This window comes from Heptranchias perlo, chromosome 14, assembly GCF_035084215.1.
Source record: "Heptranchias perlo isolate sHepPer1 chromosome 14, sHepPer1.hap1, whole genome shotgun sequence".
Taxonomy (NCBI): Eukaryota; Metazoa; Chordata; class Chondrichthyes; order Hexanchiformes; family Hexanchidae; genus Heptranchias; species Heptranchias perlo.
The window spans coordinates 59,933,601-60,005,689 of NC_090338.1; the positions used below are offsets into that span (position 1 = coordinate 59,933,601).

The window sequence follows — 72,089 nt, forward strand, 5'->3', positions numbered from 1 at the left end:
CTCCACTGGGTAGAAAATCTCCCTCCTCCTCCTCACCCCATCCAGCAGGACCTGGAGTGAGGCATCACTAAATCTGGGAGCAGCCTTTCCCCTGATCTGCTCCATGCTGTACTTTTGGTTGTTTGCTGCAGGGAAACCTGGAACCATGGTAAGTGCCTTCAATTTACCCGCGATCACGTGGGGAACGGACCAATTTCACTGGGCGGGTTACCATGCGCCCAGTCCCCCCGCCCCCACGCTGCCATCCCGCCTCCCTGGTAATATCGGAGCCTATATCTTTGCACAGACCTTTTGCTATTATGATGTTTTTATTACTGGCGGGAGCCACCCCACACTCTCAAGGATATTTCGCCTTGAGTCCCCTACCCACCCAGTGTGATGATCAGTCAACTGGGCTGAGCCTACCCGACGCACATCCGGTCTTACTATACCTCTATATTGTCAAGTCTTGCCGCAGGTGCCAATTTGTAATAATCTCTGGAGCGGGGATGTTTGTCTCTCCCACTATTCAATGACTCGACTTGACACCATATTGGTTGTAGAGGTTGTTCAGACTTTATTGTATAAGGTAGTTCAGACTATATTATATTACAGTCTGTTAGCAGTAAATAACAATCGCTTTAACAGTACAATAATAGATTCATATTACCCTCCTCTCGCAATTGGACAATCGGCACGTCTGGCTCATTGATGTTGATCTTCCCAATAGTTACACAGAGTTAGACCAAAGGCCAGCATTAACCCTCATAATCCATGATTCACAGATATTCTCCAGGTCTATTATTAATTCTTTGTAAGTTCCAGGGCATTTTTAATAGCTTCTTAAGTTTCTGCCTGTTTGCTTCAGATGTTAATCATAATTAGTAAGAATAGCATACTTTACAGTAACACAGTCTGTACTGTCCATTGGATCCATGCCTGATAATGCCGCAAATACTTTTCTGCTTAGTAATGGCACAAGTTGTTCTGCCCATATGTCTTTGGCCCACTTATGATGGCTTGCTTATAATTCAAAGCCTATAAAAATCCATCTAGGTCCTCTCCTTCTTTATCAGACTGGATTTAACAAAATGATCTCATACGAATTTATGAGCGAGATCAACTGTTCCTTCACATAGCGGCCTTGCTGATGGTCTGCCTTTCTGGGCCAGGTCAAACGCCTGTTAGTGCTCCTCTTTTTCTTCCACCTTCAATGGTTGCAGTTTATCTTTTCCTCTCCATTTCCTCAATTGTCTCTGTTGTCTTTTTCTCTGCCTCCAGGTTCTAACCTGCTTCTTGTCTTTTTCCTGCAGCCAACCAGACTGCCTCTACAATTTACTCCTCTTCATTCAAATTACCTGATTTGTAGCACTAAATTCACACTCTGTTGTGTTATTTACATTACTAAATTTAAATTATTGGATAATTCAATTTTTTTAGTGTGAAAATGACTGAATTATCAGGAGTAGATTGTATCTTTTTATCTAAGTCTTTCTGAGCTCTTGTAGACATTTTTAAAAAGACTACTGTTTGCTACAGTTCAATGTACTTTAATTTTAAAACATCTGAATAACCTTTTCAGTCTATGTATAAAAATGTAATGATCCCATAGTTGCCACTGGAGCTACATTTTTGGCTTTTATGTTAGATTTCCTTAATCACATAATCGATTAAGGAAATCACATAATTGCTCAAGTCTCCAATCCTGGAGCTTGTTCCTCTCTTTCTGAAGGTTCTCCACACTGTGCTCAAGACAAAGACCATCCCAGACACCTTTAACACAACCACAATTATATCAATACACAAAAAAAAACAAGGACACCACCAATGCTTGTCATACAGACTTACATTCCTCCTCAATGCTAGCTGTAAAATATTGGCCATGGTTTTTTGAGTTGTTAGACTTTTTGTGGCTGTTTGTCAGCTTTTGCAAGCTTTCTAGGTTGACATGTATGTATTCAGCTTTACAGTTTGAAACTTGTCTTGTCTGAGAGTGCTGTTTTATTATCATATTTCTTTATCCTTCATCATATCATAATTATTCTGCTCCTCCATTAATGTGGAGCTCTTCAAAGTTGGAGTTTAATCAAAACTAAAAGTGGATCAACGAATTTTAGATGAGATGTTGAACCAAGTCTGTTGTTCAAGTGGACACAAAAGATTCCATGGCACTATTTGAAGACGAGCAAGGAGTTCTCCCAGTGTCTTACAACACTCACCCCTCAACCAACACCACCAGAACAGATTAACTGGTCATTTATTTCGTTGCTGTATGTGGGACTTCACTATGTACAAATTGGCCAATGCATTTGCCTACAAAACAATAGTGATTATACTTGAAAAGTAATCTATTGATTATGATGCATTTTAGGACACCCTAAGGGAATTAAAGGCATTATATAAATACAAGTGCTTTCTTTCTTTCTTTCTTTCACTGACCAACTACACACACACACACACACACACACACGGAGCATTTTCCAAACTGTAACTTAATTTCAGAGGTTGATTGCCCAAATTATTTGTTGCTATGTGTACAAATACCTCAGTTCTGATACCTCTTGGTCTGCAAGGCAACTTTTCAATATCCAGAAATGCCCAATGTCAGTGAACCAGACTACAAATTTCCTACTGCAGTACCCAATTGCTTCTTAAATAATTCCATTACTCTCTCTGAGTCCACTCTTTGTGTGAGGAACTCCCCTACCTCAGTCCTTCTCTGAGCATAAAGCAGTGTGCCCTTGTCCTGTTCTTGCAATTTGGTTGAAGTAATTATTCAGATTTACCATTTACTGCCTTTACTTTAATAAGATTACATCTCAGATGCTTCCTTTCGAAGCTGAAAAGTCCAAGTTTCTCCAGTTTTTGCTCATAACTTATCTCTAACACTAAGGATCAACTTGTGGCAGGAATGATGGTGATGATGATGATGGTGATGATGGTGATGATGATGATGGTGATGATGACGATGACGATGATGACATTGCCCAATGTGGATTGGAGTTTTGTAGATCAGAACTGCAGAACAGCAGCTCCATCACGACCTGTTCCTTCTTTGTTCAAAATGCTGATCAGCCAAAAAGGGAACACATGACCCACCCTCCTCTCAACAACAAAACTTCACATGAACTTCCCAGTACAGCGGTGTCAGACCATCAACAACCGCCCAGCCGCCTGAGAATGCAGGGGATGATCAGTGCCTTTATTCTGATTGCCATCCAAATGGGTAAGGAGCCAGTCTCACTGTATTGGTTTTTCTTCACGTTGTCTCTGTTGGAGTTCACCTGAACATTTTCTGTCTCCCTTTCTTTTCAGCTCCAGTTTTATCTCATACTACCCTACACATACCCCTTGCAACTGTGCTTAGCCAGGAGGGAGGGTCGGCGAAACTTGAAGGTCTAAGTGGTCAAAACAATCGCAATATGGGCCACAATTTTAATATGCTGGCAGGAGAAGTCCGGGGTGGGGGAGGGTGATTTGCAGGCCCCAAACCTGGAAGGGAAGTAGGCGGGTGCGACCGCAACCCTAATGAGGCCAATCAAAGCCTCTTCTGGGTTTCACCACCGGCAGGCTGGCTGCTGACAGGAGCTGCATATCCGAGGTGGGGGGCGGGGGGGGGGGGGGGGGCGGAGAAAGAGAGAGACAGAGAGAGAGAGACCTCACCGACAGTTAGGATAAAGATGGGGGGTGGAGGGGGGAGCAAAGATTTAGAATGGAGACATCGGGCATCGGGATCAGAGTAGAGACATCAGACATCGGGACCAGAGGGCAGACATCGGACATCGGGATCAGAGTGGGTGGGGGGGGTCCAGGCATCGTTGTTTTTTAAGGTATGTTTATTTAATTTGTTTGCAATGGGAAATGTAATTTAATTTAATATATTTAATTTATTTTTCAGTGATCCGGCCCTTCCCTCCTGGTTTCACTGGGCAAAAATTGGAAGCCGTGGGAAAGCTGCCCAAGTAACCTCAATGAGGTACATTTGCCCCTTTAATTATCAGCCCGCCGGATTTAAGTGGGGGGCGGGACTTCCTGGTGACTGATGTACGCACGCACACAAATTTACCTAAGTCTCATTCAAAAATGTGCGGCTTCCAGCCGGGTCGCCTGCCTGCTCCCAAAAACAGCGATTTTGATTGACCCTCTGCCCCCAACCCACCCGTTTTTCCCTTTTAAAATCGTGCCCCTGCAGTGGGGATATTGCCCGCCTGGAACCTCCCAAATCAAATGGCTCGTGTGCTGGAGCCCGGGATCTACAAATTTTACTCGTATGCCAGGGATGGAAACCCGATTTTCCGAAAACAATGAGAGCAAATTCGCTTTAAAAATCGACAACTTGAAACAGGAGGATTCAAGCAGATATTACTGTCAGAACGGGGATGATGGCGATGACTGGTGCGGTTATAGAACGACACTGAAGGTAAAACCAGGTAAGTGATGGCAAATATTGAAATACGTGGGAGGATTTTCCCTGGCGGCGAAAGCACAATAAATATGTTGATTTTGTACAAAAAGCCACGAGGGAATCTAAATGCTGAAGAGAAATGACATACAGGTCACCAGAGGCGGATCTATTCCCTCTTCACCATTGGTACCTCACAATGTAGTCACTCCTCGGCAAGTGGATTAAATTTAACTCCAATAATGTTCACCAATTAAAGGCCCTTTAACCCAATGACAGTATCTAAATTGGTTAGTGCTCAGGTTTTGATGTCATTAGGAGTTTAATGAAGCAACTGAATGTTGCACAAGCATTTCGTTTAAAATAAGTCAATTCTACAGAGTCTAATATTGGATACTACATAAGAACATAAGAAATAGGAGCAGGAGTAGGCCAATCGGCCCCTCGAGCCTGCTCCGCCATTCAATAAAATCATGGCTGATCTGATCCTAACCTCAAATCTAAATTCATGTCCAATTTCCTGCCTGCTCCCCGTAACCACTAATTCCCTTTACTTCTAGGAAACTGTCTATTTCTGTTTTAAATTTATCTAATGATGTCGCTTCCACAGCTTCCTGGGGCAGCAAATTCCACAGACCCACCACCCTCTGAGTGAAGAAGTTTCTCCTCATCTCAGTTTTGAAAGAGCAGCCCCTTATTCTAAGATTATGCCCCCTAGTTCTAGTTTCACCCATCCTTGGGAACATCCTTACCGCATCCACCCGATCAAGCCCCTTCACAATCTTATATGTTTCAATAAGATCGCCTCTCATTCTTCTGAACTCCAATGAGTAGAGTCCCAATCTACTCAACCTCTCCTCATATGTCCGCCCCCTCATCCCCGGGATTAACCAAGTGAACCTTCTTTGTACTGCCTCGAGAGCAAGTATGTCTTTTCGTAAGTATGGAGACCAAAACTGTATGCAGTATTCCAGCTGCGGTCTCACCAATACCTTATATAACTGCAGCAATACCTCCCTGTTTTTATATTCTATCCCCATAGCAATAAAAGCCAACATTCCGTTGGCCTTCTTGATCACCTGCTGCACCTGCATACTAACTTTTTGATTTTCTTGCACTCGGACCCCCAGATCCCTTTGTACTGCAGTACTTTCCAGTTTCTTGCCATTAAGATAATAACTTGCTCTCTGATTTTTCCTGCCAAAGTGCATAACCTCACATTTTCCAATATTGTATTGCATCTGCCAAATCTCCGCCCACTCACCCAGCCTGTCTATATCCCCCTGTCGGTTTTTTATGTCCTCCTCACTCTCCACTTTCCCTCCCATCTTTGTATCATCTGCAAACTTTGATATGTTACACTCGGTCCCCTCCTCCAAATCGTTAATATAGATTGTAAAGAGTTGGGGACCCAGCACCGACCCCTGCGGAACACCACTGGCTACTGGTTGCCAGTCCGAGAATGTACCATTTATCCCAACTCTCTGCTTCCTGTTAGATAACCAATCCTCCACCCATGCCAGAATATTACCCCCAATCCAGTGATTCTTTATCTTGAGCAATAATCTTTTATGTGGCACCTTGTCGAATGCCTTCTGGAAGTCTAAATACACTACGTCCACTGGTTCCCCTTTATCCACCCTGTACGTTATGTCCTGTACGATACTGTAGCGGTCTAGGGTATTTTTCTGTTACTGTGGTGGATTGAGGTCTTTTGGTGCTTTCCCCCTGTCATTTTGGATGCAGTTTATATGACACAGAGTCAATGATAAACCTGATTCAGATGGAATGGGACAGAGTCAATGGTATGAACCTGGTACAGATGGAGTGGGACAGAGTCAATGGTAAATCTGGTTTAGATGGAACGGGACAGAGTCAATGATATGAACCTGGTTCAGATGGAATGGGACAGAGTCAATGGTATGAACCTGGTTCAGATGGAGTGGGACAGAGTCAATGGTATGAACCTGGTTCAGATGGAGTGGGACAGAGTCAATGATATGAACTTGGTTTAGATGGAGTGGGATAGAGTCAATGGCATGAACCTGGTTTAGATGGAGTGGGATAGAGTCAATGATATGAACCTGGTTCAGATGGAGTGGGACAGAGTCAATGATATGAACCTGGTTCAGATGGAGTGGGACAGAGTCAATGATATGAACCTGGTTCAGATGGAGTGGGACAGAGTCAATGATATGAACCTGGTTCAGATGGAGTGGGACAGAGTCAATGATATGAACCTGGTTCAGATGGAGTGGGATAGAGTCAATGGTATGAACCTGGTTCAGATGGAGTGGGACAGAGTCAATGATATGAACCTGGTTCAGATGGAGTGGGATAGAGTCAATGGTATGAACCTGGTTCAGATGGAGTGGGACAGAGTCAGTGATATGAACCTGGTTCAGATGGAATGGGATAGAGTCAGTGATATGAACCTGGTTCAGATGGAGTGGGACAGAGTCAATGATATGAACCTGGTTCAGATGGAGTGGGACAGAGTCAATGATATGAACCTGGTTTAGATGGAGTGGGACAGAGTCAATGATATGAACCTGGTTCAGATGGAGTGGGACAGAGTCAATGATATGAACCTGGTTCAGATGGAGTGGGACAGAGTCAATGATATGAACCTGGTTCAGATGGAGTGGGACAGAGTCAATGATATGAACCTGGTTCAGATGGAGTGGGACAGAGTCAATGATATGAACCTGGTTCAGATGGAGTGGGATAGAGTCAATGGTATGAACCTGGTTCAGATGGAGTGGGACAGAGTCAGTGGTATGAACCTGGTTCAGATGGAGTGGGACAGAGTCAATGGTATGAACCTGGTTCAGATGGAGTGGGACAGAGTCAATGGCATGAACCTGGTTTAGATGGAGTGGGACAGAGTCAATGATATGAACCTGGTTCAGATGGAGTGGGACAGAGTCAATGGCATGAACCTGGTTCAGATGGAGTGGGACAGAGTCAATGGCATGAACCTGGTTCAGATGGAGTGGGACAGAGTCAATGGCATGAACCTGGTTCAGATGGAGTGGGACAGAGTCAATGATATGAACCTGGTTCAGATGGAGTGGGACAGAGTCAATGGTATGAACCTGGTTCAGATGGAGTGGGACAGAGTCAATGATATGAACCTGGTTCAGATGGAGTGGGACAGAGTCAATGATATGAACCTGGTTCAGATGGAGTGGGACAGAGTCAATGATATGAACCTGGTTCAGATGGAGTGGGACAGAGTCAATGATATGAACCTGGTTCAGATGGAGTGGGACAGAGTCAATGATATGAACCTGGTTCAGATGGAGTGGGACAGAGTCAATGATATGAACCTGGTTCAGATGGAGTGGGACAGAGTCAATGATATGAACCTGGTTCAGATGGAGTGGGACAGAGTCAATGATATGAACCTGGTTCAGATGGAGTGGGACAGAGTCAATGATATGAACCTGGTTCAGATGGAGTGGGACAGAGTCAATGATATGAACCTGGTTCAGATGGAGTGGGACAGAGTCAATGATATGAACCTGGTTCAGATGGAGTGGGACAGAGTCAATGATATGAACCTGGTTCAGATGGAGTGGGACAGAGTCAATGATATGAACCTGGTTCAGATGGAGTGGGACACAGTCAATGGTATGAACCTGGTTCAGATGGAGTGGGACAGAGTCAGTGGTATGAACCTGGTTCAGATGGAGTGGGACAGAGTCAGTGATATGAACTTGGTTCAGATGGAGCAGCCTTTGAGAATTTCGGGACAGCCCATTCAGAGCAACTTACCGTACTGTCATTGAATTGAATGTTTGTCAAAGATATTGTGTTTGGCTTTCTCAAATTAGACTATAAAATGTTCTCTTACTTTACATTTCTGTACTATGATTGTTATTTGAACAGATTTATTCAGAATGGCTTAAATTTCGCAAAGATAAGTACTAATGACGGAGACCATTCAGCCAATCTATGTCATGCATAAAAACCTACTGACCCCTCATCACAGCATCTAACTACCTGCCAGGTGACTTCAGAACTTGTTGCTCCATGGCCCGATCATTCCAGGCATTAAACTTTGCATGAAGTACTTCCTGATGTCTTGACATTGTTTTTTTACCAGTTTATACCTGTGTCCCCTTGTTCTGTGCTCCTGGTTGAACTTGAAATAGTGCTCAGGAATAACCTTTTGTATTCTATTAGTATATTATATACCCCTATCAGCTCCCCTCTTGTTCGTCTCCTTTCAAAACTGAAGAACCCACATTTTTCTAGCCTTTCCTCATAAGTCAGTCCTCTGACACTAGGCACCAACCTCATATACATTTAATGCCCAGCCCAGTAACATCATTAAAGGTACAAATGTGTGAAAAAAAAATCAAAAGTTAAAATATTTTTAAGAGCCTGGGTGTAGAACAAGCACAATGCACTTGATTTTAAAGGTGCACTAAAATGGGTTTAGGAAAACTCGAAGAGATGCAGTGCAGCTACCTTTAGTCGGAGCTGTAACAGACCACGTCTCTTTACTGTGGCAAAAGAAGATTAAAACTAATTGCCTTTTCCCCATCTAATTTCAGCCATCCCACCAAGACCTCCTTCAGTAGATCTCCATTATGCACCTCCTGAGAAAATCTTCCAGCAGACTGGCAGCACACTTCTTTGTGTGTCAAGAGATTTCTACCCAAAGAATATTTTTTTATTATTTGTTCATGGGTGGCAATCCAGCGGGCTGCTTTGTCCTGGATGGCGTCGAGCTTCTTGAGTGTTGTTGGAGCTGCACTCAACCAGGCAAGTGGAGAGTATTCCATCACACTCCTGACTTGTGCCTTGTAGATGGTGGAAAAGCTTTGGAGTGTCAGGAGCTGATGGAATATTCTCCACTTGCCTGGATGAGTGCAGCTCCAACAACACTCAAGAAGCTCGACACCATCCAGGACAAAGCAGCCTGCTTGATTGGCACCCCATCCACCACCCTAAACATTCACTCCCTTCACCATTGGCGTACCGTGGCTACAGCGTCGCGGAATACCCAGCCTCTGACCTGCTCTTGTAGCCACAGTATTTATGTGGCTGGTCCAGTTAAGTTTCCGGTCAATGGTGACCCACAGGATGTAGATGGTGGGGGATTTGGTGATGGTAATGCCGTTGAATGTCAAGGGGAGGTGGTTAAACTCTCTCTTGTTGGAGATGGTCATTGCCTGGCACTTGTCTGGCGCGAATATTACTTGCCACTTATCAGCCCGAGCCCGGATGTTGTCCAGGTCTTGCTGCATGTTGGTTTGGACTGCTTCATTATCTGAGGGGTTGCGAATGGAACTGAACACTGTGCAGTCATCAGCGAACATCCCCATTTCTGACCTTATGATGGAGGGAAGGTCATTGATGAAGCAGCTGAAGATGGTTGGGCCTAGGACACTGCCCTGAGGAACTCCTGCAGCAATGTTCTGGGGCTGAGATTGGCCTCCAACAACCACTACCATCTTCCTTTGTGCTAGGTATGACTCCAGCCACTGGAGAGTTTTCCCACTGATTCCCATTGACTTCAATTTTACTAGGAATCCATGGGGCCACACTTGGTCAAATGCTGCCTTGATGTCAAGGGCAGTCACTCTCACCTCACTTCTGGAATTCAGCTCTTTTGTCCATGTTTGGACCAAGGCTGTACTGAGGTCTGGAGCCGAGTGGTCCTGGCGGAACCCAAACTGAGCATCGGTGAGCAGGTTATTGGTAAGTGCCGCTTGACAGCACTGTCGACGACACTTTGCTGACAATTGAGAGTAGACTGATGGGGTAGTAATTGGCCGGATTGGATTTGTCCTGCTTTTTGTGGACAGGACATACCTGGGCAATTTTCCACATTGTCGGGTGGATGCCTGTATTGTAGCTGTACTGGAACAGCTTGGCTAAAGGCGCAGCTAGTTTTGGAGCACAAGTCTTCATCACTACCGCCGGGATGTTGTCGGGGCCCATCGCCTTTGTTGTATCCAGTGCACTCAGCTGTTTCTTGATATCGCTGTCAGCCGTTTCTTGATATGAAGTGGAGTGAATCGAATTGGCTGAAGACTGGTTTCTGTGATGGTGGGGATATCGGGAGGAGGCCGAGATGGATCATCCACTCGGCACTTCTGGCTGAAGATGGTTGCAAATGCTTCAGCCTTGTCTTTTGCACTCACGTGCTAGCAACCGCCATCATTGAGGATGGGGATATTTGCATAGCCTCCTCCTCCCGTTAGTTGTTTAATTGTCCACCACCATTCACGATTGGATGTGGCAGGACTGCAGAGCTTTGATCTGATCCGTTGGTTGTGGAATCGCTTAGCTCTGACTATAGCATGTTGCTTCCGCTGTTTAGCATGTGGCTACGAGAGCAGGTCAGAGGCTGGGTATTCTGCGGCAAGTGACTCACCTCCTGACTCCCCAAAGCCTTTCCACCATCTACAAGGCACAAGTCAGGAGTGTGTTGGAATACTCTCCACTTGCCTGGATGAGTGCAGCTCCAACAACACTCAAGAAGCTCGACGCCATCCAGGACAAAGCAGCTCGCTTGATTGGCACCCCATCCACCACCCTAAACATTCACTCCCTTCACCACTGACGCACCATGGTTGCAGTGTGTACCATCCACAGGATGCACTGCAGCAACTCGCCAAGGCTTCTTCGACAGCACCTCCCAAACCCACGGCCTCTACCACCTAAAAGGACAAGAGCAGCAGGCCCTTGGGAACAACACCACTGCACGGTCCCCTCCATGTCACACACCATCCCGACTTGGAAATATATCGCCGTTCCTTCATCGTCGCTGGGTCAAAATCCTGGAACTCCCTTCCTAACAGCACTGTGGAAGAACCTTCAGCACACGGACTGCAGCAGTTCAAGAAGGCGGCTCATCACCACCTTCTCAAGGGCAATTAGGGATGGGCAATAAATGCTGGCCTCACCAGCGATGCTGACATCCCATGAACAAATAATAAAAAAAAAATGCTCCTCTACACTCCTCATTGAACCAGGGTTGATCCACTGGCTTCTTGGTAATGGTAGAGTGAGGAATATGCCGGGCCATGAGTTTACAGATTGTGCTGGAATACAATTCTGCTGCTGCTAACAGCCCACAGCGCCTCATTGATGCCCAGTTTTGAGCTGCTCAATCTGTTCTGAATCTATCCCATTTAGCACGGTGGTAGTGCCACACAACACGTTGATGGTGTCCTCAGTGTGAAGACGGGACTTCGTCTCCCCGAGGAATGTGCGGTGGTCACTCCTACCAATACTGTCATGGACAGATGCAGCTGCGACTGGTTGATTGGTGAGGATGAGGCCAAGTAGGTTTTTCTCTCATGTTGGTTCACTCACCGCCTGCCGCAGGCCCAGTCTGGCAGCTATGTCCTTCAGGACTCGGCCAGTTCGGTCAGTAGTGGTGCTAACGAGCCACTCTTGGTGATGGACATTGAAGTCCCCCACCCAGAGTACTTGCTATCTTCAGTGCTTCCTCCAAGTGGTGGTCAAAATGGAGGAGGACTGATTCATTAGCTGAAGGAGGGAGGTAGGTGGTAATCAGCAGGAGGTTTCCTTGCCCATGTTTGAGCTGATGCCATGAGATTTCATGGGGTCCGGAGTCAATGTTGAGGACTCCCAGTGCTACTCCCTCTTGACTGTATTTCACTGTACCGGTGGGACAGGAACTACCCAGGGATGGTGATGGAAGAATCTGGGACATTCGCTGAAAGGTATGATTCTGTGAGTATGGCTATGTCAGGCTGTTGCTTGGCTAGTCTGTGGGACAGCTCTCCAATTTTGGCACAATTCCCCAGATGTTAGTGAGGAGGACTTTGCAGGGTCGACTGGGCTTGGTTTGTCTTTGTCGTGTCTGGTGCCTAGTCGTCCAATGCCGGGTGGTTGGTCTGGCTTTATTCATATTATGACTTTTTGTAGCAAGATTGTGCAACTGAATGGCTTGCTAGGTCATTTCAGAGGACGATTAAGAATCAACCACATTGCTGTGGGTCTGGAGTCACATATAGGCCAGACCGGGTAAGGACGACAGATTTCCTTCCATAAAGGACATTAATGAACCAGGTGGGTGCACATGAGCCAGGACTGTTCATCAACCGAAAGGGATACCACTCTATCAATGCGCAACTGGTTTGCAAGCACTGGGAGAGGTTTCTGCACGTGTGTGCCAGATTCCCTGCCAGCTGCCATGGTTCCTTCATTTTGTGTGAATCCAATGTCCCGGCCCTCTTCCACTCACAAGACAGATTTAAGGGCTGGCTCCTTGGAGACAAGCGATCCCCCTTCAGACGTGGCTCATGACACTTGTGAGAAACTCCACCAATGCGACATAGCAGCGGTACAATGAGAGTCATAACATAGCCAGGTCTGTCACTGAACAAGCTATTGGAATGCTCAAGATACGCTTCAGGTGCCCGGATTGATCTGGGGGATCCCTTCAGTACTCGCCAGCGAGGGTGTGTAGAATAATAGTCGTGTGTTGCGTCCTGCACAACATCGCTCAGCAGAGAGGGTTACCGGTGGATGAGGTCTCATGTGCTTATGAATCATCCGCACCTGCCATCAACATTGAAGAAGATTAGGAGGAGGAGGACGATGGGCAACCCACCGGCAGAGCAGCGGCTCACCTGTCTGCTCATGGTGCCAGCGACTCACTCATATTTGATAGATTCTCATAAAGAGATCTGTAAAGTGAAGATAGTGAAGTACTCAGACCTGGAATGACCACTGACACCAGCAACACCCCACCCCCCCCCACCCCACCCCCGCCGTTTGCACACAACAGTTCTACAACCAAACATACACCCATTGTAAACACGCTAAATGGGTGGCATCAGGTCCTGCCGTTCATGATGAGGGACATGCAAATGCACTTTCATGAAAGGGACTCAAAATGGACAAGACGTGGCAGTGGTGGGGACAAGTATGACATTTATTGTGAATATAGAAGAAAACAAATAGAAATGAAAAACATGACATTTCGTCAGACACCCTTGTGCATACCCTTGGTGATTACAAAACCTTCGCCTTCCTCTTCCAACTACTTCTACATGGCTTCAGCAGAGGTAATGGCAGGTTGCTCAGGTTCCTGCCTGACTGCTGAGATGCTCTCAGCCTACGCCCTCTGGGTTTTGGAGTCTGTTAGGGCCCCACCAAAGACTGCTCCACCTGCACCTCTGCAGCGGCAGACTTGGCCACTGGGAGCGGAGGCAGCATTGCGGATACCAATTGAGGGGGGGGACAATGGGCGAGACGTGGGAGCGCTTTTAGTGGAATCCCCATTTCCATGTCACCTTTCACCATCATCCCTCTCCTGGGCCAGGCCCACATCACTTCTACCACTCAGCTGGACAACAGCTTGGAGGACATGTGTGAAGCCTTGTAAGGCCACTGCTAATGTTTCTGTCTGCCTGTTTAAGGCTGCAGAATGTTGGTCACCCTGAGTCCGCATGGCCATTGTCAGGGCCTGAATGGACTCATTAGAGAGCCGTGCTTGAAGCTCAATGGAGGCTGCCATTTCTCTCCATTGCAGACATTCCTGCACTTACCCGTGCCACCAGTCCACTAATGCTGAAGGTAGACTCCTCCATCCTCTCCGCTGGTGTGGAGAGTGTGTGTAGCACGTCTTCCAGTATGTCGCAAAGGTACATCTGTACATCAATCATTCTTCTTTTCTAGGACGGCCCCCGGGGTTCAGCATTTGTGTCCAGCTGAGCAGAGCTTGGAGATGCGTACGCCCCCTGAAGTGGACTCTCCACAGCTGCCCCAGCACCATTGTCTGTTCGTGCTCACCTGTGTGTGGTGAATCACCAGGTGACAACCCAACTAACTGTCTAATAGGCCCCACTGAGGTGTGAGTATCTGCGCTGGTGGATGGCTCGCTATGATGTGACAGTGCGCCCTCAGAGGCAGGGAGCTCCTCTGAGGAATCGCCCTCGTCCAGGTCATCTGTTGCTTCAGCACTCCTTGAGAGCCCTGGAAGAGAACATACAGCAATATAAGGATCATCGCAGAAGTGATGTTGCGATGAGCATCCTGAGGTGTACATCATGTCAATCATTGATAACATCAATTCATGTTGTGTGTGAGGGATGTTAACGTTCTGCCAGCAGACGTTTGCAGGGTGCCAGTCTCAGCATCTCCAACAGCGAGGCATTCCTGCGACTCGCTGAGCTCCAAGGCTTCCTCCACCGCCTCTGTTTAGGACCACTATTTGTGATAGGCCCGCCCCCCCCCTCCATTCCTACTCCTCTCCCGTGCATTTTGCGCTCTTCTCCTACAAGTGGAGAAAGAACAGACGTGTGAGTGAGTGAGAGTGACAGGGTCACCCAATGGATGCATTGCTTTGGGTGAGGCTTTCCATGAAAGTGATCGAGATGCATCAGAGGGTGAGTATCAGACAGATTGATCACATTGCATCAGGATTGGGGTGAGTGGGAGTGGTGGGTGCACAAATGGGGAGGTGAGGAAGTGCACAGAAAGTGAAGGTTACTTGATAATGAGACTTAAGTGGGTGTGAGGAGTAATGTGAGGGAATAGGCTTGGCGAAACAGAGTGGGGTGGGTTGGGTGGTGTGTTGAATCCCTACGTGGTCAGTTTTCGGTAAAATATTAAAATGTCTACGTGGCAAAGAAGCAGAATGCAAAATGGTTAGAAAGGGTTAATTAGTTAGTAACTGAGATTGATACAAGTGGCCTGGCCCTCCTGCTGGGCCATATGTTTGCGTAGTCAGCAGGTTTGCATGGTCTTATCAATGATAGGTCTTTGATGTGAGTCAAGGACTGGTCTGAATGTCTCCATGTTTATGGCAGATCAATATAGGTAACGAGCTTAGCCAAAGTTGAAAGACATTCCAGGTTGGGAGATAAGGAACAGAAGGAACAGGGAAGAACATTCCAAGTTGGAAGATGAGGAAGTATCCCCTTTGATGTCTAACAGCTGCATGATCAGCACATGGACGATCTATGATTGGCCGGAAATAATGTAACCTCGCATGGCAACCTATGCCCGGCTTATGATTGGTGTTGACCCTCGTTAAGTATGTTCCAACCCTATTCATCTGTATAAAAACGTGTGGATTTCTGTATGTTTTTGTTCTTGCTCTGCCAGCATGGGGGACTCTATCAGGAGTCCAAATCAATGCTGCAGACTAAGAACCCTGCTATTAAAGGTGTGCTGAACTTTAAAATGTATTCGACTTCAGTTTTTACTGAACCAGACTGAGGGGAAAGAATCCGATCGTCATGTACACCACAGGATGTGGGTGAATCAGTAACTGTACTCACTTTTCCTGACCTGGTTAGGTCTTTAAAGCGGTTCCTGCACTGTACCCACGACCTGCCACCGTTCTCCTGCTACTCAGCTCCTCTGCCACCTTGAGCCAGGCCTTCTTGGTGGGAGAGGCAGGTTGCTTCCTCCTATCCCCTGGGTACAGTATGTCCCTCCTGCTCTTCACACCAGCCAGTAGCAACTCAAGAGAAGAGTCATTAAACTGGGGTGCTGGCTTCGTCCTTTGTTGTTCCATTTCTTTAAATTCCTCCTTTCTCCCTCAAAATCCACGGTGCAATGTCCCTTTAAATACTCCAGCACCCAGCACATCATTCAGGTGTGTAGTATGCCTGCTGCTCAGCTTGGAGACCCGAAACCCGGAAGTCACATCAAGGGTCTTCAATTGAGTCGCGATCGCTCGAGAAAACGCATGAAAATTTTTCCCAGTTTCCCACCTGCTTATTGACCTCCCTTCCTCCCCCACCCGCTCAGATCCCACCGCTATGTTAAAATTTACCCCTATGTTTCTGTTCTTTAATACAGCATGTTTCAGGGAGACTCTGAGCTGGGACGCCAGACTGGAATCCCCTTACAAAAACTTTTATTACAAGATACAAGGACAAGAGTGGTATGTTTGAATCGCAAGTATCACTCCAAGAAGTCTAGATATTGGTTCACATCCAGATAAAGTAGAGATTCTCAAATCCTTCACTATCGACACCAACAGTAGTGGAGCTCTTGGAGAGACCATTGTACCCTTATTGAGGAGGTTTGATAGCGTAGATAGGGAGAAACTGTTTCCACTGGCAGGAGGGTTGGTAACCAGAGGACACAGATTTAAGATAATTGGCAAAAAATCCAGGAGGGAAATAAGGAGAGTTTTTTTTACGCAGCGAGTTGTTACGATCTTGAATGCACTGCCTGAAAGGGTGGTGGAAACAGATTCAATAGTAACTTTCAAAAGGGAATTGTATATATACTTGAAAAGGAGAAATTTGCATGGCTAGCGGAATAGAGCGGGTTAGTGAGGCTGATTGGATAGCTCTTTCAAATATAGCACAGATATGATGGGCTGAATGGCCTACTTCTGTGCTATATGATTCTATGATCCTAACTGTAGATAAGGTGAGAATTCTCTCACTGCTACACTCCCATTGTGTTTGTAAATAAAACCAGTTGTTGGTGCAGCCTGGTGAACAGTCGGTTAACATTGTATATTCAGTCTACTTTTGGAAGGGGGGAAGGTCAGGGAATGGCATGTGATACCTTCCAGTAGCCAGTGTACAGTGTAAGGTTCTCTGTTACAATTCATGGGTCTCTCTATTGTTTACTTAGATATTGGGCAGGGAAAGGTACACTCCAGATCATAGGGGATGTGGGGACAGCTTACAGGAATTACCAATGATGCTGAACCTGAAAAAATAGTTAATGTAAAAACCCAAAAATGTGATCCCCCCCCCCCCCCCCCCCGTATGCTTGTGTTACTGTCTAAAGTTTCTGGGCTCTTGTCTTTTAAAGTTAGTTTTAATAATAAAATAAGCAATAAATGTAATTGGTATTCATACATTTTTCAACCTTTATGAAAGGTCTCTGATACAATATTAATTAGAAAATGCTATAAAAACACAGTAGGTCAGTCAGAGAATGTAGATGAGAAGACAGGTTAATGTTTCAGGTGTATCAGCTACCTGGGAACTCAGAACCTACCTGTCTTTTCTCTTTACTGACCTGCTGTGTGTTTCCAGCATTTTCTGTTTTCATTTTGCAGTAGAATTGTTTTTTGGGGACAGAATTTTTCGCAATGACACTAATTATGTCAGCTGTTCTATAACACTTTTATGTTTGTACATTACAACTGTTTAAATAAAATGGAATTGCTCAAAGGTGATGACTTTTCAATACATCGTCAATGAACAAAAATCCATCCGCCACTGCAACTGATTGTGGGCAACTTAGATTGGAACCATATCATAAAATTAGAGCACAGCAGACCTCTGAACACCTGATCCTAAACACAGAGAAAAAAATTGTACATAAGATGGCCTGAGTTAGAATCACAAAGCATTACAGCACAGAAAGAGGCCATTGGGAACATTAAGTCTGCACTGGTGTTTTTCTCTATATGAACTACCTAGTCTAATCCCACTCTTCTTCTCATTCTCCTTTAATTTTACTTATTTTTTATTCATTCATGGGATGTGGGTGTCAGTGGCAAGACCAACATTTATTGCCCATTCCTAATTGTCCTTGAGAAGGTGGTGGTGAGCCGCCTTCTTGAACCGCTGCAGTCCGTGTGGTGACGGTTCTCCCACAGTGCTGTTAGGAAGGGAGTTCCAGGATTTTGACCCAGCGACGATGAAGAACGGCGATATATTTCCAAGTCGGGATGGTGTGTGATTTGGAGGGGAACATGCAGGTGGTGTTGTTCCCATGCACCTGCTGCCCTTATCCTTCTAGGTGGTAGAGGTCGTGGGTTTGGGAGGAGCTGTCGAAGTAGCCTTGGCGAGTTGCTGCAGTGCATCCTGTGGATGGTACACACTGCAGCCACAGTGTGCCGATGGTGAAGGGAGTGAATGTTTAGGGTGGTGGATGGAGTGTCAATCCAGCGGGCTGCTTTGTCCTGGATAGTATCGAGCTTCTTGAGTGTTGTTGGAGCTGCACTCATCTAGGCAAGTGGAGAGTATTCCATCACACTCCTGACTTGTGTCCTGTAGATGGTGGAAAGGCTTTGGGGAATCAGGAGGTGAGTCACTCACCACAGAATACCCAGCCTCTGATCTACTCTTGTAGCCACAGTATTTATGTGGCTGGTCCAGTTAAGTTTCTGGTAAATGGTGACCCCCAGGATGTTGATGGTGGGGATTTGGCGATGGTAATGCCATTGAATGTCAAGGGGAGGTGGTTAGACTTGTTCTTGTTGGAGATGGTCATTGCCTGGCACTTGTCTGGCATGAATGTTACTTGCCACTTATCATCCCAAGCCTGGATGTTGTCCATGTCTTGCTGCATGTGGGCACAGACTGCTTCATTATCTGAGGGGTTGCAAATGGAACTGAACATTCTGCAATCATCAGCAAACATTACCACTTCTGACCTTTTTCAAACAGCTATCTGACTCCCTGTTAAAAAGAATTTATGGACTTAGTTTCAATAAAGGTTTGTAGCAGAGAATTCCATATTCCAACCACCCTGCATGTAAAGAACTTTTTCTAACCTCCCGTTTAATTCTTTTTGTGATTGTCTTAAATTTGTGTCCCCTCATTACTATCTTACTGACCAGTGGAAACAATCTATCATGATTTACCATATCATAACCCTTTATCTTTCTTTATTTGTCTGTCTGTCACTGTCTCTCTAGAGACTTGAGCACGTAATCTAGGCGGACACTTCAGTGCAGTGCTGAGGGAGTGCTGCACTATCATAGGTGCCATCTTTTGGATGACATGTTAAACCGAGGCCCCATCTGCTCTCTCAGGTGTATGTAAAAGATCCCATGACATTATTTGAAGTAGAGCAGGGGAGTTCTCCCCGATGTCCTGGCCAATATTTATCCCTCAAGCAACATCACTAAAACGGATAATCTGGTAATTATCTCTGCTGTTTGTGGGACCTTGCTGTGTGCAAATTGGCCGCTGTGTTTCCTACATTACAACAGTGATTACATTTCAAAAGTACTTCAATGGCTGTAAAGCATTTTGGGCCATGAAAGGCGCTATACAAATGCAAGTCTTGCTTTCATCTTCAGAAGTCTCCTTAAAACCTATGTCTTTGACCAGGCTTTGGTTACTTCTCCCAGCCAGCTTCTCCCAATTCCTATTGGATGTTTGTTACCTCTTACCTTTGCAACACACTTTGGGTCATTTCACTATCATAAAGGCTCTCTGAAAATATAAGTTGTTCTGTTAATGATTTAAATTCATACCTGAATAGGAGATGAATAAGGGACTACATGGACACACATGAGGGAAGAGGCTTAGGGCTCCCTCTCATATATTGCTTTGGGTCTGCAGTTATGGCTGAATGAACTACACTATAATGTCATTATTTTGCAAAAAACAATTAAGTTTTTGTTATGTTCTCGTACCTGCAGTGATATAAGGAACAGTTGGATGCTACAATGAGGGAAATGTTAGATTCTCTGGGTGGATGAATTAAGATGGGCTGAATGGCCGCCTTCATCTGTAATCTAAGACTGAAGTTATGTTGAAATTACTTGTCTAATTCCCGTATTTCTGGATTTTGATATGGAGCCAGCAGATCTGAGTTATATTGCTGATCGTGAGTCATATTAAGGTCCAAGAGATGGGCCCTCTCATGCAGCCTTGGAGGTGCAACACATCTTGGCTGAAACCAAAAGCTAATATAGTGAAACATTTAGTTTCCCGCTGTACAAGCATTAAAAAAAGGAAGTCATTCTTGCAGAATGGGTATTTCTCAGAATTTAGACAAATAAATATATTTTTATATAAAGAAATCATAGGGTTAGCCATTTAGAAGTACTGATTTCCAAATGTTCTGAACCTATACTAATTATAAGACTGCTGACCACATTTGTTCCTCTCCCAAAATACTTTAAGAACGCTTCCCTTTATTGGGAAGTTAGTCAAAGTAGTTACTTTCACACCCAGCACCAACTTTGTGCAAAGCCTTAGAAAGAAAGAAAGACTTGCATTTATATAGTGCTTTTCACAACGGCTAATGAAATACTTTTGAAGTGTAGTCACTGTTGTAACGTAGGAAACATGGAAGGCAATTTGCGAACAAGTTCCCCCAAAGAACATTGAGATAAATGACCAGGACATCCGTTTTTAGGTGTTGGTTGAGGAATAAATATTGGCCAGGACACCGGGGAGAACTCCCCTGATCTTCTTCAAATAGTGCTCTGGGATCTTTTAAGAGAGGGCAGACTGGGTATAATGTCTCATCCAAAAGATAGAACCTCTGACATTGCAGCACTCCCTCAGTGCAGCACTGAAGTGTCACCCTGGATTATGGGGCTCAAGTCTCACAGAGATGCAGGAGGCAAGTTTCAGGCTATCAGAAATCTGGGTCTCTAATGGACCTTTATTTGTTGCTTGATTTCAAGAAATTATGAACACATGGGAACTCTGAAGCTTCCTATCAGCAGCTCCATGTTAGCCACTGTTTGAAAGAAAAGTATTTGCTAAATATGACAATCACGGTTTAGCAATTTAACAGCCAGAGAATCAGAATCTTGAACACTATAAAATAATGAATCTTCCGCGAGTACAGCTGCACTGATCAGAAACTTTACATCAATGGCTGTTCTTTGAAACTTGAGTCCCAAACCATGGTTATTCCATATGTAGTTTAACTGCTTCTAACACCTGAAAACTTGCTCTCATAAATAAAGCTTTGGCTCTTTCTGGGAATCAAAATTAAAAACAAATGCATGTATATCTTAAGAAGACTGTCTATATCCCATCCTTAGGAGCAGCCCTTCCTATGGACTACATCCAAAAGGTGGAAGGATGTTTTGTGTGCTCGTATGACCCTGGTAGCTATGCTGGTGGCAATATAGCCAGAGAGGTCGAAAGGCAGGAGTCAAATTAAAGGTCAGTCCACCAGTCCTCCTGGTGGGGTTTTTTGAGTCAGGCTAACGACTTATCCACATGATAATACCTTTCGTTATGGAAACAACCGAGAGACAAGACGAGTCTGTCACAGACTTGCAAATGTAAACACCAAATGTGGACAACCACGATCTGTTGTTTGAAAGGCAAGATGATACACCGATCGGAGTCAAATACTTTGCTTTGGACAGACAGCAGTGGAAGAAATGGGTTGCCCTACGTGCCACGAGGTTGCCTGCCTTTCTTCCGTGACCTTGTCTGTGCCCGGGTGGCCCTGGATAGGGAGCATGTGGTGTCCACTGGTATGCTTGAGGCCTTCTGCAACCAGTAGACACACACAATGACACTATCATTTAGTTTTATAGGTTTCCCCTTTGTTCTATTGAAATCAGACTTTATGTTTCAATTCTTTTATTAATTGTGCCTCTTTAAAACAAATGGGCATGTGCAAATTTGTTTCTCTGGGTAATCCAGTGTCATCGTTATGGATCATTTAAAAAAGAGGCAACAGCACTGCTAATCTGGGTGAGAAGCAACTCTGTTCCTGCAATTCCTTTCAAAGTAATGAAGCTAAACAAAGAGTCTGCACAAATATTTTCCACAGATGCAAAAAATTGGATGCACCCTTAAAAACAATTGTACCTTAAGTTTAAATTTATTATGGTCGATCAAAATAAAAGTTGCAATTTGTTTGTGTCTGCTTCATTCTTAATAAGTTTTACTACATTAAAGGCGCATTATAAATGTAAGTTGTTCTTGTTGTAGGAGTGGGGCACATGTCTTCATGTCCTTATATTATCCTTTGCACAGATTCTCCTCAGCGCTACTGAGACACTCTACTTCTGCAACATACTCAATTTTTATACATCCTAAATCTCTACCTGCTTCTCCTTTTATTTAAGTAAAAATGGGAAATCCAAGATTATAACACACATTATGCGTCTGTCTGGTATTACTGGGAACTGTATTATGTCAGCACCCAACCACAGATTATGCTTAGCACAAACATACATTTCACTACTCCACCTCCCAAAATTGCTCTCTTTTGCTGTTTCAGTATAAGTAATTAAAATCCAGCTGTTATGTACAATTGATGAGAGAATCTTTGCTTTAAAGGGGCCCTAAATTACATTTAAGTCTATTTACTTTCAAGCAGCGTAGACTGAGAGGTGACCTGATCGAGATCTATAAAATAATTAAAGCGCTAGATAGTGTCCCTATTGATAGATTATTCCAGGTTAACCTGTTGGGGAGGACCAGGGAAATGAGTTTAAACTATGGAAGAGTAGGAATAGACTCGATGTTAGGCGGTTCTTCTTTTCCCAGAGGATTGTGAGCCTCTGGAATACATTGCTGGCTGGTGTGGTGGGTGCTGACTCTGCCTTCAAGAGAGAGCTGGACCAGTTCCTCACCGAGGCAGAAATATAGAAAGTAAGTGTCTTTATAGATAACTCATGGTCCATGTAATCTCATGGACTGGTTTTCACCGCCTGAGGGGGTCGGAGAGGCATTTTAGAGAGTATTTTTTCCCTTATCGGTCGTGGGTTTTTATCTGTTTTTTGCCTCTCCCAGGAGATTGCATGGCTGCGGGGGTGGGTGTGAGGTCGGGGTTGGTGGGGGGGGGGTGGGAAGAATTGTTTGCCATGATGCTCCGGCCATCATAGTGTGGGCAGGCTTGATGGACCAGCTGGTCTTTTCCTGTCCTTCATTTCGTATGTTCGTACCCTCCCCTCAAGACTTACACTTGGGGGTAAATTTTAACGGGGAGCCGGGAAGAGGGCGGGAAATTCCTAATGGGAAACCTGAAAGCACGGGTTGCCCGGACATCTATACGATTTTGACATAAGGATGTCTTTCATCTTTTTTCTTTAGGTTTCCCACCCAACAGGCCAGCCAGATTGCCAGCCCGGCTGTCAATCAGACGGAAGAGCAACCAGGGTGCAGATGCCAGCAGGTAAGTCTTAGATGGGGGGGTCATTGGGGGCAACGGGGGTTATCGGGTGATCAGTCATCTGGGGGTTCGGTCACTGGGGGCGGGTTCGGTCATCGGGGTGGTCGGTCATCGGGGTCATCAGGGGGCCATTGCAAGGGGTCAGGGGTCATCGGGGATTGGTCATCGGGGGGGCCGGTGGTCATCCGGAGGAGGCGAGAGTCATCCGGGGGTTGTTCATCATGTGGGAGGGGTCGGAGATCCTGGGGGTGTCGGAGATCGTCGGGGGTGGGGGGGGCGTGGGTCAGAGATCATCAGGGAGGGTCGGACGTGGGGAGGAGGTCGGCCGATTGTGTGTGTGGCATCACAGCAGGTAGGCTTGTTGGGCCTGGAGGAAACACTCCTGTTCCTCCTGGCCCACAAGCAGTGCAATAAAGGCTCTTAAGTGGCATGAAGCAGAAGGCTCGGGAATCCTCGCCCCCAGGAGTTAAAAATAAAAAACCTGTCAAAATGGAGGCCCGCAGCCTCTTTAAAAGATTTTATTGACTGACCCGCCTCCTGACCCACTCGTTCGTGGGGTTAAACTTTACCCCTTGGTTTTGACTCCCCGTGTGCAATGACTTGTATTTGCCGTAACTACAAATGTTATCATTCTCCTCAATCTCAAAAGAACATGGACACTTCTCATGGGTTGAACCTCAACTGAAAACTGACCCTTGCAACACTATTGCTAATCCTTAGTAACATTTTCAGGTAAGAGACCACCTTCGGCCCGTCTGTCCCACCTATCCACAGTACTTCTTAGATGCTTCGCTATGATCCTTACATGGCCATCTGTTACCACTGAGACCCTCTTTCAGGTCTTAGAGCAGAGTGAATTGAAAACAGCGATTTATCAGAACTACATTTAGGTGGTCAAACATTCATGGGTAATCCAAACATACAAAGCTGCCAAACAATTATGTCGATGTGCCCACTTTGTATGAACACTCTTCTCACTACTGTAGGGCAACTCCTTAAGTTTTACAAGGGTGTCGCACTCGGTTGAATGCTGTCTTGATGTCAAGGGCAGTCTCACCTCACCTCTGGAATTTAGCTGTTGTGTTCATTTGGACCAAGGCTGTAATGAGGTCTGGAGGAGGTCCTGGTAGAACCTAAACTGAGCTTTAGTGAGCAGGTTATTGGTGAGTAAGTGCTGCTTGCTAGCACTGTTGTCGTCTCCATCACTTTGCTGATGACTGAGAGTAGACTGATAGGGCAATAATTGGCTTGGTTGGAATTGTCCTGCTTTTTGAGGACAGGACAGACCTGGGCAATTTGCCACATTGTTGGGTAAAAGCCACTGTTGTAGCTGTACTGGAACAGCTTGGCTTGGGGCGCAGCTAGTTCTGGAGCACGGTCTTCAGCACTACAGCCGGGAGGGCATACTGGGTGTATGGACGGTGTATGAGTGTATAGGGGATATATGTAGGCATACAAGTGTATATGGGGTGTTCGGAGGCTGTACAAGTGAATACAGGGTGTATGGAGAGTGCATGAGGGTGTACAGGGTCTAAGGAGAGTGTATGAGGATACTAAAGAAGGTATACTGGGTGTATGGATGGTGTATGAGTATATGGGTGCATTGATGGGATACAAGGGTACGCTGGGTGTACGGAGACTGTACGAAGGAATACCGGGTGTATGGAGGGTGAACCAGCGTACACAAGGATTACGGAAGGATTATGGGTATATTGGATATACAGAGGCTCTATGAGGGTATACTGAGTGCATGGAGGGTGTATGATGGTATACTGGCAAGCTTTACTTACCTGCTACACATATTAGAAATTAGAGGACGTGCTGCCAATGATTTTCTATCAATTTATTCGTAAACATGTCTCTTTACTGTGTAGAAAAGATAGATTTGCATCACCAGGATCACATTTTTATATAGGACTCTTCTTGACTAAACTCTAACAATGCCCATTACAAGATGTTCAGTTTTCTTACATTCTACTTGTTACTGTACTTAGTGGATGAGGAAAACCTTCAAGCTTTTGCTCCAAAGCAAAGTCAATAAACAGGATGATCAGGCTTGGTACCAACACAGGTAGAGGTGAAAATGATCCATGCAGATTCTGGAAACAAGGAGCCGGGGGGAGCGAGCTAGATGGAAGAAATAGATTTTCCGTGTTTTTTTTAACTTTCTTTTATCTTTACGTGTTATACAGTTTTTATTTCAACTCGGTGTGGTTAAATATTCTGTACTGGAAAAGTAATGATACAAGAATCTTGCCTGTAAAAGAAGGTTTAATCTTCTTAAGGTTCTACAAATAAATTAACTTCACAAATAGATAAAAGTAGACAATCCCTTCAAAGGCAGACCAGCAGGTAACCTCTCTCTGTCACAGGTAACCTGGGTACAGATCATAATCAAATATCTATATTATTATAGACTGAGCATTTATTAATACACTCTGCTTGACAGTGCCAAATCAAACATCCAACGACATTGCCCAGTTTTCTTGTATGACACATGTCTGACATTCATAGGTGCGTTTTAAGGAGATAGACACAACTACTACAGTAAGATGTTAAAGCAATCCTGGGATGTGAATTGGAGCAAGGTTTCAGAGTTGGTTTAATTTTGTACAATTTTAATCGGCTCAGGGTTTCCATGCTCTCAAATGCTCTTACCTTTTACCTTTCGCCTATCGGTGTAGAAATGCAAAATGTCAATTCTTGTTATCGAATTGTAGCTGAAGATCACTGAAAGCTGGCACCTCTCAATAATCTGTTTTGATTCAGAGATTGATGGTCTTAATTTGTACAATGTTAAGAGCATTTTGTGTTGGGTTATTTAAAAAGATGCAGATGCATGGAACTGAAGGCAGATCAATACTTTTAATCCCTTCTTCAGCTCGATTCACTCCACTGACTGAGACATGGACTACAGTGCTGTTAGTGAGGGCATTAAACAGCTCTTTGAAAAGGGTGAAAGAATTGGATTAGATAACATTATGGGTCCAACTCAGGCCAATGAGATAAATATTGTTTGTCTCTACTGGCTGCCAGGCTGTGACCTGGAATTAATTTGAAATATCTCAACCCAGTTCCTAGTGTGGGGCTCAGGATCGACAGCACAAAACTGTTCATAATTTGGCACTAAATTAGCATTTTAAATTCATGAAACTGGCTGATGTGTACAATCCAAAAATCAGACTGTAGAATGGAGATACTCTTAGGAATGTGTTAATGCATATGCTTGGGAAAGTGTAGAGGGAGTGCTACTCTACATCTAACTTGGGTTACTTTTGGCCTGGGAGTGCTCAATGTTGACACTGGGTTTAAAAAAAAACCTTCCTTAAATGCCTTTATCATATGAATTCCATGGCAATGAGTGTGATTCATGATAGTAATTTTGTATGAGTAGCACAACATAAAAAATGCTATTTCAATAACACAATGTTGCTGAAAAATGCTGCTAGCAAATTGAACCACAAATATGACAGTGTATTACTTAGCACATTATTGGATATAAATGATCAATTACACCATAAGATCAATGTTTCTCAGCTTTGATCGTGAGTTTATCTAACTATTACAAACTAATCTCAGCAACTTTACTCTTATTGCAAAGCTGAGCTGAAAACCGTACTTTTAGTCCATCAGCCGGGTGAACGATCGGCACCGTCAGCATCTTGGGGAACGTTTTGGTGGCTAGTTCCCAATGACTGACACTGGCCAACTCAATGGCAAGGACTTTGAGGATGAGTTTGGCAAGCTCTTTACCGAGGCAACGTCTGACACCTCCACCAAATGGCAGGTACTGAAAGCGTACATTCTTGCCCTTCATTTGGTCTTTGGCAAATCTATCTGGATTGAATATTTCAGGATCCTGGAATATTGGGGCAGTATCATGTGTGTCTTGGATACTGTACATCACGCTCCATCCTTTGGGGATCTGAAAGCCCTGTCATAGAATCAAAAGCATACTGTTGGCATTATTATATATTTATCCATTTGCCTTTCTCTCACAAACCCACCATCAATGTCTACTTTATTCATACATCCCATTTGCAATGGAACCATCAATGTTACATAGAGTCTACAGCACAAAAACAGGCCATTCGGCCCAATTGGTCTATGCTCCATACGAGCCTCCATCTACCCCTTTTCATCTAACCCTATCAGCATATCCTTCTATTCCTTTCTCCTTCATGTGTTTATCTAGCTTTGCCTTAAATGCATCTATGCTAGTCGCCTCAACTACTCCTTGTTCTTACCACTCTTTGGGTAAAGAAGTTTCTCCTAAATTCCCTATTGGATTTATTAGTACCTATCTTATATTTATGACCTCCAGTTTTGGACTCCCGCACAAGTGGAAACATTTTCTCTACGTCTACCCTATCAAACCCGTTCATTATCTTAAAGACCACCATCAGGTCGCCCCTCAGCCTTCTCTTTTCTAGAGAAAAGAGCCCCAGCCTGTTCAGCCTTTCCTAATAAGTATATCCTCTCAGTTTTGGGATCATCCTTGTGAATCTTTTTTGTATCTTCTCCAAGCCTCTATATCCTTTTTATAATATGGAGACCAGAACTGTGCGCAGTACTCTGTGTGGTCTAAACAAGGTTCGATACCAGTTTAACATAATTTCTCTGCCTTTCAGTTCTATCCCTCTAGAAATGAACCCGAGTGCTTGGTTTGCCTTTTTATGGCCTTATTAACCCGTGTCGCTACTTTTAGTGATGTGTGTATCTGTACCCCGAGATCCCTCTGCTCCGATACCTTGTTTAGACTCTTATTATCCAAGCAGTATGTGGCCTCATTCTTCTTTCCAAAATGCACCACCTCACACTTATCTATATTGAAATTCATTTGCCAATTACACGTCCATTCTGCAAGTTTATTAATGTCTTCTTTTTGTTGCATTCTTCCTCAGTGTTAACTAACCCCCCAATTTGGTGTCGTCCACAAATTTAGAAATTGTACTTACGATTCCCGAGTCCAAATCGTTAATGTAAATTGTGAGCAATAGTGGTCCCAGCACCGATCCCTGTGGAACAGCACTTCCCACCGTTTGCCAGTCCGTGTAGCTACCCTTAGCCCTTACTCTCTATCTTCTGTTTTGTAGCCAGCTTGCTATCCATTCTGTTACTTGTCCCTTGACTCCATATGCTCTGACCTTAGTCATGAGTCCAGTATATGGTATGTCCGATGTATTTTAAAATTTAGATCGCACGATTCCACGTTAAATAATATCTCTGAAACCAGAGTTGGCTGGAACCAATATGCTCTACCAGTGAACATGGGGCTGACTGTTGATTAAAAAAGGTCCAATCTCTCTAGGTGCTGTATGGTGGTATAACAGAGGCAAAATGGGAGAGGCCTCAGGTATATTTATAAATAAATAGGGCAATACTGTGGTGTAACTTAACGAAGCAGGACATTAGTTCTCTGTAAGAAATGGCTTCAACACTGCAAGCTGAAAACTAGGTCCTGTTCCCTGCTGGTTATGCAGATAATTGTTTTGCTTATTGGTGTGGAACCACTGATCCCCAGTCTCTTACTCACACTCACGTACACTATTATCTACCTTTGTGATAGTGTACAACGTGTGATTGGACAATGAATTGACTTGTATGAGTGGGACTGGAAAAATATTGTAATGAGGGAACTTATGCGAGTAGCTTCCCATCAAATCCAGACTAGATGGACAAAAACAAATCATCCTGTTTTTGCCCAGTACATATTGGGCAAAAACAAATCATCCTTTCTCTTCTGCTCACCAGCAAATTAAGAATTTGGATTATCTACAACTCACATTTAACAATGGAAAGTAGGACCTAAACCAAGGGATGGTGCGTTCTGATAAATGCATTCAACTTATTTCATTGAACACAGTAAGACACTCTGTGCGAGCCGGACACACTTTAAGAGATTGAGATACCTTAATAAAAAGAAAGACAAAAGATCTTTGATGCACTTTAGTTGGTTTACTAAAGTCTAGTGTAATAGGACAGTAGCACTTTGGTTCACAGGCACAACTCCCCACATGGAATTCCTGACTTTGGTCAGGCAATCGGAGGAAGGTGGTAAGTGAAGGAAAAGCAAGAAGCTCAAAGGGTGACTCAACCTGGCTAGCTCTCTCGTACTGCCTAACAAATGGGTAGAGAGTGACAATGTCACTTTGATGCCCTCTCTGCCGAGGAATGAGGTAGATGGCACAGAATCAAAATTCAAAATTTTCTAAATCCTCTCTAAATCAATTCATAGGTGAATTCCAGTGCCAATCATCTGTGAAGATTAACAACAACAACTTGCATTAATGTAGTGCCTTTAACGTAGTAAAGCATCCCAAGGTGCTTCTTAGGAGCGTAATCAGACAAAATCCTGTATAATTCCCAAACAGTTATAGTTAACTTTAAAATAAACCAACTTACACCCAGCTCGAAGGTCTGGAGTGCCACCCGATATCCTCCAGACACAGGAGGTAGCAGCCTCAGCACTTCCTTTACTACACCGTCCAGGTACTGCAGATGGGTGATGTCAATGAAGCGCAGCAAGTTCTCCCTTGTGGCACTTTCAGGCCAGAATCCATTGGTCTGGAGATCCATTCTCAGCTTGGCAAGGACAGCTGGATTCTTCATCAGCTGCAGGATGAGAGAAGTGGAGGCGCTGGCAGTGGTGGCATAGGCTGCAAACATCAGCTCTACCAGGGCTTCCTGCAATGAAATAATCAAACTTGTCAGCACTAAGAGGGCAGCTGACCTCTTTGAAATTGTAACATATCTATGGGCACACTTTTGTTCTTAATGACCAGAACCTGCCATTTATTTTGGAAGGAATGCATCAGAAGTTTCTGTTTTCAGATTTTCACATGGTCTAGTGATTTTATCCCACTAGATGTCACTAGACTGCTGCAGTTAAGGCAGCTGATTCAGTGAAACCTGCATTAATCCCACTCACTTCATCGGAGAAAAAAAACAGGGAAGAGGACTGGACTGAACACACCATTCAAGTACATGCTAATTTTCACAGATAAATTAAACGGAGTCAAATCTGAACTGTTGTTGGTACGAGTTCCACATTATTTTCTTAAATCACACAGAGTTGAAAGGGGGGCATTCTTTTGACGTTAGGAGAGAAGATACAGCTTTACCCTTCGTGTAAACCCAGTGCACGACCTGATCTGGAAGTTGTTGATACCGACACTGGGTGCAAAAGGTCCATTTCCTAGCCCTGAAAAGCTGACTTTGATGCGCTCAAAATCTCCCCCACCTCCCCGCCAGCACGGAGTCGATGGGCCAAATGGCCTCCTTCCGTGCTGTAACCTCTCTATGATTCTATGATTCTAAATAAATCTGACAATGAACTCTGGCTTGCAAGTTCAGTAATTCTTACCTTCAGTTCCTGCATGCTCATCTCCATACCGTGTTCTTTGCTGCTCTTTATCAGGATGCGAAGGGCATTTGAGTGCTCTTTGCAGGGACTGGACTGAAGCATATCCTCTATGGCTTTTTCAAAGTATTGATGCAGCCTGTCCCGAGCTCGTATACCCTGGAGTAAGAGAGAGAGATTCATGAATTCTTTAGCTGGTGTGGTCTTGGTCACAGATTGCCACGACCAACACTCACAATGTCTGGTATCAACCAACTAAGGCTTTGCTTTCGGGAACAAGAAGTTCCTTCTAATGTTTATTCTTTCTGTCAATACAGGCCATGCAGCTCAATGTTGGAGATTGAGCCTAAGTTTCACTATCTGGGAATTTCACTGCTTGACCATTAAAGATAGAGGGAACTTTGAAGAAAAGGAATAATTGGGTTTGTTTTACAGCATTAAAATGAAAGGAAAAAGAAAGAACTTGCATTTTTAGGACGTCCCAAAGCGCTTGACAGCCAATGAAGTACTTTTGAAGTGCAGTCACTGTTGTATGGTAGGAATTGCGGCAGCCAATTTGCGCACAGCAAGCTCCCACAATATAATAATGACCAGATAATTTGTTTTAGATGTTGGTTGAGGGATAAATATTGGACACGACACTTTGGAGAACTCCCCCGTTCTTCGAATTAGTGCCATGAGATCTTTTACATCAACCCCGGAGGGCCGACGGGGCCTCAGTTTAACGTCTGAAATAAAAGTGTGCAACACTCCCTCTCTTACTGCACTGAAGCATCAGCCTAGAATAAAAGATAGTTTTAATTCAGCTCTGAAGTGCCAAATGGGCGCAGGGACTGTTCTGGCAAAGACGGAGGCCTGAGGATCGCTACAAATTGGTCCTTGGGCCTCATCTACATATTCGTGGTGAGCCGCCGGTTCCAGGCTCACCTCCACAAGCAGCTCGCCCAACTGAAGAATCCAATTTTATGCCCCCTGCCTCACTGCCAGTGGACTCTCAGGTAAGACCTGGTGGCAGGGAGGACAGCGGGAGGAGGGGCCATCGCATGAGTGCCGGGAGGATTACGTTTACCTTTTCGGTGATGGCAGTTGGGTAGGCTGCATCCACGCCCGATGCTTGCTCCGCTTGGGATGTAGGATACTGAAAATTCATCCTCGCACCCATTTTACATCCGTAAAACAGGCGCAACGAGGACCAATTTCTACCCCTATATGATCAAGTCACTGGAGTGGGGATTGAACCCACAATTTTCTGACTTTGAGGCAAGAGTTCTACAGTCTGACACTGTTAATCCTTTTTGGAATTTGCTATTCATATGTTTGCATTGTATGCCTGTATAAAGTTACAAAATGATGAAGCTGGCCAAGTGCAGTGTAAGTTGTGGACTGCAGTATTTTGCAGGACTTAATTTCTGACTGTAGATGCTAGCACACTGCAACCTGGTGGAAGGAAGAAGTCACTATAGCAATATGCAGATACTCCAGGACTGCAGGCTCACTTTTTAATGTGTGCACTTCACATATGTATGGTTCTACATGGACTGGCAGCCCTCTAGTAGATCACCAATTCGCCTTTTTTCACTTATGAGCCAGGATAGTGGGCACTGGCAGACCATTGGCTGGGAGGGGTATTCATAACCATGTCCAATTCTATCAACACACATACACTTTCACTGGGACAACTGAACAGCAGTTGGGAATGGGACCCTGGCTATTGTTTTACATCTTAGCCTTGTGATGATGAAGCCAATTGTACCAACTCACTGCTGGCATGGCAGAAATCAGTTCAATCAGTTTCCAGCAGGAATCTGTTTTGGCTCATTGCCATTGGATGTGATGCATTACCAGCTGAGCCTTTTGGGATGCAATTTTATAAATGCAATTCGATATGTTTTTCCCACTGCATCTTGACTTGAGTATTTAAGCCAAATTGTGCCAGGGATGAGGTACCTCATGCTAGCACACTTGGGTTACCGGTGCCCATTAGCTTCCCAAATTAACTTATCCTGCAGTGATACACAAGAAAATCACATCAGTTTGTGATGTCGCACATGTCAATCTGCAGAGTTGTAGCCTCAAATGACTGAAAAAGTGACTTCTAGAGCCAGTTTTCAGAGGCCAGTTCTTTCAATATGTGTCCCACCTCCTAAATGGACTGGGACTTGGAGACAGGAGAAAACAGGTAGGTACAAAGCGGTGCAATAGATAGAATAAGGTGCATTATCTTAGATAGAAATTAAGACCAAGTAAGGCATAATTAAAATGAAAGAGATTAGGGAAGAGATAGGGAATGAAAATGAAAAGGTGAGCAGAAGTAAAGTTTTAATTGACAATTGGGTCTTATATGTTTATTTTTTTAATACAGGGATGATATCGCAATGATAAAGCAGCTGCTTGCACACTTACACAATGCTTTTCTGCCGTAACTTAAGGAAACTGGAATTTCCCAGTCAGTCCAGAGAAATTGGAATTTCCCATATGGCCTGGGAGAAATCAGAATTAGCCAGAATCGATGCCAGGTTTAGGTTTAAGCATGCTTGCTGCACAGATGCCATTTTCTACACCACCATTTCATGACATGCCAATAGAATGAGCAAGTTGGCCTGTGTCCACTTGGCATCTGCCCCTAAACTCCTGCTTTACAAACATTTGACCTCACACCAGATGCGCACACAGGTAAACGATAACGGCGTTGTTCTCTGAGTAGAATAAACAGGGCATGGATTTCCGTAGTTACCTATTGAGTTGTCTGTTGTGCAGGATTAGAAAAATGTGAATTTTAATATTGTAATTAAGATTTTTTTTTACAGTGCTTTGCTTATCCTTACTCCACTAATCATGGATTCTTGCTATATAATGGGCTGGATTTTGCTCTAAAAGTAAAGGCGAGCCTAACAGTGCTCACTGTTATTTGAGTGCAAATTGGACAGCAACTTCCAGCGACCGCACATGCGTAGTTGATACCCTGCTCCTCTAGCAGCTTCGCGGGGAGGAGATCTCGCCGACTGACTCACTGTTGAAATGACTGCGTCAACGTGAAGTTCCTGCACTGCCCTGATGGAAACAAAGTAATCTTGCCAGAAAAAGGTACGTCAAGTTTTATTAAATCTAAGCAAACTTTTAATGGGTGTGGTAAGTCTTAATGACTGCTAAACAACCTCACTTCCACTGAAAATTAACTTTTACAAGTGTGGAGTCTTATTCCTTCACATTTTAGTTGTTGGAGGACATTTTAAAAAAATGGTAAATTTTTTTTTACTTTTCTTTGTCTCTTTTATCTCTTTCTCTTCATTCAATATTTCCTACCCTTTCTTTATTTCTCTTCTGAAACTGATTTGACATTGAATTCACTATTCTAACTTTACACTTCCTGGTTCTGACTCTGCGTGGCTTATTAACGATGCTTCAATCTGCAGCTTGCCCCGTTCACACAGGTCCCAGATGCCCTGGATTGAGGGCTCCATGCGAGGAACTTGCAGTGCAAAAGCCCATGAAAAGTCTATAGGCAAGTCCAAGTATAACGAGCAGCGGGCGCCGTTCGTTCACTGCTCAAAGCCAAATCCGGCCCATTGTAATAGATTTTCAGCAAGTTGAAGTTTAAGTCTTGAAAGAGACACATTAATTTCTACCTTACACCCACAGCTAATGTTGTACAGAAGCTTTCCAGTGTAAAGTGATTTCAGTTTTGCACCAACTTCAAACTGGCAGTGTAAAGCTGGAGTCAGGGCATGACCCCACAATAAGGGTCCAGTGAGGGGATAGACTCACACTCCTTTGGTTTGATGCCACATAGAGTACAAATCCAGTCTGCTGTCAAACCTGGTTTACAAAGTGCTTGGGTGGGGGGGCGGTCTGTGGGACATTTGGACACTTTAAGTAAATCTATCTGACTTTAAGTTAAATGTTTACAGAGTGGGGATTCTCTTTAAATTTTGGGAGACAGCACCATACATGCATCTATCCAAATACATTCTCTCCTAAACAGTTTGAGTTCCAGACAGGTAAGAACTAAGCTGTGTAAGCAGGATTCTGCCTAGCTAGAACCAAAACTGCAGCTACCAGTCTAAGACAGACAAAATGCCCTTCCTCATCAGTCTTTATTTTGTGATCTTGCGATAATGTCCTAATAATATATGCTGTACATGATTCAACCACAGGGAGGAGAATTTCTTTTGCATTAAGACTTCTTAAATTATATGTGGATTAGCAGCAAGTGCAAGGACAGCACAACAACAACTTGCATTTATATAGCACCTTTAACGTAGTAAAACGTCTCAAAGCGTTTCATAGGAACGTAATCAAACACAATTTGACACCGAGCCACATAAGAAGATATTAGGATAGGTAACCAAAAACTTGGTCAAAGAGGTAGGTTTTAAGGAGGAGAGAGAGGTAGAGTGGCAGAGACATTCTGGGAGGGAATTCTAGAACTTTAGGGCCTAGGCAGCTGAAGGCACAGCCGCCAATGGTGGAGCGATGAAAATCGGGGATGCGCAAGACGCATTGTGAGTTATGGGTCCAACAGACTATGCCACAATGGTATAGATGGCACACAGTGACTTCCATCTCTCAGTCACACCATCGGAGGAGGTACCAAATAGGTCTAACATTTCCCTGTAAGGAAAAAGGAAGGGAAGGCTCATTGGGTACCTGGAGAGCGACATGCCCCTGAAGCTGTGCTTAAACACCTTGTATTATCCTGGCACAGAACTATTTTACAGTTGTCATTACAGTAAAAGCCCTATGAATATACACTAGTATATAAGAGGCTTTTCAGCAACGCTGCCCAACTCATGGACAGAACATGGTGGCTGGCAAGAATTAAGTGTACCTTTCTGTAGCCACTGCCAGGAACGTCCAGGGGCAGTGAGAAAATGTTTTTGCTAAGTTCCTCAAAGATGGTGAATAGGTCGGTCAGCTCCTGTTCGCCCAGTGAGGATCCTAGCAGTACTGCCACAGCGATGCGGAACGTGAGCTTCTTGCTCTCTGGGTACACGGTGACAGGGCATTCCCTGGCATTCCAGTCCCTCACTGTCTTTGCCACCACCTGCTTGATTCGTGGCAGGTAACTCTCTAAAGCAGAGTGGCTGAAAACTCTTGCGTAGACCTGTCAAAAAACAGAAATTACGTTGAAGGCGGTCAGAATTGAAAAACATTCAGCATCTGGAGACAAGCATTTACCATCAAATCTGGTGCATAAGCTATTCTACAATCGCCATTACCGTATACACCCTATAAAGTAGCACCAGTATATAAAATTCAAGGAGATGGTAAGGTGTGCCTTTTAGATCAGATTTTACAGCAATAAATACCATTGAACTAGACATTTTCACAGCAATTATTTACCCACTGTCTGAATTTTTTTCCCAAATGAATTGTGGCTGTTTAATAGGAAAAGCAAAATGAATGCACAATTTTCATGGTAAATGCACCATTTTCAAGCACTGCAACATTTCTTTTATAATGGATCAATGTACATGAACCCTATTGATAAACAGGAGTATCTCACCTTGGACAAGGTAACTTTCACATTGTGCTGGTGCAACCTCCATTTTTATTCAGAGAAGGCAGTAAAGCTATTTAGCAGCACACACAAAACGCCATATTTTAATACTCCATTAGGTGATCATTGTAGGATGCAGGCTGCTATAGCGAGGATGAGGACGGGCAAATTCCTTCAGTAAGAAGTAATGCCAGCTGCAAGATTCCTTTTTTGCTTTCATCCATTCATTTTAAAAAAAATGTACCTTCATCTCTCAGAGACAAGATTAACAGGAAGGTTTAAAAAGCAGCAGGTTTTTGAAAAAAAAATACTTATAGAACAACACGATGAAAATCAATGTGATAGAGTCTGAGAAAATCAAAATGGACACGCAGAAAATTAAAGAGAAAAACTCAAGTGAGGAAAAGCAAAATAATCTTAATATTTTATATCAACTACTTTTCTCATATACAGACATCTTGGATGTCAACATACCTTAAATTTTATTCTGTTCTGACTCACAGGTGTACACAGGTAAGACACCATCAAATTACTGGGGAAATTCTTAAGCCCAGAAGAGCAAAAGTAAGATTATGATATAAGATGTTGAGAATCACAAAACATTTTCTTTTCCCCTTTCCTTGCTGGAGTTTGGATCTAGAAGTGACAGCAGCCCTCCTAGAGGCCTGGAGAATTAGTGTCTGCAGCCGATTCAACATCAATGGCATCACAGTGGAGCCTGATTCTGTCCTCACCTGATCTCCACATGTGGACACCTCCCAGTGAATGCCAGTGGACAGTGATCAGCAACAGGAACTTTTGGCTGATTGGCACTGAGGCTAATTGTAACACTGTCTGTGCTGCCCCAGCAAAGACCATGGAAAGAACCTGGGATCTTCCTGGTCACATTACTCGGAGTCACTATATTTGCATACGGAGTGACTGGGATGACACTGCAAAATATTTTAGGAATCTGATGGTGCTGGTAAAACTTTGGAAAATTTTTTCCTCAAACATTTTTGAATGAGGGGTTAATGTGGTGAATATCAGCATAATTGAATGTGCAATAGGGAGGCTGATAAAGTGTATATTTATAATATTTATGTTGAAATGCCAATGAACTTCCCTGAGGAACAGCTTGAAGTCATAACCTTATTGGCCTCAAGCAAGGGAACTGCCCCGAGTGATGGCATCTCTGGTCAGGCAGTGCTAGGACTCCCAGTTGTGGAATGAGTGTCTTGAATAACATACGAGGAAGACATTAATAAATTTTCAGAATGGACGTGTAATTGATAAACAGATAAGAGTGAGGTGGTACATTTTGGTAGGAAGAATAAGGGGGTCATGTATTCCTTAGAAAATAAGAGTCTAAATGGGGTAGAGGAGCAGAGGGATCTGGGGGTACAGATATACAAATCACGAAAAGTAGCGACACAGGTTAATAAGGCCATAAAAAAGCAAACCAAGCACTGGGGTTCATTTCTAGAGGGATAGAATTGAAAAACAGAGAAGTTATGTTAAACTTGTATAGAACCTTGGTTTGACCACACTTGGAGTACTGTGAACAGTTCTGGTCTCCATATCATAAAAAGAATATACAGGCATTGGAGAAGGTGCAAAAAAGATTGACTAGGATGATACCAGAATTGAGAGGTTATACCTAGCAGGAAAGATTGAGCAGGCTGGGGCTCTTTTCTTTAGAAAAGAGAAGACTGAGAGGTGACCTAATAGAGGGCTTTATGATTATGAAAGGGCTTGATAGGTAGACGTAGAGAAGATGTTTCCACTTGTGGGGGAGAACTGGGGGCCATAAATATAAGATAGTCACTAATAAATCCAATAAGGAATTCAGGAGAAACTTCTTTACCCAGAGAGTGATTAGAATGTGGCATTCGCTATCACAAGGAGTAGTTGAGGTGAATAGCATAGATGCATTTAAGGGAAAGCAGGATAAACACATGAGAGAGAAAGGAATAGAAGGTTATGCTGATAGATGAAGTAGGGTCCTGTTGGGCCAAATGGCCTGTTTCTATGCTGTACATTCTATGTAATTCTATGTAACCTTTGGGGTGAACCCCATATAGCTTTGAAGAGAAACAAACACTCAAGTAGAGACAGTCAAAGGCCGGACTACAAATCATTTGACTCAAGAGCATGAAATAAATATTTGAATTAATTTGGGGTTTGTCCACAAATTTAAATCTTTGCTTGTATATTTCACTTGAAAATTATTTTAGAGAGAAACAGGTGCAGGTTTGACGTTCTCTAGTGGAATTGGTACCTTCCTTCTGTGACGGTGGATGTCCCCGATGGAGTTTGCCAGGCTGGTGGATCCCAGGATGGCTTGGGCACTGCGCGGCCAGTTAACGCTAACCAAATTGTGCTCTTCCAGCAGCAGCCGACGCAGGTTTTCCGCACCAGTGACGCGCACCACTGGTCGCCCAAGCAAGTGTGTCTTGAACACATTTCCATGTTGCTGCCTTCTAGAGGCATGGAAATCAGAACCCTGTGAAAAATAGGGGAAAAAAACTTAAATACATGTGTCTGTAATGAAGGTGACTTTTTTTCCTCTTTCTAATTGGCAATTTTCTACTTTCTTTATTCAACAAACATATTATACAAAACCTTTCTCTTAAAAAAAAAATTCTGCCAAGTCACATTGGAACAAAAATAAATTCTCATAGAAATGGCAGTGTGCCCGTCTATCAACTCTCCCCCCACTATAATTCAATAATTCACGGGAAAAAAAAACCACAAGCTCACCCATAAACTTCCTCTAGGTGGGAATGTAAGCTGTGAGGAGGATGCAAAGAGGCTGCAAAGAGATATAGACAGGTTAAGTGAATGGGTGAGAAGGTGGCAGATGGGGTATAATTGGGGAAATGTGAAATTATCCACTTTGGTAGGAAGAATAGAAAATTTAAAAGGTGAGAGACTAAGAAATGTTGATATTCAGAGGGATTTGGGAGTCCTTGTACACGGATCACAAAAAGTTAACACGCAGGTACAGCAAGCAATTAGGAAGGCAAATGGTATGTTAGCCTTTATTGCAAGGAGGTTGGAGTATAAGAGTAAGGTGGTCTTGCTGCAATTATATATATTGCTCTGGTGAGACCACATCTGGAGTACTGTGTACAGTTTTGGTTTCCTTACCTAAGGAAGGATATACTTGCCTTAGAGGGGGTGCAACAAAGGTTCACTAGATTGATTCCTGGGATGAGAGAATTGTCCTATGAGGAGAGATTGAGTAGAATGGGCCTATACTCTGGAGTTTAAAAGAATGAGAGGTGATCTCACTGAAATGTATAAAATTCTTAGAGGGCTTGACAGGATAGATGCTAAGAGGCTGTTTTCACTGGCTGGAGAGTCTAGAACTAGGGAGCATAGTCACAAGATAATTGAGCCATTTAGGACCGAGATGAGGAAAAATTTCTTCACCCAGAGAGTTGTCAATCTTTGGAATTCTCTACCCCAGAGGGCTGTGGTTGCTCAGTTGTTGAGTATAATCAAGACTGAGATCTATAGATTTTTGGACACTAAGGGAATCAAGGGATATAGGAATACGGTAGGAAAGTGGACTAGAGGGAGAAGATCAGCCATGATCTTATTGAATGGCGGAGCAGGCGCAAGGGGCCATATGGCCTACTCCTACTCCTATTTCTTATATTCTTATGTTCATCCGCCATTCAATTGTTCTCTGAATCCTCTCTTCCCCTCCCCTCCACTCACCAGCATGCTAAATCAACTGCCTCGATCCTGTTTTACATCTTCCCCTGTACTTTTCAGTCCAGCCCAACTCATGTCTGACGTGAAGACGTGAAGCACGGCAAACCAAAAGGTATGTGCATGATGACTCTGTCCCACCCCGGCCTCCAGTGCCAGCTCTGACAGCCCCATGCCATCCCACTCTCCGTCTCAGGGCTTTGGTCCTGGCTTCTGCTGTTGCTGTGGGAGATCACTGGAGAAAAAGGGTAGCAGATGCAGATTACTGAAGGAAAGAGACCAAGCTGGAGAGATAAGCACTGGTCTTCAAGAGGTGTCCAAACTGCTTGGTACAGCTGTGCATAATTGGCACCTCCAAGGACTCCTGACGAGCTGCAGAAGTGCCAAAGTCTTCATTATTCAGAAAACACAAAGCTCTGGATTGAAAATCAGGCAGGCTCCATTACATGTGTGCGATTCTCCCCCACCTGATCTCCCCCTATTCACTGTGCCCAGGTGATCCTTTACGCTCAGCACAACGGGAGCAAAATCTGCCTAGAAATGTCTGTCTGTGATATTGATGTAAGAATATTTAACATGTTCACACAATGTTTGCTATTTAAATATGTTGCTACCTCTATTAAAACAATAGACAGAGGAATGTCACATGAATACATTGTAAACTATTTTGTTTAAAAATTCAAATTTTTTTCCATAGAGAATTTATTCAAGCTAAAATATGGTCTAATAAGCTCCAGTCAAACCAACTTCTGTGCATTCTTTGAAGATGTTGTGTTCCTCCTCTCATTATGACTTTTGTTTGTCTTTCTTGTTCTGGTATTGGCATTTGCAACAGATTCTTAAACCCATTTGCTGCCAATTTGTGATGGTAGCTAGTATATCTGTACACTTGATCTTCACCTCTTGCTTCTCTCTTTATTTAGGTCAGTCCCCGACAATATCAATTCTGATGAAGCATTAGCCGGTCTTTTCCAGATGACAATTGACCTGATGCACATTTCTTGCACTTTCATTTTATTTCCATGCACTCCTTGATATATCCAGCTTCCTAGCAATATCCAGATAGGTGCACCTTGTTAGTAATTCTTTACAGTACTGTCTAATCCTGACAGTGTATCACAAGCACATCATAATGCAAGCTCTTTACCACTGTGTGTATATGTATGAGAATTAATGAAACACACACAAGCCGTGCTGTATCAGATGAGTGTGGATTGTTACCATTTACCCCAGGTGTACTTTATTTGTACAGGAACTGACATGAGATACAAGTACTGGATTGAAGTGAATTGTTCCCTTTTATGCAGCATGTACTGTGGCTCACTGGTTGCACTCTTGCCTCTGAGTCAGAAGGTTGTGGGTTCAAGTCCCACTCCAAAGACTTAAGCACAAGTTCTAGGCTGACGTTTCAGTGTAGTACTGAGGGAGTGCTGCACTGTTGGAGGTGTTGTCTCTCGGGTGAGACATTAAACCAAGGCCCTCTTAGGTGAAAGTAAAAAATCCCATAGCACTATTTCAAAGAAGAACAGGGGAGTTCTCCCTGGTGTCCTACCCATATTTATCCCTCAACCAACATCACTAAAACAGATCATCTGGTCATTACCACATTGCTGTTTCTGGGACTTTGCTGTGTATGGAGTAGATATGTTCCTACAAGGGGGAAAGGAAGGGCATCCAATGCTAGAGCTCCCTGGATGACTAAAGATAGAGAGATTAAAATGAAACAGAAAAAAGATGTTTATGACAAATGTAAGGTTCATAATACAGTAGAGAACCAAGCTGAATACAGAAAGTACAGAGGAGATCCAAAAAAGGGAATAAGAGTAGCAAAGAGAGAGTATGAGCAATAGATTAATGGCTGACATAAAAAGGAACCCAAAATTCTTTTATAAATAGTAAAAAGGTAGTCAAAGAAAGAGTGGAGTCTATTAGGGACCAAAAAGGTGATCTTCTTATGGAGGCAGAGGGCAAGGCTGAGGTACTAAATAAATACTTTGCATTGGACTTCACTAGAGAAAAGGATGCTGCCAATGTGGCAGTAAAGGAAGAAGCAGTAGCGACATTGTATAGGATAAAAATAGATAAAGAGGAGGTACCAAAATGTTGGTAGTACTCAAAGTAGAAAAGTCACCAGGTCCAGATGGGATGCATCCTAGGTTGCTGAGGGAAGTAAGGGTGGAAATTGTGGAGGCTCTGGTCACAATCTTCCAATTCTCCTTAGATATGGCAGCAATGCCAGAGGACTGGAGGATTGTAAATGTTACACCCCTGTTCAAAAAAGGGGAAAGGGATAAACCCGGCAATTACAGGCCAGTCAGCCTAACGTTGGTGGTGGCAAAACCTTTAGAGACAATAATCTGGGACAAAATTAATTGCCACTTGGAAAAATGTGGGCTAATAAACGAAAGCCAGCACGGATTTGGTAAAGGAAAATCCTGTTTGACTAACTTGATTGAGTTCTTTGATGAAGTAATGGAGAGGTTGATGGGGGTAATGCGTTTTATGATGTGTAGATGGACTTTCAAAAGGCATTTGATAAAGTACCACATAATAGACTTGTTAATAAAATTAAAGCCCATGGGATTAAAGGGACAATGGCAGCGTGGATTCAAAATTGTCTAAGGGACAGAAAGCAGAGAGTAGTGGTGAACGGTTGTTTTTCAGACTGGAGGGAAGTATACAGTGGTGTTCCCCAGGGGTCGGTATTAGGACCACTGCTGGTTTTGATATATATTAATGGCCTGGACTTGGGTGTACAGGGTATAATTTCAAAGTTTGCAGATGACACGAAACTCGGAAATGTAGTAAACAATGTGGAGGATAGTAACAGACTTCAGGAGGACATAGACAGACTGGTGAAATGGGCAGACACATGGCAAATGAAATTTAATGCAGAGAAGTGTGAAGCGATGCATTTTGGTAGGAAGAATGAGGAGAGGCAATTTTAAAATTTTAAAAGGGGTTCAGGAACTGAGGGACCTGGGGGTGTAGGTACACAATTCTTTGAAGGTGGCAGGACAAGTTGAGAAGGCTGTTAACAAAGCATATGGGATCTTTGGTTTTATTAATAAATGCATAGAGTACAAAAGCAAGGAGGTTATGATAAACCTTTATAAAACACTGGTTAGGCCTCAGCTGGAGTATTGTGTTCAATTCTGGGCACCACACATTAGGAAGGATGTCAAGGCCTTGGAGAGGGTGCAGAGGAGATTTATCAGAATGGTACCAGGAATGCGGAACTTCAGTTGCGTCGAGAGACTGGAGAAGCTGTGGTTGTTCTCCTTAGAGCAGAGGAAGGTTTTGCTAGAGTAAATAAGGAGAAACTTTTTCCGGGGACAGAAGGGTCAGAAACCAGAGGACACAGGTTTAAGGTGATTGGCAAAAGAGCCAAAGGCGACATGAGGAAAAATTGTTTTACGCAGTAAGTTGTAATGATCTGGAATGTCCTGCCTGAAAGAGAGGAGGTAGCAGATTCAATAGTAATTTTCAAAAGGGAATTGGATATATTCTTGAAGGGAAAAAAAATTCAGGGATATGGGAAAGAGCAGGGGGTATGACTAATTGGATAGCTCTTTCAAAGAGCCGGCACAGGCACGATGGGCCGAATGGCCTCCTGTGCTGTATCATTCTGTGATTCTACAACGGTGACTACATTTCAAAAGTATTTCACTGGTTGTAAAGTGCTTTGAGCTGTCCTGTGGTTGTGAAAAGCACCATATAAATGCCAGTTCTTTCTTTCAATACCTGAATAATACCTGACACTGAGATGTTTAAAAGCTTTAAATTACTAGATTGTAGCGAATTGTTCCCTTTTCTCACAGAGGAAGGGTGAAGCTGGAGCGCAAGTCATCCGGGACATGCCCCTAAGAGTAACAATGGCACAAGTCGGGACACAGACAGAACTAAAAAAAGACATAAAATAAAATTAAAAAACAGATCTGAAAAATACATAAAATAAAATAATAAAACAAAACAAAACACTTGCCCCAAACCGCAAACAGTTTATCCATCAAAAGTTGCTTAGTATAATTAGCAATCAGACATACCTGTAGCAGCCAGTGGAACGTTTCACCGACAAAGGGAAGCCCCATGGATCCTGGAGGGAGAGGGAGCTCCCAGTCCCTGTCTCGCTTTAGATTCCATCGAAAATGCCAGAGATAGATGCAAGCAGTCACGAGAAGCACGCTAGGGGCCAGGACAGCAAAAAGGGTGACCAGGAACGGCATCACTGCCAAGAAGACCATCCTCAGACGTTTGAACAAAAAAATTCAGCAAGCGCAGAGGATCGGTACACTATAGAGCTAACAAAACTGGACAAAGTATAGCAATTTGTAGATTTAAGAGTCTTGTGATGCTGCATCACAGGACCAACTGTAAAGGTCTGAATTGGAACTACCAAATAGTCTGAATATATAGAGGCATCAAAGTATACTCAGAGGCTTGGTATTTCACTGGAGTATGGCCAAGCATCAATCCTTCCCCCCCACCTCCCTCACATACGTTCTCCCCCCATACCCAATCTGGGAACAGGATAGAGGAAAAGGAGCCTGTCCTGATGATGTGATCACCTTGTAAGAGATTTGATATGAAGAGAAGTCTAAAGATGGATCATTTTCCGGGTGATTATCTGGAGATGGCACTCCACTCTTCCAAAAGGGTTAAAAGTAAGACTGCTATGTGGGAGCTACAATGCACTCCCAACACTTTGGATAGATTCATTCAAACATGAAGCTCAGAAGTTAAAAAAAAAAGTTTGCTGCTTAGCGAGAGTTGATAAAAGATTAGTCAGGAGAACGGGGGAAAAAAGGGAAGGCTAGAAAAGAAATGCAAACGATTGCCATACAGTTGAATCTACAGTCGGAGCTGCCAAAACATTCCTTACTCATCCTTACTTTTATTCAGCGACTGGAAATTATTCAGAAATGCTTTTTAAAATCGTAACATCTTCAGAAGCTGAAATTGCAAGCATCAGAATGACTTTGGGTTTCACTCATTTTCTACAGCTGGAGAAAATATCTCAGAGCATCGCTCTTCTCAAAGTATCACTTACCGTGTGTTTCTACTTTATTTTTCCCCAGATTACAACACTAAGTGAGAATTAGTTCAGTATTTACAAGACTCCACGACCCTATTGACTACTGTATAGTTTGTGTGTGACTCAGCATCTGCTCCTGTATGTAGCATGTGTCATGACGTCAGTTCTTATAAAAGATTTGCATTTATATAGCACATTGTCATGTCTCTCAGAAACTTCTCAATAACTTCACACAAATAGTTACTTTTTGGTCCATTTATAGGAAGGGATAACCTATACACAGTATCACAGTGAGTGAAGCATTTGGGACTTGGGACACTATCAGGCAGCACAGGTGATTTTCTGGATTCAGCAACTCTGGAATTCAAACTGATAACTTTACGAATTGGGAGTCTTCCGCCTGGTGCTGTACTGGTCAAGGTTCTGGAACATACTTTTGGGTTTAGGAGTCTAGTGTTGCACTGCTGGTGGAAGGGAAGTTAGTAAAAATATGTTTGATATGTGCAGAAGTGGTTTTAAGGCGACAACAATTTTGTCTTGGAAGAATTAGGCAGTTCCAATGACACAGTGAAGAATATTATAGTGCCTTCATTCAGGTAACTTCATATTGAAATGATATTTCAAAAATAATGTTTATTCTTAAACTGGATTATTCCAACGCTTATTGAATAAACAAGATAATCCATGGGAACTGCGGAACATTCAGATTAATCCACTCATGAATAAAACATTCACAACTCACTTGTGACTGTGCTATTGACGTTATGTTTTTCATACATTGGGATGCACTCTCACCATTGTGTAATCCCTAAAGCTACATCATGTTAGCAGAGATTAAAATAAAACATTGTAAATACTAGAAGTCTAAAAGAAAAGAAGAAAACGTTGGAGATACCCAGTATGTCCCTCAGCATCTGAAAAGAGAATCAATAGGTCAATGTTTCGGGTAAAGACTCTTCATCTGACCTTGTCAATCTTGACAAAGGGTCTCTACTTGGAGCATTGACCTTTCTCCTTTTTAGATGCAGGTGAACTTGATATGTATATAGAGGGATATACTGAAAGGGTTAGATGAAGTAGGAAGGGAGGAGGCTCATGTGGAGCATAAACACCGGTATGGACCTGTTGGGCCGAATGGCCTGTTTCTGTGCCGTACATTCTATGTAATTCTATGTAAAAGCGTTATCTGTTTCTATATCTGCCACACTACCTGTTCCCATGTATACAGGATATATTGTGCAGATAAAAATAGTGTATCACCGCTAAGCAGTTGATTATGGTCATCCTGATCATTGGAAAAATTTGCGGTGCCTTGTTGTTAACTGAGAGCACACTGATTTAAACTGCACAAATCAAAATTTAATTACATCACTGGTGAATGAATTTGGATACAATATTGAGATTGTCTGTTTCAGTGCTGTGGCAAAATTTCAATTTTGTCCTCATTAATCTCTGCTTCAAGACTCTATGCTGCTGCTGATGAGGCAGTGGCTCTGAGATATAACTTAGACTGATGGCCGTTCATTTTCACAATCAAAAGGTTTAGAAAGATTTAAGATTTTTTTTAAAAAGCGGATCCATTTTCATTGACAGATTGGTTAACGGATTCTAGTGGCAAAAATGAACTGACTGCTATGCACACATCGGGGAATCTCCTTTTGGTAGGGATTGTCCTGACACAAAGTGAAGCCAATAATAATAAAAGCAGTGTGCTTTGGAATCTGTGTTGAACAACTGCACATGTCTGGGCTGAAGCCCGAGTAGCCTTTACTCCCCCATCTCAATCAAATTATAAGTTCTTTGAAAGGCTAGGAGTGATTCATATGATGATTACATTTCAAACCCCAGTCAGGCTAAAATTAATAGTCAGATTTGTTTACAGGTTGAATAATTCATTGAAACAATGAGACACAGCAACATACTGTGAGTACTTCATTTAAACACAATAAAGGCAGAATCAGTCTACAAAGATAGACTATTCGGAATGTTAACATATATGGATTAAAAAACATGAAATCGGCAAATTTAATCACTTTGATTGCTGAAGCACAAAGCAAAATGTTTGCAGGAAGACAGTAATACCTGGACATTAACACTCACCTCACAGGGTGAGAGATCTGATCACAAATTCTGTGAGGTCTTGCTTCCAGTACAGAACTTCATTCAATGGGACCATGGTTTGCAGATAGGCCGCTTAACACTGTAGGGCCCATTTTATGCTCTCATGGAGCAAGACTCTGTATCTGGAACCTCACCTCAAGAAATTTATCTTCCTTCATACTCTCAGTTTGTTTGTTGACTTCAAGGAAATGACTATAATATGAAAAAATTCCCATGGCAAAGGTTGCTTGTGTCTGTAGTTTTGACTGTAGATCTGAACTCCATGGTTATTATTGGGAATCCATGCCAACCACATTGCAATATTGCATCAGGAAGAGCTATGAAAGGCTTTTTCATCTAAAAGTCCTATCAGTTATCAAGCTCTGTAAGAAACACATTCTAAAAAGGGTTTTTTAAACCTTTGTGGACTGATTATCGTGTTTAAGTACTATATTCTCAGTATCTTGATGTGTCTCAGAGCTTCTATGCATTATACAGCCTGAAAACCAAACTGACCATTAGTTTTAACCTGTATAAATTGGTTTGACTAGGTGGTAATCTCTACCTTTGAGAGGAGACAGGAGAATGTGGTGGGTCTTCTATGTGATCTCTGGTGTATTATATATCATAATTAGGCACTACTACTTCCAAGGTACAGATAAAATAATAGGACCAGTTCAATGCTGTTTCTTGACTAAAACCATCTAGATTCCTATCTACTGCACAAAAAGTACAGTTCCTGCTTTCTCCTCATATAATTTTGAGTCACATATCTGATACTCGCACAAATCATGATAGTTCATGCACAACAGCTGTAGAGATAAAATGGCTTCTAAGAGAAATGCCCTTTCTCAGGTACATCCACTGAAATGGAATGAACACTGAAAGTTTCTATACCCTGGAGGATATGCTCCATTAAGCAGGTCCTTATGTCTGTGTAGCACCCTCTGTTTCTGTCCAAGCCAGAAATTTGTTAGCCATAAAATTTGACCTACTTTACAGGAGTTCATGTGAAGTTTAAGCGGATAACTTTGTATAACTCTGGAACTCATAAAAGTATTGTTAATTTTTGAACGGTATAAAATTAATACAGGACTACTAGAAAAAAGAAAAAAAATAAATACTTTTTTTCACAGAAACCAAAAATGATGCTAACTAAGGATTTATTGAAAAATACCACCAAACCCACATATCCCAAAGGAAGCTGTGATTATAGAGTTCCAGGTAATAAAGCCTAGGACTGCAGACCCCATGAGTTGTGTGAATTGCACATTTTCTGGTAAAACGTTTAACTGTAATAAAAGTGCAGACGCTGATCTTTTTGAAGTGCCTTTTAGAGGTTGACACGTTATTTTGAGGGATTATAAACAGACTTACCACAGTCCAATACATAGAATCATAGAAAGGTTACAGCACGGAAGGAGGCCATTCGGCCCATTGAGTCCGCGCCGGCTCTACGCAAGAGCAATCCAGCTAGTCCCACTCCCCCGCCCTTTCCCCGTAGCCCTGCAAATTTTTTCCTTTCAAATACTTATCCAGTTCCCTTTTGAAGGCCACGATTGAATCTGCCTCCACCACTCCCTCATGTCACCTTTGGTTCTTTTGCCTATAATCTTAAATCTATGTCCTCTGGTTCTTGACCCTTCCGCTAAAGGGAACAGTTTCTCTCTATTTACTCTGATTAGACCCTTCATGATTTTGAATACTCTATCAAATCTTCTCGCAACCTTCTCTGTTCCAAGGAGAACAACCCCAGCTTCTCCAGTCTATCCACCTAACTAAAATCCCTCATCCCTGGAATCATTTTAGTAAATCTCTTCTGCACCCTCTCTAAGGCCTTCACATCTCTCCTGAAGTGCGGTGCCCAGAACTGGACACAATACTCTATTTGTGGCCGAACCAGTGTTTTATAAAGATTCATCATAACTTCCTTGCTTTTGTACTCCATGCCTCTATTTATAAAGCCCAGGATCCCGTATGCTTTTCTTAACTGCTTTCTCAACCTGCCTTGCCACCTTCAACGATTTGTGCACGTATACCACCAGATCTCTCTGTTCCTGTACCCCTTTTAGAGTTGTGCCCTTTAGTTTATATTGCCTCTCCTCGTTCTTCCTACTGAAATGTATCACTTTGCATTTTTCCGCGTTAAATTTCATCTGCCACGTGTCCGCCCATGCCACCAGCCTGTCTATATCCTCTTGAGGTCTATCACTATCCTCCTCACTGTTTACTACCCTTCCAAGTTTTGTGTCATCAGAGGCTACTGACCATGTAAGTGACTCTCTAAACACACCCGAGAAATGTAATTCCTGTATGTACAATAGTATTCACAGAGCAGCAGTTTATAAATAAACTCCGTTGACTGGGGTGATGCAACGAAGGAGTACTTGGCAGAAACAGTTTCTGATCAGGTATATCAACAGCAGTAGAATTAACCTGTGAGAGTTTTCTCCAAAGGATATTGGTCAAGTTGATGGTTCGGTCAGACCATTGTGACATTTAATACTGACGGGGGCAAGAATGCCATCGGGTGGTAATCAGCAGTGATTTTGTCAGTTGGGAGCAGACTTCCGTTGTATCATAGAATCATAGAATCATAGAAGTTACAACATGGAAACAGGCCCTTCGGCCCAACATGTCCATGTCGCCCAGTTTATACCACTAAGCTAGTCCCAATTGCCTGCACTTGGCCCATATCCCTCTATACCCATCTTACCCATGTAACTGTCCAAATGCTTTTTAAAAGACAAAATTGTACCCGCCTCTACTACTGCCTCTGGCAGCTCGTTCCAGACACTCACCACCCTTTGAGTGAAAAAATTGCCCCTCTGGACCCTTTTGTATCTCTCCCCTCTCACCTTAAATCTATGCCCCCTCGTTATAGACTCCCCTACCTTTGGGAAAAGATTTTGACTATCGACCTTATCTATGCCCCTCATTATTTTATAGACTTCTATAAGATCACCCCTTAACCTCCTACTCTCCAGTGAAAAAAGTCCCAGTCTGTCTAACCTCTCCCTGTAAGTCAAACCATCAAGTCCCGGTAGCATCCTAGTAAATCTTTTCTGCACTCTTTCAAGTTTAATAATATCCTTTCTATAATAGGGTGACCAGAACTGTACACAGTACTCCAAGTGTGGCCTCACCAATGCCCTGTACAACTTCAACAAGACATCCCAAACTTCAACAAGTATCACTGAACTATTTGCCATTAAACAGCTTCTGATAGTGAGTAATGCCTCCAATTCTTGAAGAAATCTCCCTGTGTGGCACAGTGATAACACTGATTCATTAACACAGAGCCTTAGCTGTGTCAGCGGGAGCATTAATTCTTCCCTGTATTACACTAAGAAGTGGTGCTGGGGCAAACTATTACTCTCCATGCTGCTTGCCTCAGTTAAAAGATTCCACAACTGGGGAATTCCATATCTAGCAGTCTAGCCACTGGAACAATGGAAGCTATTCCCTGTTTGGGGAGGGGAATGGATTGAGAGGTCAACCTGTGCCACACTCATTAGCAGCCAACTAGCAGGGGTAGGCCCTGGCAGAGGCATGGGAAGAAGTGGGCTGCTTGACCACTTGGCTATAGGATGGTGTGTGGAGATAGGGAGGATGGTTTGTGGAGATAGGGGAAGAGGACAACAGCAAAATGGATAATTCAGGGATATTATTCCACTCTTCTATTTTATTTCTGTTATTTTAAACTATCAATGCATGCAAATTCATCTTGTAGCAACCTTGATTGGTGCAAATTCTACTTAAAGGGTCACTGTCCTCATGAATAAATGTTTTGCAAACTTTTCTTTTGTTTGCTAAAAACATAGTCTACAGTAATAAGTTGCATCAATACACATCATCACTTCAGAAATTATACATTGCTCTTCTGGCTCATCTCCCACCACAGACAACATCTGCTAACAACTTATTCAGGAAGACAATGTCCCTTTAAGAAAAAATTTGTGCCTTGCCAGATTTCCCCTCTCCATTCATTCCTACGGGATTACATCCTTGATCAAGACTGCCATACCCTCTCAGAAACAAGATAATCCTTAGGAACACACTGCTCTGAACTTTCCTCTTGTATCATTTGTCAATCAAACTAGTCAGTTCATCCAATTTTCTTCCTGTTGGATTGAAGCCTCACTGATTCAATAATCTTGCCCAACTGAATCTGCCAATCAGGATGTACCTGCACTCATAGTCAGGTTCACACTCCCCAACCAGCTAACAAGCTGGCAAACACAGTTGAGAAGTGTTAAGGTTTGAAAATGCAGCTATTTACTCATTGAAATGTAAGGAAAAATCAGCGCTGTTTGGAAATGATCCTACGTCTTGTTTACTATGCGGAATGCATATATTGTCCTTCAGGGAACCATCAGCCGATCCTGCTAGCACCCGTCACTTCACCCCCCCACCAGTAGTCCTCAACTCAGCCCACTCTACCACTACTCTCTGCCATGACAGCGCTTCGATGAGAGCACACACACTGAAACTTCTGACACCAGGCTATGCAGCCCTGATGGCAGATCATGTGGCCCCAATTACAGACCATGCAATCCCAATGTCAGAAACACAGCTGATGTTAGATCACACGGGCCCAATATCAGACCTCACATCCCTGATTTCAGGCCACACAGCTACATATTTATGGATTCAGGTAATTTTAATAGCACCGACGCTTCCTCAGCACAGGAATTCTCCTTGAAAAGAGCTTGCATCCAAAAGTGGGGAAGGAAGCTGCAGTCTCGCAGTGGAAAGGAGTGCTGGCCCCATGTCTGAAGCCTCCTCATGTGTAAGCATTGAAGGAGGCCTTAAGGCAGCAGGCTCTATACCACGCTTTGGACAGAAAGTGACATCTGTGCCCACTCCTTGCAGCCCACTGGTGTTAGGACAGGCTCAGAGGTGCTACTGGTCAGTGTCAGTACAACCGAATACTCCCAACCATGGCCTTGGAAGCCCTGTGAAAGTATCCTGTTCAAAGCATCTAGGGTAATACTCCAGAAACGATCAATGTCCTTAGAGGCTGTTCCTGGCATCTTGTTGCAGCAGAAATCTCCCAAGCTATCACAGTCTCCAAGGTGCTCTTCAGGTTGTGGAAAACCTTCCACATTATTTTGCAGATGTGGGTAATGGACTCTTCCCACTTGTCCGCCATCTCAACCACATTCATGGAAACCATTTCATCTGCCTCCATATAAGATGGATGCTCCCTAATCACAGCTCTTTTGAAGATTGGGCCCCTGAGATCTTGGTCCCTAACTCCTGAGCAGAGGGTGGTCCTTTCTCTACTCTCCCTCTCTTGCACTCCTAAGTTCTCATTCTCACTAGTGCTTAGTGCTTAACCCAGTGACAGAGTTCAGACTCAGTAACTACTTCCACCCAAGTCGGTGTCTCTGTGCTGGTACTTGTACAAGTAAAATGTCATGGTGTAGTTGGTGGGGAAGTGAGAGCAGTTGAGGCTTCGGTTCTGGCAGTTAATTCCCCAGTGGAAATGGCTCATCGTTGTGGCTGGCCTCTTCCTGCAAGGCACTCCCTATGATGCGAACCACAGAAGAGCTTGCTTTACTACGTACAGCGACATTTCCCCTTGAAGAAATAGTTGCTGAGTGTAAGGGTGTTGCAATACTTTGAGAAAGCCCAGAATGCTAAGACTACCTATGATGAGCATTTCCCAGATTTTACTAAGCTTCTGTTGCCACCTCACATCAAAACTCTCCCAGATCTCCTGTTTGCTTTCCCGGGATGTAGTCTCTCCTCTTCATGTGCACTCAGGGTTTTCAGCACTGCTGGTCCTCCCTGACTGGCTTTACATAGAATTACATAGAATGTACCGCACAGAAACTGGCCATTCGGCCCAACGGATCTACGCCAGTGTTTATGCTCCACACGAGCCTCCTCCCACCCCACTTCACCTCACCCTATCAGCATAACCTTCTATTCCTTTCTCCTTCGTATGTTTATCTAGCTTCCACTTAAATGCATCTATGCTATTCGCCTCAACTACTCCAAGTGGTAGCGACTTCTACATTCTAACAATTCTCTAGATAAAGAAATTTCTCCTGAATTCCCTATTAAATTTATTAGTGACTATCTTGTATTTATGGCCCCTAGTTTTAGTCTCCCTCACAAATGGAAAAGGCAATCTTTTCCTTTGGAGGGAAATGAAGACACTGTTAAGGGCATGTGAATGGCATGGACACTTCCTCCCATAAGAGTGCATGCATGCCATGATAATGAGATGCAGAGGTGCATTGTCCCTTTAAATCATATGTCCTTGAAGACTAGCTGCAGCCCTTGTAGCAGGCAATGTGAGTTGAATAAAGAAGGTGCTTGAGTGTTTGGAAAGCTTGACCTTTGTAGAAGTGAGTTCCTTCACATACAGATGCTGAGAGAGAAACAGTATGAGATAAGGAGGTGAGGGAAGGCTGTATGAGCGGTACAGCGTGCATGTTGGCAAGGGTATCTAGACTTACCTTAGTTACCCTTGTGAGTTCACTGAATTTCGTCTGGAACTGTGTGGCAGTACATAGGTTGGTGGATGTAAAACTCACTGCCTCTGCCACCACTCTCCATACAGCCTGCACCACCCTCTTATGGGGCTTTCTGACTCAGTGCCCAACAATTTTGCTATTATGGCCCTGACGTCTGTCAAAAGGAGCTCCAAGAGTACCCGAGAATCTGGCAGCTCTTCTAGCTTCTGTCACCTGAGGTTGTTGCTGTTTTGGCCATTCGTGCAGGAAGTGATGCTGCCCTTTAACCTGGAAGTGCTTGATGCTAACTGTGTGGGGGGGGGCAAAAAGTAGAAATGTGTAATTTCCAAGCTTTGATAACCATCGTCTTAATCAGCAGAAAAGGAAAATATCCAAAAATTTGTCTTAACCATGGTGCCATTTTTGTCCTGTTCTTTGAATGAATTGTAAGTCAGTGGTATTGCTTTCTCTGATGTACTGTGACTCCATTGTTTTCTATGTGCTTCGTTCCGACAATCTCACAAGGTAAGTTTGGGTGAAGAAGACCTTTCAACTCACTTGATCTCATATTTCCAGAATACCAATCCACAAGATAGGTTTCGATGAAGAAGTTACGTTTGTCTTCGACCACAGTGCTATAATGTCACTGCTTTCTTTTTATTCGTTCATGGGATGTGGGCGTCGCTGGCAAGGCCAACATTTATTGCCCATCCCCAATTGCCCTTGAGAAGGTGGTGGTGAGCCGCCTTCTTGAACCGCTGCAGTCCGTGTGGTGAAGGTTCTCCCACAATGCTGTTAGGTAGGAAATTCCAGGATTTTGACCCAGCGGCGATGAAGGAATGGCGATATATTTCCAAGTCGGGGATGGTGTGTGACTTGGAGGTGTTGCTGTTCCCATGTGCCTGCTGCCCTTGTCCTTCTAGGTGGTGGAGGTCGTGGGTTTGGGAGGTGCTGTCGAAGAAGCCTTTGCGAGTTGCTGCAGAGCATCCTGTAGATGGTACACACTGCAGCCACGGTGCGCCAGTGGTGAAGGGAGTGAATGTTTAGGATGGTGGATGGGGTGCCAGTCAAGTGGGCTGCTTTGTCCTGGATGGTGTCGAGCTTCTTGAGTGTTGTTGGAGCTGCACTCATCCAGGCAAGTGGAGAGTATTCCATCACATTCCTGACTTGTGCCTTGTAGATGGTGGAAAGGCTTTGGGGAATCAGGAGGTGAGTCATTCGCCGCAGAATACCCAGCCTCTGACCTACTCTTGTAACCACAATATTTATGTGGCTGGTCCAGTTAAGTTTCTGGTTAATGGTGACCCCTAGGATGTTGAGGGTGGGGGATTCGGCAATGGTAATGGCGTTGAATGTCAAGGGGAGGTGGTTAGACACTCTCTTGTTGGAGATGGTCATTGCCTGGCACTTGTCTGGCACGAATGTTACTTGCCACTTATTAGCCCAAGCCTGGATGTTGTCCAGGTCTTGCTGCATGCGGGCACGGACTGCTTCATTATCTGAGGGGTTGCGAACACTGTGCAATCATCAGCGAACATCCCCATTTCTGACCTTATGATGGAGGGAAGGTCATTGATGAAGCAGCTGAAGATGGTTGGGCCGAGGACACTGCCCTGAGGAACTCCTGCAGCAATGTCCTGAGGCTGAGATGATTGGCCTCCAACAACCGCTACCATCTTCCTTTGTGCTAGGTATGACTTCAGCCACTGGAGAGTTTTCCCCCGATTCCCATTGACTTTAATTTTACTAGGGCTCCTTGGTGCCACACTCAGTCAAATGCTGCCTTGATGTCAAGAGCAGTCACTCTCACCTCACCTCTGGAATTCAGTTCTTTTGTCCATGTTTGGACCAAGGCTGTAATGAGGTCTGGAGCTGAGTGGTCCTGGCGGAACCCAAACTGAGCATCGGTGAGCAGGTTATTGCTTGATAGCACTGTCAACGACACCTTTCATCACTTTGCTGATGATTGAGAGTAGACTGATGGGGCGCTAATTGGCCGGATTAGATTTGTCCTGCTTTTTGTGGACAGAACATAACTGGGCAATTTTCCACATTGTCGGGTAGATGCCAGTGTTGTAGCTGTAGTGGAACAGCTTGGCTAGAGGCGTGGCTAGTTCTGGAGCACAAGTCTTCAGCACCATAGCCTGGATCTTGTCGGTGCCCATAGCTGTTGCTGTATCCAGTGCACTCAGCCGTTTCTTGATATCACATGAAGTGAATTGAATTGCCTGAAGACTAGCTTCTGTGATGGTGGGGATATTGGGAGGATTCTGAGAAGGATTACCCACTCGGCAATTCTGATTCAAGATAGTTGCAAACGCTTCAGCCTTGTCTTTTGCACTCACGTGTTGGAGTCTGCATTAGGATGGGGATGTTCACGGAGCCTCCTCCTCCCGTTAGTTGTTTAATTGTCCACCACCATTCACGACTGGATGTGGCAGGACTGCAGAGCTTTGATCTGATCCTTTGGTTGTGGAATCGCTTAGCTCTGTCTATAGCATGTTGCTTCCGCTGTTTAGCATGCATGTAATCCTGAGTTGTAGCTTCACCAGGTTGGCACCTCATTTTTAGGTACGCCTGGTGCTGTTCTTAACATTAGATGAACTATCATCACCTTCCCATATATAATGGTGATGCATATAATGATAAACAGTAGCACTCAGGGGTAGATTTTAAAAAGAAAGACTTGCATTTATATAGCGCCTTTAACAACCTCAGGATGTCCCAAAGTGCTTTACAGCCAATTAAGTACTTTTTGAAATTTAGTCACTGTTGTAATCAAGCGGCCGACTGGCAAGAGACCGGCCCATTTCGAGGGCTGGGTCTCGTTGACATATATACTGAGAGCTCCACGCCCTAAACAGGAGTCCCGATGCTGCCTGATGACTCCGTGCCGGCGCAATATCGCTGTGCTTCTCTGCTGCACTAAAGGTTCCAGAGTTCTGGTAAACGTGGGATGCGTAATTACAAGAACCTGAGTGGGCTCATGGTATGGGTATAATTTGATAACAACAATGCAAAGGAAGCTATGATGACTGGCCTGGGCATGGGGCAAAGGTAACTGCCCACATGTAATTACAGCACTACATGTCGATGACAGCCTGTCCTCTTTTATTGCTTTTCTTATGTATGCAATAAGTCTTTTAACATGCTCCCATCTGTGTGGTGCACTCTGAGCTCTGTTCCCCTCTGTGCTGCACTCTGAGCTCTATTCCCCTGTGTGGTGCACTCTGAGCTCTGTTCCCCTCTGTGTGGTGCACTCTGAGCTCTATTCCCCTCTGTGTGGTGCACTCTGAGCTCTATTCCCCTGTGTGGTGCACTCTGAGCTCTGTTCCCCTCTGTGTGGTGCACTCTGAGCTCTATTCCCCTGTGTGGTGCACTCTGAGCTCTGTTCCCCTCTGTGTGGTGCACTCTGAGCTCTGTTCCCCTCTGTGTGGTGCACTCTGAGCTCTATTCCTCTGTGTGGTGCACTCTGAGCTCTGTTCCCCTCTGTGTGGTGCACTCTGAGCTCTGTTCCCCTCTGTGTGGTGCACTCTGAGCTCTATTCCCCTGTGTGCTGCACTCTGAGCTCTATTCCCCTGTGTGGTGCACTCTGAGCTCTGTTCCCCTCTGTGTGGTGCACTCTGAGCTCTGTTCCCCTCTGTGTGGTGCACTCTGAGCTCTGTTCCCCTGTGTGGTGCACTCTGAGCTCTGTTCCCCTCTGTGTGGTACACTCTGAGCTCTATTCCTCTGTGTGGTGCACTCTGAGCTCTGTTCCCCTCTGTGTGGTGCACTCTGAGCTCTGTTCCCCTCTGTGTGGTACACTCTGAGCTCTATTCCTCTGTGTGGTGCACTCTGAGCTCTGTTCCCCTCTGTGTGGTGCACTCTGAGCTCTGTTCCCCTGTGTGGTGCACTCTGAGCTCTGTTCCCCTCTGTGTGGTACACTCTGAGCTCTGTTCCCCTGTGTGGTGCACTCTGAGCTCTGTTCCCCTCTGTGTGGTACACTCTGAGCTCTATTCCTCTGTGTGGTGCACTCTGAGCTCTGTTCCCCTCTGTGTGGTGCACACTGAGCTCTGTTCCCCTCTGTGTGGTGCACTCTGAGCTCTGTTCCCCTCTGTGTGGTGCACTCTGAGCTCTGTTCCCCTGTGTGGTGCACTCTGAGCTCTGTTCCCCTCTGTGTGGTACACTCTGAGCTCTATTCCTCTGTGTGGTGCACTCTGAGCTCTGTTCCCCTCTGTGTGGTGCACTCTGAGCTCTATTCCCCTGTGTGGTGCACTCTGAGCTCTATTCCCCTGTGTGGTGCACTCTGAGCTCTATTCCTCTGTGTGGTACACACTGAGCTCTATTCCTCTGTGTGGTGCACTCTGAGCTCTATTCCCCTCTGTGTGGTGCACTCTGAGCTCTGTTCCCCTGTGTGGTGCACTCTGAGCTCTGTTCCCCTCTGTGTGGTGCACTCTGAGCTCTGTTCCTCTGTGTGGTGCACTCTGAGCTCTATTCCCCTGTGTGGTGCACTCTGAGCTCTATTCCCCTGTGTGGTGCACTCTGAGCTCTATTCCTCTGTGTGGTGCACTCTGAGCTCTATTCCCCTCTGTGTGGTGCACTCTGAGCTCTGTTCCCCTCTGTGTGGTGCACTCTGAGCTCTGTTCCCCTGTGTGGTGCACTCTGAGCTCTGTTCCCCTCTGTGTGGTGCACTCTGAGCTCTGTTCCCCTGTGTGGTGCACTCTGAGCTCTGTTCCCCTCTGTGTGGTGCACTCTGAGCTCTGTTCCCCTGTGTGGTGCACTCTGAGCTCTATTCCCCTGTGTAGTGCACTCTGAGCTCTGTTCCCCTGTGTGGTGCACTCTGAGCTCTATTCCCCTGTGTGGTGCACTCTGAGCTCTGTTCCCCTGTGTGTGGTGCACTCTGAGCTCTGTTCCCCTGTGTGTGGTACACTCTGAGCTCTATTTCTCTGTGTGGTGCACTCTGAGCTCTGTTCCCCTCTGTGTGGTGCACTCTGAGCTCTATTCCCCTGTGTGGTGCACTCTGAGCTCTATTCCCCTGTGTGGTGCACTCTGAGCTCTATTTCTCTGTGTGGTGCACTCTGAGCTCTGTTCCCCTCTGTGTGGTGCACTCTGAGCTCTATTCCCCTGTGTGGTGCACTCTGAGCTCTGTTCCCCTGTGTGGTACACTCTGAGCTCTGTTCCCCTGTGTGGTACACTCTGAGCTCTGTTCCCCTCTGTGTGGTGCACTCTGAGCTCTGTTCCCCTCTGTGTGGTGCACTCTGAGCTCTGTTCCCCTGTGTGGTACACTCTGAGCTCTGTTCCCCTCTGTGTGGTGCACTCTGAGCTCTGTTCCCCTCTGTGTGGTACACTCTGAGCTCTGTTCCCCTGTGTGGTACACTCTGAGCTCTGTTCCCCTCTGTGTGGTGCACTCTGAGCTCTGTTCCCCTCTGTGTGGTGCACTCTGAGCTCTATTCCTCTGTGTGGTGCACTCTGAGCTCTGTTCCCCTGTGTGGTGCACTCTGAGCTCTATTCCCCTGTGTGGTACACTCTGAGCTCTATTCCCCTGTGTGGTACACTCTGAGCTCTATTCCTCTGTGTGGTGCACTCTGAGCTCTGTTCCCCTCTGTGTGGTGCACTCTGAGCTCTGTTCCCCTCTGTGTGGTGCACTCTGAGCTCTATTCCCCTGTGTGGTGCACTCTGAGCTCTGTTCCTCTGTGTGGTGCACTCTGAGCTCTGTTCCCCTGTGTGGTGCACTCTGAGCTCTATTCCCCTGTGTGGTACACTCTGAGCTCTGTTCCTCTGTGTGGTGCACTCTGAGCTCTATTCCTCTGTGTGGTACACTCTGAGCTCTGTTCCCCTCTGTGTGGTGCACACTGAGCTCTGTTCCCCTGTGTGGTGCACACTGAGCTCTGTTCCCCTGTGTGGTGCACACTGAGCTCTGTTCCCCTGTGTGGTGCACTCTGAGCTCTGTTCCCCTCTGTGTGGTGCACACTGAGCTCTGTTCCCCTGTGTGGTGCACACTGAGCTCTGTTCCCCTGTGTGGTGCACTCTGAGCTCTGTTCCTCTGTGTGGTGCACACTGAGCTCTGTTCCCCTGTGTGGTGCACTCTGAGCTCTATTCCTCTGTGTGGTGCACTCTGAGCTCTATTCCCCTGTGTGGTGCACTCTGAGCTCTGTTCCTCTGTGTGGTGCACACTGAGCTCTGTTCCCCTGTGTGGTGCACTCTGAGCTCTGTTCCCCTGTGTGGTGCACTCTGAGCTCTGTTCCTCTGTGTGGTGCACTCTGAGCTCTATTCCCCTGTGTGGTACACTCTGAGCTCTGTTCCTCTGTGTGGTGCACTCTGAGCTCTATTCCTCTGTGTGGTACACTCTGAGCTCTATTCCCCTGTGTGGTACACTCTGAGCTCTATTCCCCTGTGTGGTGCACACTGAGCTCTATTCCCCTGTGTGGTGCACTCTGAGCTCTGTTCCCCTGTGTGGTACACTCTGAGCTCTGTTCCCCTCTGTGTGGTGCACTCTGAGCTCTATTCCTCTGTGTGGTACACTCTGAGCTCTATTCCCCTGTGTGGTACACTCTGAGCTCTATTCCCCTGTGTGTTGCACACTGAGCTCTATTCCTCTGTGTGGTGCACTCTGAGCTCTGTTCCCCTCTGTGTGGTGCACTCTGAGCTCTGTTCCCCTGTGTGGTGCACTCTGAGCTCTATTCCTCTGTGTGGTGCACTCTGAGCTCTGTTCCCCTGTGTGGTACACTCTGAGCTCTGTTCCCCTGTGTGGTGCACACTGAGCTCTATTCCCCTGTGTGGTGCACTCTGAGCTCTATTCCCCTGTGTGGTGCACACTGAGCTCTGTTCCCCTGTGTGGTGCACTCTGAGCTCTATTCCCCTGTGTGGTGCACACTGAGCTCTATTCCCCTGTGTGGTGCACACTGAGCTCTATTCCTCTGTGTGGTGCACTCTGAGCTCTATTCCCCTGTGTGGTGCACACTGAGCTCTGTTCCCCTGTGTGGTGCACACTGAGCTCTGTTCCCCTGTGTGGTACACTCTGAGCTCTATTCCCCTGTGTGGTGCACTCTGAGCTCTGTTCCCCTGTGTGGTGCACTCTGAGCTCTATTTCTCTGTGTGGTGCACTCTGAGCTCTGTTCCCCTCTGTGTGGTACACTCTGAGCTCTATTCCTCTGTGTGGAGCACTCTGAGCTCTGTTCCCCTGTGTGGTGCACTCTGAGCTCTGTTCCCCTCTGTGTGGTACACTCTGAGCTCTATTCCCCTGTGTGGTGCACTCTGAGCTCTATTCCTCTGTGTGGTGCACTCTGAGCTCTGTTCCTCTGTGTGGTGCACTCTGAGCTCTATTCCTCTGTGTGGTGCACTCTGAGCTCTATTCCCCTGTGTGGTGCACTCTGAGCTCTATTTCTCTGTGTGGTGCACTCTGAGCTCTGTTCCCCTGTGTGGTGCACTCTGAGCTCTGTTCCCCTCTGTGTGGTACACTCTGAGCTCTGTTCCCCTCTGTGTGGTACACTCTGAGCTCTGTTCCCCTGTGTGGTGCACTCTGAGCTCTGTTCCCCTGTGTGGTGCACTCTGAGCTCTGTTCCTCTGTGTGGTGCACACTGAGCTCTGTTCCCCTGTGTGGTGCACTCTGAGCTCTGTTCCTCTGTGTGGTGCACTCTGAGCTCTGTTCCCCTGTGTGGTGCACTCTGAGCTCTATTCCCCTCTGTGTGGTACACTCTGAGCTCTGTTCCTCTGTGTGGTGCACTCTGAGCTCTGTTCCTCTGTGTGGTGCACTCTGAGCTCTGTTCCCCTGTGTGGTGCACTCTGAGCTCTATTCCCCTGTGTGGTGCACTCTGAGCTCTGTTCCCCTGTGTGGTGCACTCTGAGCTCTATTCCTCTGTGTGGTACACTCTGAGCTCTGTTCCCCTGTGTAGTACACTCTGAGCTCTGTTCCCCTGTGTGGTGCACTCTGAGCTCTATTCCCCTGTGTGGTGCACTCTGAGCTCTGTTCTTCTGTGTGGTGCACACTGAGCTCTGTTCCCCTGTGTGGTGCACACTGAGCTCTGTTCCCCTGTGTGGTGCACTCTGAGCTCTATTCCCCTGTGTGGTACACTCTGAGCTCTGTTCCCCTGTGTGGTGCACTCTGAGCTCTGTTCCCCTGTGTGGTGCACTCTGAGCTCTGTTCCCCTGTGTGGTGCACTCTGAGCTCTGTTCCCCTGTGTGGTGCACTCTGAGCTCTGTTCCCCTCTGGGTGGTGCACACTGAGCTCTGTTCCCCTGTGTGGTGCACTCTGAGCTCTGTTAACACTCTGCATGGTATACTCTGAGCTCTGTTCCCCTGTGTAGTGCACTCTGAGCTCTGTTAACACTCTGCATGGTACACTCTGAGCTCTGTTCCCCTCTGTGTGGTGCACTCTGAGCTCTGCTAACACTCTGCACGGTACAATCCCAGCTGTCTCATTTCTGCATAGCGCTGAGGTCTCTGTTCCGCTCTGCATGATGCACTGTGAGCTCTGTTCTCCATTGTGTAATACACACCAGGCTGGCTTTCTCATTCTTTATATGGTGCAGTGTGAGCTCTTTCTTTCCCTCTGCATGGTGCATGCTGGGGTCTTAGTTTCCCATGGTGTCAGCCGTGGCTCAGTTGGTAACACTCTTGTCTGAGTTGGAAGGTTGTGGGTTCAAGTCCCTTTCCAGAGACTTCAGCACATGATCCAGGCTGACACTACAGTGTAGTAGTGAGGGAGTGCTGCACTGTCAGAGGTGCTGTCTTTTGGATGAGACGTTAAACCGAGGCCCCGTCTGCCCCCTCAGGTCGACGTAAAAGATCCCACATTACTATTTCGAAGAAAAGCAGCGGAGTTCTCCCTGAGTGTCCTGGCTAATATTTATCCCTCAACCAACGTCACTAAAAAACCCCCCAGATAATCTGGTCATAGAAACATATGAACAGGAGTAGGCCATTTAGTCCCTCAAGCCTGTTCTGCCATTCAATGAGATCATGGCTGATCTGTGACCTAACTCCATATAACCACCTTAGCCTCATGTCCCTTAATACCTTTAGTTAACAAAAATCTATCAATCTCAGATTTAAAATGAACAATTGAGCTAGCATCAACTGCCTTTTGCGGAAGAGAGTTCCAAACTTCTACCACCCTTTGCGTGTAGAAGCGTTTCCTAACTTCACTCCTGAAAGTCCTGGCTCTAATTTTTAGGCTATGTCCCCTGGTCCTAGACTCCCCATTAGTTGTAAAGCACTTTGGGACGTCATGAGGTCGTGAAAGGCGCTATATAAATGCAAGTGTTTTTTTCTTTTTCTCTGCATGGTGCACTTCAGGCTCTTTGCACAGCATGATGTAGCTCACACAAAACCATTTAAATTCTAGTGATCATTCTGATTATAGGTGAATGGTAGTCCAGGTTTGAAATCTAAATGAATTTAAATTGGACTGTTCAGGACAACTGAACAAAACCTGGGTTTCCTGGGTCTGAACTTGGTTAAGATGGATTAATTTTTTATAACAATCCAAAATCACATCACTTAAAAACTACAAACTGAACAGTAAACTGCGATAAAGAAAACAGTGATATAAAATGGTATTTACAGAATTACCTGTTAATTTAATCATCCTCAATAATGCACAAAGTATTATTTCTGTGTGTCCTTTTCATATTTGAAGGATTACTATTGGGCATTAAAACTCTTCAGTAAAATGTTGATTTACCAAAAAAAACCTTCTTTAGCTATTTAATTTTTTGTTCTGTTTTGTAATTAAAGAGTGCCTTGGATGTGAGCCACATTATCTTTGCCAATGAGCCAGAGGAATAAATAGGGAGTTTTGTGGTTTGGATTTGACCCAGGTTTCCTTTAGAATTTATGGGAAACTGTTCTCTCATTTCTGATTTTGACCCCTTCAGAACCTAGAAGAAGCATATAATTATAGTCTGAAACATTGAGAACCAGACTGAACCCTGGGCTAATGGGAGATGTGCTGATTTTTGTTTCTCTTACTGGCAGTTCTGTTTGAAGAAGGGAAGGTTTTTATTACTGGGATGGAGGCTGGAACTGTTCTTCATTTCCTCCTGTCTTGTGTTATCCCACCATCAGGTTGAGAGAGCTCAATCCATTCCCTTCAGTGTTCATCAATGTCAATCTGTACAGCATCAAACTAGCCCCAAGCAGTCCCAGACAAGAAATGGCTGCTTGGCAGAAGCCTGCTAAACTGGTTCCAAGCATTTTGAGATCAGAGCTCTGGTAGGTGCCAGTTTGAGCAATACTAAATTAGCTCTGGGGTGGGGGGTAAATTTCCACTGGGGTTCCCCCGATTGTCTGACGTAGCTTTAGTGGAAGAGCCGTGGAAACCCTGTAAAAACAGTGTAATTCCATTTAGTCCATTTTTCTTGGGTTTCCCCGGCTCTTCCACTGAAGCTACGGACGAGCGGGAGAATCCCCATGGACATTCACACCCCAAGCGTTCGCAGATCTGAATGGGATGCCAATAGGAACCAACGGGCCAGTAGCATTATGGTACTAACACGGTCTTTGTGGTCGTCCCTGTTTATTCGAAAGCTGCCGTTGATGTCACAGTCCTTGAAGATGATTGCAGTAATATGATTACATGCCTGTGAGAAATAAAAGTATCCCTCAATAAAACTGAGTTCATAGTAACATAGGAACAGGAGTAGGCCATTCAACCCCTCGAGCCTATTCTTCCATATGGTTTCATATGGAACCAAGGTGGGTAGATGGAGTTATAACACTGGCCCTGTAATAGACTAAAAGGAGAGTTGTGGTGGCAACAGGCCAGGGTTGAATAGAGAAGATGTGAGGATGGGAGAATGTTCTGGAATTTTGCTTGAGGATCAGTGAATGTTTATTTAGAAATTTCCTTCTAGGAGTAATAGGTGGGGTAGAGTCCATGCTTAGAGTAGACTGACCATAATCGGTGGAATTAATAAGTTTGATAGGCTGAATACCCTGATCCATGTTCCTGTACATCGTTCCTTTGTCCCAACAGCAATAACACCACGGGCTCCCATCCCCCAAGGGGTGCTCTTCATACAGCTGTTTTACTTCTTGTTTGGGTGTTTTTACAGTGCTTTTTGGAGGAGCACTTTGGGTTGAATATGCTCCCCTCTTTTAAAAACCCATTTGTGTTGCGGTGTCTTTGGGCATAGGCATTGGCACAAGTGAGGCAGTAGAGCACAGCTAACAGCTATGAGAGATTGTGAAAGTTCTTTAACAGGAAGATAATAACGAGTAGGAAAGATAGTTCAGTACTGATGACCTGCACAATGTGGTTTGAGCTGAGCTGAGCTGCAGTCTGATAACGCAATTTCTGTAAACGCCAGTTACAAAAATCAAGGGCTGGGAACAACGCACAGTGGGCTTTGCTCCTGCTTGAGTTGTGCACTGCCATTCCCACAATAATTTCTGGTTTTCTGTCTCATTACTCATTCAAGTAAGCTCCTGGCAGGGAATCTGACAGTCACAGGGAGTTTGCTGATTTGGGGGCAATGCAGCACCTATTTATTTTTAAAAGGCTGCAGCAGCTGTTTAAATGGAAGGACCTTTTAACAGGCCAACATTGTGGAGAGATTGTCGTACGTTGTCCTAGGAACAGGAGTAGGCCATTCAGCACCTCGAGCCTGTTTTGCTATTCAATTAGATTGTGGCTGATCTGTATCTTAACTCCATCTTATCTACAGTAATGATGGAGCACTGCCAAAGCAAAGCCCCCAGATTTACAGATACAGCAATGGAGGTGTTGCTTTAAGAAGTGGGGGAAGGGAGCATTGCCCTATTTGGCACGCCAGAGCACCCTACCCAAAGGAGAGTGGTCAATAGTGCCTGGCAGGGGGTGAAACAACACAGCAATTTGGTCTACACCACCCAGAGACACTGACAGCAAATACACAAAACATTTTCAGACCTGAAGAAAATAGCAAGGTAAGGTGACCCACCATACCAAAGAGGACAAAGTATTCATGCCACCCGAGCATTTCCCTGTGACACAGTGCTGTCGGTGCAAAGGACTCAGACTACCTCATAACCCTTTGAATGCTTACCATGCTGCCCTTCTTGCTGAAGGTCACAAAGTGCGGCTTCAGCTTATCGCTGAAACTGTTGGCACACTGACTGTTTTAAAAGGGCTTTCCTCAAAATATCCTTCTGACAAAACTTAGGTGCTCACACGCACTATGGGCTGCAGCACAGGTACTTGGATGTCATCATATGTGCTTTTGACACTTCCACCATCTCAACAGTGCTTCTCTACTTGCAGTACAAGGCAGTACATAGCAGAAAGGGGCAGACAGAACTGGAGGAGCTACCATGCAAATAGAAACCCCTGAGTGCCTATAAGAGGCACGTTGCAGAGCCTTGGGATTGGGAATATTGTTGGCAGTGCCTTCAGCCGTCTAGGCCCAATGCTCTGGAATTTCCTCCCTAAACCTCCACCTCTCCACCTCCCTTTTTTCCTTTATGACCCTTCTTTAAACCCACCAAGCTTTTGGTCACCCCTCCTAATATTTTCTTCTTTGGCCTGACGTGCATTTTTGTCTGATTTCACCTCTGGGAAGCATCTTGGCATGTTTTTCTACATTAAAGATGCAATATAAAAATGCAAGTTGTTGTTGTAGATATAGGGGGTTGGATTCTCACCTGAATTACTACCCACTTTAGTGCAGATTTGGGGCATAAAATGGAATAATGTAGGTTCTTAAAGGCAACTGCCTCAAAATCACTAAAAAAACTGCTTCAGAATTATCCTCCTGAAAAGCTGCCTTTGAGGTCCCCTGGGAACCCGATCGCCATTGGGGTCAAGGAGGCATAGCTAACCCCCCCGACTCATTTCCCCCAACTTTCGCCCCAAACCTACCTGAAATAATTACCACCACAATGTAAGTGGGGTATGAACTGCAGCAAGGTTTCCCTGAGGCAGGTACCACATTGAATTTTGTGTGCTGCTCCTGAAGGTTGGTGTTACTTTGCCTGCACATCTATCTCTTTAGTACTTCGTATGTTAGTCAGGACTTTTGCTGCTAATTTTACTCAGCTCTGCTCAAAGTACTTCCTTGCATTGAGGACATGGATTGCCCAATGGGAATGCCTCTCTTTTTATGCTATGAAGAGGAGGAGGATGAGGACATGGATGAGCCTAGATTTACCGATTCACTGGGGTCCACACAGACCAAGAACGTCTTACTTAGGCTTTTCCAACCATCAGTGCCTCAGCGCTTCTCCCAGAGGCTTTTGGGAGATGAGTCAACTGCTGGCTGAAGACCTGGAGCCCACTTCCACGAGGAGAACAGCATTGTCTGTACTGGACAAGGCTATCACTGCTAAACCTTCGCTAAAGTTGCACCGGCGGAGAGAGAGAGAAGCTCTGAGGAAATTCCCAGCGATAAAAATATAAGCCATAAATATCTTTTAACCAAGTTGTCTTCATTTTTTTAAATAAAAATGAAATATGCCTCAGGTCACCTGAGGATACTGGTTGGTGAATGTACCATTAAACCAGTGTGTTGGGTAAGCAGATTTAAAACAAAACCTACCTGAAAGTGTGGCTTGTGCATCAGCTATCATAGAGTCATAGGCCCCGATATTTAAGGGGAGGCGGGGAGGGAGCGGGGGAGTGTGTTTGCGGGGGGGCGAAAACCCGGAAATCCCGGGCACGGGACATCCTGCCGAATTTAACGGCAGGACTTCATTATCATTTTTTTATTCCATTTCCCGCCTGGCAGCCAGCCAGATTGACAGGCTGGTCGGCTGCCGGCTGGCAAAGCCTGCGGTAGAAGACCGCCGACAGGGACCGTTGGGGACCTTCCCCGGCAATCGGGAAAGATTCAGGGCAGAAGGTGGGGTGGGGGGGGGGGGGTCGGTAGATCATGGGGAAGGGGGGGTTGACAGATCACTGGGCAAAGTGGGGGTCAGTAGATCATGGGGCAATGGGGGGTCGGCAGATCACGGGGCAGAAGAGGGGGTCGGCAGATCGCGGGGCAATGGGGGGTCGGCAGATCACGGGGCGGGGGGTCGGCAGATCGCGGGGCAATGGGGGGTCGGCAGATCACGGGGCAATGGGGGGTCGGCAGATCACGGGGCAGAGGGTCGGCAGATCACGGGGCAATGGGGGGTCGGCAGATCACGGGGCGGAGGGTCGGCAGATCACGGGGCGGAGGGTCGGCAGATTGCGGGGCAGAAGTGGGGGTCGGCACATCGCGGGGCAGAGGTGGGGGGTCATTAGATGGCGGGGCAGAAGTGGGGGTCATCAGATCGAGGGGCAACGAGGGGGTCGGCAGATCGCGGGGCAGAGGTGGGGGGTCAGCAGATGGCGGGGCAGAAGTGGGGGTCGGCAGATCAAGGGGCAACGAGGGGGTCGGCAGATGGCTTGGGATTGTGGGTTTGGTGGGGGGGGGTGGGGAGTTGGCCAATTGCAGCAGCTAGGAGAGGCCGCGATTGGCAGAATGTTTGCTTGAGGGGCAGGGGGATTCTGCTGCTCCCGAGCCCCGGGAACCCCGGCCGGCCAGCGTTAAATTTAAATCAGGCTCCCAACTGCACTGTGGGAGCCTGATTTGAATATTATAATGAAGTGTCTAGCCTCTCGAGAGAAAGACACAGACACGGCACGCAACCATCCGCCCTAAAAATGGCAACGGGCGTGTATGCGTTGAGTTGGGGTTGCGTTACTTGATTTTTAATTTTAAACCGCCTGTCATGGGGTGTGGGGGAGAGGGTTAATATCGACCTCCTTAGAATCTTACAGCACAGAAGGAGGCCATTCGGCCCATCATGCCTGTGCAGGCTCTTAGTCCCACTCCCATGCTCTTTCCCCATGGCTCTGCTAATTTGTCCTTTTCAAGTATATATATATATATATAGTTTGTTTTTTAATGGTCAGTCTTAAAATACTAACTGCGATTGTCAGCAGTTGGTGACAATATTCCACCACCAACAACAAATTCCGGACAAACAGATAAAATTTCTGTGAACCAGCTGGAACTGGGCAGACAGGAACGCAGAACTCCAGTTGATTGGCGGAGAAGCAGAATTAAACACAGGTAACTAAAAATACCTCCAGATCTGTGGGGACCAGCAAAGTACTGAAATCCTTTCACTGAGGCTTCATTTGAATGACCTTGTGAAGTTTGTTCATGACTTCACCCGAGACCTGCTCTTTTAAAGCAAAAAATTTGTTCTTTGATAGGATGTGGTCTACCCTGTTTATCGCCTGAAGCTTGGTCATGGGGTCAAGCTCATTATGGTTGTGGATTCAGTAATGAAATGCTAGCTGTTGCAATATGTGGAACTTCAAGCATTTGTTGGAAAACATTTGAGCAAGTCGCAGTCACGTCTCAGACAGTATGTACAGTCAGCCTGTGAGGGTCAATGCGGACAGCAGGGTGATTAGAAGTTCACGAACATGATTGCAACAAGAAATACCTCAATACGAACTGCTTGTGTTATTAACTGATTGAGTACGAGATGACGATAATGGACAGCCCTTTAATCGAGTACAAAGTTTACCCTCCTTGTCCTCCCTTTCCCAAAAGTATACTGTAAAACAATCACGTGTGTGTATATAAAAGTGGCAATGAGACATCACTGAGCGTTTCTGTAGTTTGGTGGAAACACACTTATGGACAGCCTGAAGGATTCCTCACTGATGAGCGGACATGTATCTCGGCTAATTGTTGTCAGTAAGTCTAACAGGGAAACTTGATTCCACAAGTCAATCTTGGTCTCCTACTATCTTCAATGTAATACTGTTGCATCTTGAGCTGTGCTCCATTTCAGATCACACTTGCAACATTTCCTGTCATTGTCCTTTGATTCGTTTGGTAGAATGAGGAGAGGCAATATAAACTAAATGGTACAATTTTATAGGGGGTGCAGGAACAGGGAGACCTGGGAGTGTACGTACACAAATCTTTGAAGGTGGCAGGACAAGTTGGGAAGGCTTTTAAAAAGGCATACGGGATCCTTGGCTTTATAAATAGAGACATAGGGCTCGATTTTCGCACCCGCGATCGCGTGCGTTCCGGCGGGGGGGGGCCACGAATATCGGCGATTCCCGGGGCGGGTCGGGAGCCCGGCTCCAACCCGCCCACTTCCGGGTTTCCCACAGACGCGCAGACATGCGCGCGCAGCCCCTGCATGTGGGATTCCCGCCGGCAATTAAAGCCAGCGGGGTGCCACTTAAGGTATTTATTTTGGTATTTCAGGTCGTTTACAGACCTGATTAAGGAGATATTTTAGGAGGGGTGGGATTTTACAAACAACTGGGATTGTTTTCCGTACTGGAGGAAACACTCCCAGTTCAAATGGACATGTTGCAGCCATCAGCCTGTGGCAGCTGCAAAGGTCCATTTGACAGGTGTGGGGGAGACCCTCACCCATCGCAGGAGGCCACTCTGTCACTTTGGACAAAGTTTGGCCTCCACCACTCTCCTCCTAACAATAAAATTCACCAACTTGCACACTTACCCCGGTGTCCAGACACATTTACCCACCTTGCAGACCCCCTCAGATGTACATCTTCTGGATGGGGGCCGCCGTAGCTGCAGTCATGACCTCCTCGGAGGGCGAACTGCATCACCAGCCTCGCCGGCCACACCGTCCACCTCTGACACGTGGAGCTCCACAACACAGTGCTGCGACACATCCACCTGCACTGCAGGAGGGAGGGCTACCACAGAGAGAGATGCGTCGCAGAAGGCACTACCCTCGCCACAGGGTCCACAGACTGAGGCTCAGCTTCCTGGACCTCTCTGAGCAGCAATGCACACGGAGGCTCAGAGTCACTCGACATGTAGTCGTGGACATCTGCAGCCTCCTTCATGCCGAGCTGCTCCCGGCTGGCCCGAGCACCATCTTCTTACCTGTCGGTGTCAAAGTCACCACTGCCCTCAACAACTTCTCCTCCGCATCCTTCCAGGGTGCCACCGGGGACATCGCCGACGTCTCTCAGTCGTCTGCACAAAAGAGCCCTGCAAATACACCTACACCCACAGTGCAGTGACACAATGGGTGGCATCAGTTGTGGGTCTTCATTGTGATCCTCAGGAAAGGGCATTATTGCACAAACCAGACAAGATTCGCAAAGACGTGGCAGTAGTGGTGACAATATAATATGTAATGTGAGTTGCTCAGAAATTAAATATAAGTAAAAACCATGACAAACCCTCAAACACCCTTGTGCATCCCCTTCATGCTCACGACACGTTTGCCTTACGCTGCCTACTGCACATATGTGATGCATGCCCTGTGGCTGCAGCACAGGTAGTGGCAGGTTGAGTGAGGCTGACTGTGAAAGAGATGCATGAGAGGGTGAGTATGAGATGGAGCCATGAGATTGTATGAGGATTGGGTTGAGTGGTAGTGGCGGGATGAGTACTGGTGAGGTGAGTAAGTGCAGTTAAGATGAGGATGAGGTTTGAGTGGGTGTGAGGGGTGATGTGATAGAGTAGTGTTGGCAGTGCAGAAGGAGATATGGGGTGGGGGCGGTGATGTGGCAGAAGGAGTGTAGGGGAATGAGTAAGTGTACTCACTTTGGCTGACCTACTTAGGTCATTGAAGCGCCTCCTGCACTGTATGCAGGTGCGCGATATGTTGGTGGTGCAGGTGACCTCCTCTGCCACCTTGAGCCAGGCCTTCTTGGTGGCAGAGGCAGGCCGCTTCCTCCCGCCCGCCGGGGGGATGATCTCTGTCCTTCCCCTCCTCCTCACCCCATCCAATGATACCTGGAGTGAGGCATCATTAACCTGGGAGCAGCCTTCCCCCTGGGCTGCTCCATGCTGTAATTTTTCCTATTTCTTGCAGCATCAGTCAGTGGAGGACTGCCCCTTTAAATAGAGCTCCTCCAGCTGACGGACCTTACTGCGCATGCGCAGCCCGCCCGACGCGCAGCTTAGCAGCGGGGAACCCGGAACAAGAGGTAAGTGGATCCAATCAGCCTGCAATTGCGTTCGGGGCAGACTGATTTCACCGGGCGCGTTACCCACGTGCCCAATCGCCCACCCGCCGCGAACCCGCCGTCATGGTAATATCGGGCCCATAAAGTACAAGAGCAAGAAAGTTAGGCTAAACCTTTATAAAACACTGGTTAGGCCCTTGCTGGAATACTGTGGCCAATTCTGGCCACCATTCTTTAGGAAGGACATCAAGGCCTTGGAGAGGATGCAGAGGAGATTTACTAGAATGAAACCAGGGATGAGGGACTTCAGTTATGTGGAGAGACTAGAGAAACTGGGGTTGTTCTCCTTAGAGCAGAGAAAGTTAAGGGGAGATTTGTTAGAGGTGTTCAAAATCATGAAGGGTTTTGATAGAATAAATAAGGCGAAATTGTTTCCAGTTGCAGAAGGGTTGGTAATCAGAGGACACAGATTTAAGGTAATTGGCAAAAGAACCAGAGGCAACACAAGGAAACTTTTTTTAATGCAGTGAGTTGTTCTGATCTGGAATACACTGTTTGAAAGGGTGGTGGAAGCAGATTCAATAGTAACTTCCAAAGCGTATTGGATAAATACTTAGGAACATAGGAACAGGAGTAGGCCATTCAGCCCCTCGTGCCTGCTCCGCCATTTGATAAGATCATGGCTGATCTGTGATCTAACTCCATATACCTGCCTTTGGCCCATATCCCTTAATACCCTTGGTTGCCAAAAAGCTGTCTATCTCAGATTTAAATTTAGCAAGTGTAAGATTCTCAAAATTCACAGATCCCCCAAAACTCGGAGAAAAACCCTAAAAAAACCCTGAGTATGGGAAAACTTGACTAATCCTAAAATGGA

At 45.2% G+C, this 72,089-nt stretch overlaps 1 protein-coding gene and 2 long non-coding RNA genes across 3 annotated transcripts; 2 read left to right on the plus strand and 1 right to left on the minus strand.

Moving 5' to 3' along the window:
* Window positions 1-3,126: 3,126 nt before the first annotated feature.
* LOC137332167 (uncharacterized) lies at window positions 3,127-23,196 on the plus strand. The gene is made up of 3 exons (XR_010965606.1): window positions 3,127-3,205; window positions 3,878-4,409; window positions 23,113-23,196. It is a non-coding gene; the product is annotated as an uncharacterized lncRNA (long non-coding RNA).
* A 1,869-nt stretch (window positions 23,197-25,065) lies between these two features.
* LOC137332563 (cytochrome P450 26B1-like) lies at window positions 25,066-44,109 on the minus strand. The gene is made up of 6 exons (XM_067996484.1): window positions 43,803-44,109; window positions 38,315-38,539; window positions 35,383-35,658; window positions 30,558-30,713; window positions 29,597-29,878; window positions 25,066-27,125 (listed from the first exon to the last, which is right to left on the minus strand). Exons 1-6 carry the CDS (start codon window positions 43,998-44,000, stop codon window positions 26,754-26,756), a joined length of 1,509 nt encoding a protein of 502 aa, XP_067852585.1. The 5' UTR covers window positions 44,001-44,109; the 3' UTR covers window positions 25,066-26,753.
* LOC137332565 (uncharacterized) lies at window positions 33,398-38,209 on the plus strand. Its single transcript, XR_010965697.1, has 2 exons — window positions 33,398-33,638; window positions 36,684-38,209. It is a non-coding gene; the product is annotated as an uncharacterized lncRNA (long non-coding RNA).
* Window positions 44,110-72,089: the final 27,980 nt, after the last annotated feature.

Excerpts from the sequence above, each read along its gene's own strand:
- LOC137332563 (XM_067996484.1), bottom strand. The coding sequence starts at position 44,000 with ATGGTCTTCTTGGCAGTGATGCCGTTCCTGGTCACCCTTTTTGCTGTC. Across the intron at positions 30,714-35,382 it reads CTGGCAGTGGCTACAGAAAG|GGTATACGAGCTCGGGACAG; the intron begins GTACACTTAATT and ends CTCTTACTCCAG. Across the intron at positions 29,879-30,557 it reads TGAGCATGCAGGAACTGAAG|GAAGCCCTGGTAGAGCTGAT; the intron begins GTAAGAATTACT and ends ATTTCATTGCAG.